This window comes from Ixodes scapularis, unplaced genomic scaffold, assembly GCF_016920785.2.
Source record: "Ixodes scapularis isolate PalLabHiFi unplaced genomic scaffold, ASM1692078v2 PGA_scaffold6__148_contigs__length_123643588, whole genome shotgun sequence".
Taxonomy (NCBI): Eukaryota; Metazoa; Arthropoda; class Arachnida; order Ixodida; family Ixodidae; genus Ixodes; species Ixodes scapularis.
In genome coordinates, this window is record NW_024609881.1 from 101,216,515 (window position 1) to 101,288,437 (window position 71,923).

General features: G+C 43.2%; 5 protein-coding genes across 5 annotated transcripts in view; all 5 read right to left on the reverse strand.

Moving 5' to 3' along the window:
• LOC8028030 (chymotrypsin-elastase inhibitor ixodidin) overlaps positions 1-4,492 on the reverse strand; it is an 8,450-nt gene extending 3,958 nt beyond the window's left edge. Inside the window, exon 1 of the mRNA XM_029977619.3 lies at positions 4,355-4,492. Coding sequence (XP_029833479.3) covers positions 4,355-4,427 — 73 coding nt within the window. The 5' untranslated portion in view covers positions 4,428-4,492. The remainder of the gene's footprint in view (positions 1-4,354) is intronic.
• A 3,901-nt stretch (positions 4,493-8,393) lies between these two features.
• Positions 8,394-11,890, reverse strand: LOC120849113 (cysteine-rich venom protein 6-like). The gene is made up of 2 exons (XM_040221246.3): positions 11,722-11,890; positions 8,394-8,602 (listed from the first exon to the last, which is right to left on the reverse strand). The coding sequence occupies exons 1-2, from the start codon at positions 11,789-11,791 to the stop codon at positions 8,397-8,399; spliced, it is 276 nt and encodes a 91-aa protein (XP_040077180.2). The 5' UTR covers positions 11,792-11,890; the 3' UTR covers positions 8,394-8,396.
• A 3,696-nt stretch (positions 11,891-15,586) lies between these two features.
• LOC115317865 (chymotrypsin inhibitor-like) lies at positions 15,587-20,833 on the reverse strand. Its single transcript, XM_042294504.1, has 3 exons — positions 20,583-20,833; positions 19,809-19,946; positions 15,587-16,039 (listed from the first exon to the last, which is right to left on the reverse strand). The coding sequence occupies exons 1-3, from the start codon at positions 20,650-20,652 to the stop codon at positions 15,939-15,941; spliced, it is 309 nt and encodes a 102-aa protein (XP_042150438.1). The 5' UTR covers positions 20,653-20,833; the 3' UTR covers positions 15,587-15,938.
• Positions 20,834-33,759: 12,926 nt separating this feature from the next.
• LOC8028798 (chymotrypsin-elastase inhibitor ixodidin-like) lies at positions 33,760-34,610 on the reverse strand. Its single transcript, XM_029977622.4, has 2 exons — positions 34,511-34,610; positions 33,760-33,993 (listed from the first exon to the last, which is right to left on the reverse strand). The coding sequence occupies exons 1-2, from the start codon at positions 34,578-34,580 to the stop codon at positions 33,788-33,790; spliced, it is 276 nt and encodes a 91-aa protein (XP_029833482.3). The 5' UTR covers positions 34,581-34,610; the 3' UTR covers positions 33,760-33,787.
• A 37,101-nt stretch (positions 34,611-71,711) lies between these two features.
• The window catches only part of LOC115317864 (cysteine-rich venom protein 6-like), a 3,360-nt gene continuing 3,148 nt past the window's right edge, over positions 71,712-71,923 (reverse strand). Inside the window, exon 2 of the mRNA XM_029977618.4 lies at positions 71,712-71,923. This exon is cut by the window's right edge and continues 65 nt beyond it. Coding sequence (XP_029833478.1) covers positions 71,783-71,923 — 141 coding nt within the window. The 3' untranslated portion in view covers positions 71,712-71,782.

A 71,923-nucleotide genomic window follows, 5' to 3' on the forward strand; every position in this document is an offset into this window, starting at 1 on the left:
GCAAAGATAAGACGTGAAGTGCGCGCAGTGACTGGGTATCGGTGTATCTGTTTAACATGGCAGTGATGACTACGAGACGACTGAGTAACTGCTTTTGAAACGGAAGTCTCTTTGCCTGCGGGGGCAAGCTGGCTTCGGAAATAAACACAGTTCAAGGAAAGCTCGTGTTTCGCTCTGATTTGCTGCACCTCTCGTCTCGTACAAGAGACGTAGCGTCCTTGTTAAGCCTTATTGAGCTCGACTTGCTCAATCCGGGGCCGCCATAATGCGATGCAGGCGACGGAGGAACCTTTGCTCTCCTGTTTTAGGGACGAAAGTTTCTCGCTTTATGTAGGAACATAGGTTACAAGACCGTTCTTCCCTTTAGGAAGGCCTATAGCTACCCTTTTTTCTAAGAGACTAGACTTGTTTGCAATATGTCCAGCGCCGTCGGCGGTGCCAAAAGGAATGCCGGCAACCTCAACGTTACTGGATTTGCTCAGTTACGGAACTCCCCATAGACTCTGCTTGCACCAGCAGATCCCCCCCCCCCCCCCCCCCCCCCATTCCTTTTCCGTCACGGCTCACCTCCCGCCGTTCGGCGCGCTGCCGGTTTGTGGAGGACGGCTGCTATGGTAATGCTGCCTAGTCTATGGAATACGCATGTTTTGACGCACAGCGTCTAGATGGCACTTCACCTACCCGTTTTGAAAGGAAATTCTAGGTGGCGGGAGTTCCACAACTGACAACTGAGCTAATCTAGTAACGTTGGTTCAAATCGGGTGGTAGCTGACAATGGAGAGAGAGAGAGATGGCGTTGAAGAAAGGGGAAAACGTCGGTCATTACGCGCCTCTGCTGCGTCGTGCGACGATTGTGGAAACGCGGCCGAGCTGGCGAATGCTTGCGAGCAACTGCCGTATTAGACATGATTAAAATAGCGCAAACTTGACAAGGACAACAAAGCAGGCACACGTACAACAGAACTGGCGCTTAAGCGCCAGTTCTGTTGTACGTCTGTTGTACGCCTTTTTTGTTGTCCTTGTCAAGTTTGTGCTATTTTAATCATGTCTAGTAAGAACCAACTAGCCCAAACAAAAGTCGTTTCACAACTGCCGTATGTTTGCGAGCAACTGCACTACCCACCTCTCTCTTCATTGTGGCGTGGCAGATGCGAGGGCACAATGAGGGGGCCTACAGGAGTTTGCGCGAGTCTTGGGATTTTCGTGAAGTTTCTATTGGTGTCGAATTAAGTACGTTGTAGACCTTGCTGAACTTAACTATAGTGCACCACTCTTTGTTTGTTCGGTGTTTCTTTGGGAACGAATCTGCTTAGCGAAGTTGAACGCGGTGTGATTACACCAGGAGAAAGCATCTGAGTATTAAAACGCTACAAACAAAGGATGAACAAAAGTTTTAGAATAAGGGACCCAACATCTTGGGCACTCCGAGCAGCTTGGGGCCTCCCACAGGGTTTACGCAGAACTCCGTCTATGCGACGTGCGATGCCCCAAGCTATTCGATGGACCCAAAGCTTTGGGGAACATTTATTCTAATAATTCATAATCACTTGTACCGTTGGAAACAGTAAGAGGCTGAACACCTACTTTGGTTCTTGGTAGGTTCACGGCTCACATTTTCTCATTAATTTTCAATCTGTCAGGTGATACGTAGGTTAGGGCCCAAAACTGTGCATCTCTAATGTTCGCCGGGAAAACACATTGTTCAAAACGTTTTGCATAAGTACAAAAGCGTAGTCGTCTGTTCACTTTCATATCTTTCGCGATAGAACACAACCGAGAAAGTTAGAATAGATTCGTTTTACTGAAAGAGTATTGAAAAACGGCAAGTTTTATCCGCCACGCGTGCGCCCAGAAGCCCGCTTGACCACACTGATGGCTTTAAGGCCATACTATTCTTTGCAAGAGAACAAAAGTGAAATGGAGACTGCTCTCTGTTCGTACTAACTGTGGCGCGTTTGGGAATATTTTGTTTCAGCATACTAGGGTAACTTGCGAGAAGAATGCGCGGGGAGGAGCTTCAGTTGTTCAACCTCGAGCTCGAGCTTCCAACTTTCGACAACACATCGACCGTCTCGTCCACCTCAAGCTCGCGCGCGCTGCCAATGCACCGCGAAGGGCATTTTGTGCGTGCTTACCATCTCGGTGATAATGCCAGAAACTATTCGAAACGGAACAGATGCAGAAGAGTGTCGGCTGGAATGTCTAACAGGATACCTCCACGGTACTTTAAGAAGCATGGTCCATTGAACCTGAACCTGAAGTTGAATTGGTTTATTTGAGCACTATTGTGCTGAAGGCACCAGACAGAAAGCTTCCGCAAAGTAGCTTGACTTGGTCTGGTTCCCCTACACCTACAGAACACGGCAATAAAAACACTATACAATATAATTTTTCTGGTGAAAACACACGAGTACATCTTCTTTGTTTTGTTAAACAGTGAATATCAACGCGGTCTATAGTAAACCTGTTAAGCGAACGACGAAGGTTATTAGCAATTGATTGCAGTGCATAATTGGTACGAAAATGAGGCCCATTGCAGAACTCTCTGTGGCGGAGTTGGATAGAAGTTTCACGTTTTGTCAAGTGGGATAAATTACACAAAAGAAATACTCCCCGGTTGAAAATCAACAAGAAAATAGTGAACGGTACTTGTATACACAAGCGATTCTCATGACGTTGCAGTTAAAAAAAAAATTAGTGAATCGGTATGAGTGTCGTGACGCACTTTTGCCATAATACGCAGATTTTTTTTTTCGTTCTTTTTGGAGAACCAGAAGTTTGTTAACATAACATTAATTCGTTTTACCCATGCCAAATGACAATAGTTAATTTGTGAGTTAAACAGAGTGTGATACATTTGCATTTTAATATTTACAGTCCACAAAGAGCGACAGTACATATTACCCCAACCAATTCTGACAGTTTCGTATCTAAGTATCTCGTTATCATCCAATTGCATATGATCTAAAAAATTATACTTAACATTTTGTGCAGTTTGACTATTCCAGTATGGTCCGTATCAATGTTTAGACACTTGTCTGTCATTTAACATATATGTCAATTCCATTGTCGACGCCTCTTTCTATACGTTGGGTGTCATATCCAGAATTACACGGGAGCTTCCCATGTCGGCCTGTATTGTGCAGTTATACTTTTCATTAATTACGTCTAAGCTGGAGTTTTCCTGTGCTGTGTGGAATTCTATTGGGCGTACGCACCAAGAGTCGATTAAAAATGTCCAGAAACAGTCCGGTCGCACTGTTTACTTTGAATTTAGAAGACCTTTAGAACGAGCGATTCTTCGACTTTGAGGGCCAGACGACGGGACTGTGATCTCGTATTTTATTTTTTCAAATGCCTTCCCGGAGTCATTGCTTGCCCTGAACTAACTTCGGCGATAGATATTCATGTTCCGAGAAGATATTTGCGAATTTCTCTTCCATTTTATGTCGCTGAGCTCTTCCGAACCTGCCCCATGACACGCATTCAGACCTTGTATAATACTTTCGATGCTTCCTGCCGTGACGTTTTCAACCCATCTTTTGCAGCGTTCAAGTTGTGTCCTACAATTCTATTAATTGTAACCGGTATTTTGTAGCGTTCAAGTGTTCTTTCGTCAATCTATAGAATTAGTCTTCCTTTTTGCTGTGTGTTAATTGTGCATAATTACAAAGGCGAAAGCTGTTCATGAGCACAAAAGATGAACAAATGACTGACTGTTGAATAATTACTAGTGATGTGCTTATTTGCAGGTGTAAAAAGAAATCTATCTTCCCACTAGAATATATAAAACAATTTTCCCGTGCTCACGCACTGTAGTTTGCCACAAAAGCATGACCAGGTGATTCATCCGTTTCACAAAAAGAACGAAGTAGCAACCAGCCCCATTAAAAGTTGCGAAATAAAAACGGATCATTTCTACCACTCAGTACGCAGCTTGGCTTTTTCGAGAATAAAGGGAAAAAGTCGAGATTGTTTCAGCAATCCAGGCAATTTCTTTTACGAAACAAAAAGCAAAAGCAAAGTGCAAGGTTATTCGTCATTATTTTGTATCCTGGCTAAATTAAACAAGCCAAACGCCCACAATCTTTTTTTTAATGTTCGCACTAAAGGTTTTTTTTTTTTATGTGGGCCCATAGGAAAGTTATGATCCTTGTTCCGACTTTTAGTTTACTCCGGTTTGCTCTACAATATCTTCAACAAAACGTATGCATCAATTATAGGCATTTTGGGGCAAAATAACACATGACGGACCATAAAAAAAAACATGTTTTGAAATTCAATTAAAGAATGCTAGATCCATTTAACCCTCATTGATTTTCTGACAGAAAAAAATAATATTAGGATTACTTACCATCGTACTGTTCCGGGCGCGCAGAGGCCAGGGCCAAGTAGCTCAACAGAGCGACCACAACAATCTTCCACATGGTCGTAGTTTGTGGAAGGAGATAGTCAACGTCTGGAGACGAACTGCGTCCTATATTTATAAGGGCCCCCGAAGGGGCCTTTTTGAAAATGGCGAGCAGAAAAGAAAAAAAAAGAAAACCTGAAAGAGGGGTTAAAGTCTAACCCTGAACGCGGCACCACACTTACTTCCACGCGAACACACGCACAAACAGACACACAAAGAAAACCAAAACAGCGGTACTTGCAATTTTTTATCCCGATGTTGGCATGTGGTCAAGTTTGAAAACAGTGCTGCGAGAGCTTTATCAAAGTTACTTCAGAGGTGAGTATCGGCTGTTACCTCTTGAAGGGCCACTTTATTGTACGATTCAAGGTTTCGCTGGTCTGATAATCTTGAAAAGCCCACAGAGGGTTACTCAACACAACAGGCACTTGTGCGCCTGTCTAAAGCGGCTTCGTACTCAGGACTACGTTAATATTTTTTTCCAGTACCTAGGTTGTTTTATTGATTTTATGTAAAAGTAAGGAGGCCTGTGTATTGTGTAATAAAGAGTTGTATATTTCTTGTGCTCATCCCATATTAATGAAAGCAATGATAAATAGAGTCGCTAGTTTCGTATGCTTTTCGCCCAGATAAACCTCTCTAGCGCTTATCACCGACACACGAAGTGCCGAATCAGTGTGTTCTTGACACGTGCTCCGCGTGTGATGTTCCGAAAAAGAGCGCTACTTTGCATACCCAGAACCTCTTCACAGAGCCAAGAAGACAAAGATGGCTGTGCGCGGAAGGTGATTATTGGAAAGGTCGTCGAATAAGATTAAAAATATACCTTCAACTAAAAACGCTGGAACAAATAACGTATGGATGATTCAACAGACCAGTCATCATGCGTTGTCCAGAGTTTAAAACGTTAGACTTTTCTTGACAAAATGTTATTTAACTAGGCTACGCCACATGGCTAGCACAATTACAACATGAAAACTTGTTTCCCAATGATTTCCATATGGTAATTTCTATATGATTTATTGTAGATTCGATATGTATGCCGTACTAAGGATGAACGCCGAAGAAAATGGAAACGCATATTTCAATTACGTGTTTTAAGACGGGATGTAGAAAAAAGTTTTGGTTTATCTTTCTGCGGACTTAGATTTTTTAAGACGTTTATTGGAGTTTCTATTAAATATGAAATTAAAAAAAAAAGAGTTTGCATATACGGTACCATGTATTTCATTGGACTTCGGTTAAAGAATTTTTTTTTTGTACAAACTACGAATAGCATGTAAATAGGGTAGGTTCCGTATTGTGCGCCATGAAAGGAGCTATTAACTGAGATGCATAGCGTCTATAGTATTCAACCTTTTAATAATCTTATAACTCCTTTTGGCATCGCTGCTCTTTTTTTTTTAATTAAGAAAAAACATAACTTAGTCAGAACCTTATTAGGCAGTAAGAAAATAATTGAAGCAGTGAATTATAGTAAGATGTTTAGCCGTGCTGCGTTTTTCTGGGGTACCGAAATTTTATCCTACTTCGAGGCACTCACCTGGTGTTGCGGTTTGTCGTACGTATTTTTGCTCCGCCAGCATTCTGCCTCCAGCACAAACAAACAAATTTGAGCACCATCACATTTTTTTTTTCTTCTAAAACTGACTGATATAGTGGATTGACATGAGGGTGTGAGAGCTTCTTTCTAGAAGCCATAGGCTTATTTCAGGAACCAAAACAGTAACTATGTGAAACTAATTAAGGTCTTAATCATCCAAAACACGATGTACAATACCCTAAAAAAAATTTTTGTTGTATATCACCGCGGGGTCATCAACTGGCAGACCGGTCATTACCGTATCAGAAAACTGTGCGGCAACATAAGCTCGAGCAAACGTGCACGTACAGTAGACGTTCATGAGCGAGAGTCGTCCGCTCTACTTCGTTTTGCCTCAAGTCCCAGTGAGGTCATATCTAGACGAGGAACGATCGCATATACATCAACCATTGTTTACAAACAAGCCCGCGTTTGCCATGCGCCGAAATCAGATTCGCATAAGTCGGAACTTCTGCGCAGAAACCAGATGCGGACGAGGCAAAACTTCTGCGCGAAAACCATATTCGCAGGGGGTGAAACTTCCGCGCAGAAATCAGATTCTCACGAGGCGAAACTTCTGCGCAGAAACCAGATGCGCAGGGGGTGAAACTTCTGCGCAGAAACCACATTCGCGTGAGGCAAAACATCTGTGCAAGCGCAGTTTCCACAGCAGCGCCACCGCACTGGTGTGACGTCAAAGAGTTGAGTTGGTGTATGCACAAACTAAAATGCATAAAGTTACGCTTGATTAGATGAGCCAGAGGACGAGTACGCGCAGAAAGAGGGCAAACTCTCGGACGATGCGCTGTCAACACGGCTTCTTTGGCCCCTCCGCTCGTACGTACCATCGACGCGCTCGAACGTATCGGCCCGGCTGCTGACACCACAGAGCCCAATCGACCGGTAGCTCTTCCGAGAGATAAGGTGCAGGGGCTGTACGCAGTCAGCAGAAGCGCCTAGCAGACAATGATCGCACAAGAACGTGCTTTGCGCACACGAGCTTATTCTCACTGATGTCTCCGCACCGCACCGCTTTCGATTACAGGGCTGACCATCCCGCCTGTCGCCGCTAACACAAAAGTATTACAACAACTTCAAGAGCTATACTTCAATACATTGGGTTTTCGGTAGTGAAGAATACAGCAGTAATAATTTGTCTCAAAAACGCGCAGTGTTTGTTTTTTTCTTTTTTTGTTTGTTTGTTTTTGCGGGAGAAGTTTGAATAAATTTGGGTGACACCCGATAGGTCCTCGGCAGAATTTGATAAAATTCTCTTGGAATAGAATGAAGGCCGATTTCCGTGACGCGACTTTATTTTTCAAGTTCGCAGTTGCGACGTCGCTGTTGCGACAATAACGCGGAGTGGAAGCTGCGGTGTTCAAAAACGCTACTACGAATTCCCCAGCCAAATTTTGTTATGTTGATGAGCATGAATTCCCTACTCTATCCCTGCATTCGTTCGTTCACTTCTTCGTGACGTGCGTGACGTTTTCCTTTTCAAAGACGCGTTTTCTGGTTTCTATGCGTTCGTTAATGCGTTTACATTCATATTCCGACAAGAGGTAATACTTTTCAGTGTTGAATTTAATCTATGATATGCAAGAGATACACAATATTAAATAGTGTAAAAGAAAAAACTTTGAGAGGCGATGACCTTGGAGTGGCAATGATGGTGTCCATTCGTGGAGATAAAAACCTTCGATTGAATTCATGAATGAATTTATGGGTATCACAAGAAGCCAATAGTTCTCGATAATAATTAAGTTCCCGAAAACACGGCTGATAATTCTGTATAACTTAAAGCAGTGTATAGTGCCAGCCTGAAAGCCTAATAATCCAGTACATATCAAGGGTAATCCCGTCTTCGATTAGTACTGCCTTGATATTGGTTGAAGCAATCGTACACGCCAATGGGAGCAACAAATACTATACAAGAAACGTTTATTATTTTATAAAAAACATGACTACTTTTATTACGGTTTCAACAGACGTAGTATCCGGGTTGAAACCTATTATGAGTCAGTTACAAATGCAAGTTAGAAAAATATGGAATAGGTAATGATATTATTTATTAAGCTGTTTTTTTATAAAATTGTATTCATTACCAATATTTGAACGGCACAATATTAAGTATGAGGGCCAGGAAACACGTCGCGTTCATAAGCATAATTTTGATGGAATTGATTCAAGCCTAGGCCAAATTAGATACGTATGCAGATGTATTACGCATCGTTTCTAACCCAAATGAAAAGTCAACAAAGTAACAGATTGATTTAAAAAAAAGACAATGGCTACTACAACAAAGTACCCACCCGTCTGCTTCGTCGTAGTGTGGTTATGCTGGATATTCCGGTGTTTAAAGACAAGTTATTTTTCGCGAAATAATGAGATTGGTCACAGTTTTCAAGGGCACTTGTCCTTCTTGACACATTCTTTATTGGCATTCCTGAAGAAGTCTGGAGCGCAGTAACATCCATAGTTGCAGTCGTAGGTGCATCCGAGGGAAGGCTCCGGGTGTTCGCAGGTGAGTTCAGCGCATGAACTTCCGACGCATTCCTTCCAGGTTTCGCCTTCGGCGCACTTCTGTGGCTTTGGCGGCCACTCGATTCCTGCAGGAAGAGAAATAGTTTGAGGCCTCGCGTGGTCAAGACAAACTTCACTTTAAACTTTGTGAGCTCGAAGATGTTTCACGGCTCGCTCCCTCTATTCTCTAAATGATACCGTGCGTGTACTTCTCTTTTTGTGACCGTAACCTCCTTAGGCGTATCGTCATTGCGTCACAATACCAGCTTAAAATGAAATCACGTATCTTCACGTTTTTTTTATTCGCCCGCTTCCTTCCGTAACCGACTGTGAGTGGATCAAGTATGGCGTGACTTATTGCGCAGGCCTCGTGCATGAATACTTTGTGATTCAGCGAAAACATTCGAAAGTCGTCAAAAATAGTGTGGTTGACAAACGAAAATCTTTCAGGGAACAAAAAGTTGGCCACGGCATTTTGTTTCCGGGAAGATTTTGCCATCAGGAATTGCAAAACACTACTAACCTAGATTGGTAATTAACTACCATTCAATATGTAACTTTGTTTTTTTTTAATTTAGACAAGGACAAGTAGAAGAAATCATAAACATAGGTCTGACTTAAGAGTGTGTTTTCTTTCTCCTCTTTTTCAATATATGAAAGCACTGAAGTGCGGAAAAAAAAGAAAAATGCCAATTCTTAGCAGAAAACTTGTTTAGTCAGACATTCGAAAAATAGAAACCGAGTGTTATACAGTATCTAACAAATATAATAATTGTATGAACAAAACATATCCGGTCTACATAACCTCGATGTTTGCGCTATTACAGAAAACCACTGATGCAACTAATTTTGGAAACATTTAATGAGTCCGGTAAATGATTTTACGGCGCTAAAAACAAAAAAATGCATTTAATTATGGGCACGTTCGTCTCCCTTCTTGATTACAGGTGTGTGTGTGTGTGTGTGGGGGGGGGGGGGGCAGGAGCGTTCCTTTACCGATAGGAAACCCCAAGTCAAAAGTGGGCGTTTCTTCGGAACCCCATGAAATGCTGCACCTGCCCTACGTGTCTTTCTCATGTAAGTTTATTAATTGAATTTCGGCAATGGCCACAATGTTTCTAATTGGTAATATATGTTTATCTTCATTCGGAATTAAAAACAGCGCAAGTTGATGAGGGCAAGACGAAGAAGCAACACGGACGCAGCGCTGACTTACATCTTCATAACTAAAAAAATAATTTATGAGTAAGTGTCAATAATAAAAATAATCATTAGTAAGCTTTTATTTTATCCAAAACGTGTAACGTAGAAAGCATTTTGTTCCCGGAAAAAATTTTTTAAATCTTTTTTTTTTAATTCTTAATTACTCTGTTTTTTGGGATTTTTGAAAATCTTAGTTTAAAGACAGGGAATGTCAATATGTTGAAAAATAAGATATGGTATATCGGAATTAAATTCAGTAGAGATGCAACTTTATTGCTTGGGAGCATTGATTTTTCATGTGATAGGAATGTAGGAGTTTAAAAATTTTTGTCTTTATTTTTGACACACATTTATTCGTCGTAGATGTTGATTTCTTATGGGTCGCATCTTTGATCAATTCAGCATAGCTTGCCCTAAAATGTTATTCAAATAAAGTTTTACCATACTGAAGGTGCTTATTGCATGTGGTCTCCTACCTTTAGCCTATAATATAAGAAGAAAAAAACAAGAAAAAACATACGACTAAATATAGAAGATGATTGCATAACTTGCTCACCTCCAACTGTCCACCCTGTGATGAGTGTAACAACCTACTTAACGCTAAAAGAAAGTGCATGCTACACCAAACGCATTTTTTTTTGTTTTTTGTTCTGGGAACATGCTGCAATCTCCGTCATGTATAATGTTATACCTTTGTGGTGCTGCAGCCTTGGACTAGGTCAATTTGTCAAATGGTTACATACCTTGAAATGGAAATTTCCAATACTGCAATGAAGATTTCAGTCTAACAGAATATTGAAGTAATCATTTTCTCGTGATCCTGTCATTTGCAAAGAATATAGCACTAACTGCCGATGTCGCATCAGAAAACAAAGATCCAAATTTCAGTTTCTATACAATAATCGAGGCGATTCATCTTACTGCTTCACTCAGTTGGGCTTAAAATTTTCAATATTCGGCCCCGTGTGAGTTGTACTTTTCCCCGAAAACACGCTATGTGTTTTCTTTTCCGCCCAGTCTCAGCATTCCAGTCGAGAATGTTCAACCATCACCAGCTTCTTCGCGCCCTAACCGTCGGTTCACACAAGGTTGAATTTCATTTCGAAATCGTGAACCTGCACTTATAGAAAAAAAAATTACTGTTCTGTGGTCAGTTGCACCACACAATAGCCATGTGGATATCTTTTTTAATGCTTTTTTATTATCTTCGGTTTCTGCTTATCACAATGCTAACATTCAGATCGCGACGACACTGAGTCGTCGCGAAGCAAAACTAATATGACATTCTTCAAATACAAAAAAAAAACGAACAAAAAACAACAACACTGAATTCCATTTACAGTTGTAGATTTTGAAGAAGTTCCACGGAAACCGTCAGCGCCTCTTACAGTTAGGTCAAGAAAGGTGAACAGGCACATATGTATTGTTGAAGCCGAACAATAAATATAAGACATAGCATCTATTTCACTTCTTTGTGAATAAGCAATATACCAGTATAACAAAAAGCTTTTTATGCGCTCTTGCGATCTAAGGCAGAGCAACATAAATGAGGCTGATTAACAAGTACAGACGATTCTAGACACCATGCATCCATGACAAATAATTAAGCCAATTGTCGGTTGCGGACGGAAATGCTAATATGCTCTTAAAATCGCCCGTGTGCCGACTTTCTCTCAGAGCACCAGAAGAGCCAGTCTCTGCACTCTACGAAGAAATCCCAGCGTATAGCAATACAGAATATAGAAATTAAAACATAAAAATAAAATCTGAGATATGACACTCAGAACCATAGTTTCAGGCGCTCACTTTAACGCTCAATAACACATCATAAATTTTAGTTTCCGTATGAACATACTTTTGGCGTTTGACGCTCACCGAGCCTCCTCTGTGGCTCTCAGTCGAAATCATCGACTCTCGAAGTGGTCTGAGGTAAACTGGACGCAGGGGCATTTTTAAGAGACTGTATACAATGAGGTTTGTTCAATGGAAATAAAGAACACACCTGTGTTGGCTGCGCGCACAACTGCGACAGCAAGCGTGAGCAGAAGGGCTTGTAGCACGTAGGTTTTCATGGTGGTCCCTTGTGATACGCAGTCCCAATCGTTTTGTCTTTGCGAGCCAGCGAAAACCAGCTCTTTATATCGACAACGGCGGGACGCGCTAGGAGGAAGTTCGACGTGTTATGGTGTATGCGGTGTGCCTAGATTTCAGAGGGTTTTCAACCGCTCGATCGAGCGTCGCTCACGCTATTTAGGGGCCGAATTTGTAATACGAGCTCCTGGGAGGTGACGAAACTGCTCATCGTCTGCAAGTGTATGAGTCCGCATTCCTTCTCGCTTCGCCACAAGGCAATGCATGCGCACGTGCAACCAATCGGCCCAGTGGGGCGTCCGCATTAAATTGAAAGGCGCTCTCTATTTTTGGAGTTGCTCCTTTTTTGAAATCTAGGCTCTCTGATGGTTTCTTTTCCGAACGTGTTGACAAAATTGCGCAAGGCCGCACATTACACGTTTTGTACCGGACGTCTGCGCCTCAAGGACGGGTTTCTATAATAAGTTACGTTGCTCGAGGCAAAACTTGTGGTTGTGCAATAGTGGCGATGGAGGCCTTCTTTCCGTTTATACGCGAACTCGGAAAAAGATTAATAAATATATAACTATCAATACATATATTTTACTAGATTTGGACGTGCCAAATTCATCACATTTTCGCTTTATGTATCGATTTTATGTAACAATTTTACTATAGAAAAATTTTAAAAGTCTCGAGTTTCATGAAGAAAGCTGCTAGTGTATCTAGACGTGCCACGAGCGCTCGCCTCTCCTAGAAAGATTAGACGTAAATGAATAATACTAAATGATAACCAATACACCTAGAAGGCGTCATTTTTTAAGCGATTGTTGACAGAAGTGCTGTTGTGGACACCAGCACCTAGAGCGTGTGGAAATACTAACGCTGCATTTTTCTTGGAGCTTAGTAATTTTCAAATGGTCATTTGAGCAGCCGTGGCGTCAGACCGAATAAAACGGGTATTAAATGAAGAAGTAGTTTTATATCGCTTAGATTGTTTTGGATGAGATTTAAGGCAGTGAACGCAAACATATGGTACTTAAGAAGCTGTTGGATATTATATTATTGCAATACTCCATAGAAATCCCAAGCATGAGGTGTTGAATAAAAAACGCTAGATGACTAGTTGGATCTGCACGCTTTCGAGAAACCATTGGTTACCTGTCCTGTAGCGAAGGCCCGTAACGGGTCAATGATCTTATAGTTAAAGGGCACGGGCAAGGCTTGAAATTATGAAGGTGGGAAATACTTTGACTCGGATTTCTGCTTCGATATTACCGAAAGCACAGTGATGATGTGATAAAACCACTTTTTCACCACGGGCCGGTTGTCCAACGTGGGCTGTGAAAAGTGAGTCCGTTTCTTCAAGTCTTGACGAAGCTCATTAAGCTCTGCGTTAACGGTGCGTGCTCCGAGGGTAAACTTTGTGGTGATAGGAAGGTGTTTGATAGTATGAACTGTAACCAATCTTTACCACCCCAAGTAAAAAAAAAAAAAAATTAGTAGAAGATTCATCGGTAGGTCCTTGGGGAATGCGTTAGAATGACCCCTGGTAAATGCCACATACAACCCCTTTAGGGAAACGCTAAGGCTGACCGCTTCACTTTTCGGTTTTGTCCTCATCTGCTTCCTCTATATTTTGCTGCCACCTCTTGGATGCGTTACAGAGTTAGTGTTAGCGTTTCCCAAAGGGGGACGTGTGTGTCGTTTTGGAAGGGTTATGCTAACGTATTCCCTAAAAATTCACCAATGGATCTTACTGTAATATTTTTCAGCTTATGTCGCACGCAGACCCGCCTCCGCGTGCCGTTTCTTGTGCAGCATTCGGCCAGTGGAGCCAGGCGCTGCTTCCGCTCCTTTGTCTCGTTCGCCCGCCTTGCACACTTGGCAGCGGCAAACGCTGCCTGGTGCTGCTGCAAGTTCAGACTCGCACCAGCATCCGCCCGCCCATTGACATCCACCCCGCGACGTCGTCTCCTTCGCGCCTTTGACCTTTACTACTCTGCTCTCCTCTGCACGGCGCGCGCTCCTTTCCACTGTTTCGTCCGCAAATGAACGACGTCAACTTTTCCCTGTCATGTGGGTACTACTGCTAACACATTCATAACATAACCGGGACCATCTCTGAGGTTGTGAGACTGCTGCGATAGCTCTCCCGGGTCCTGAATCCTCGAGCTGTTCTGCTCGAGCTCGTGGGTTTGTAACGCCCGGGCTGCTCATGCCGCACGGTAATTCGTCATGACCTTGTCTTTCCACCGCTTGGAGGCTACGAACATTCTCCTAAAATTTCCTGTTATGAATCTAATGTGTGCAATTAATCACAACCAGATAGAAACTAAAAAAAACGAGTGTGCAATTTATTTTAAAATGACCGAAAACGCTATTTGAATTTTATGAACATTTGGTACTTTCTGTTTCGATGACCACAACGCGGACACACTCTAAAGAAATTTCGAATCTTCATGCGCATTGTTAGTCCATCACAAGGACACAACACATTTTAAAGAGCTATAGCATCTTCGTTGGCAATAGTAGTCCGTGGTGGGCCCCATATCACGGACTAAGTTTGTGCATGAGGACACGACCTTGAAAGGTCAGAAATCGTGTAAACGTTGTCAAACAAGTTCACATTTTAGATATATTTATTTAAAACTTTTTTTTTACTAAAATACAGTGAATCTGCTGGCGAGTTGGTTGAAGTTTGTCATGACGATTTTAACCAGCGATTGACTAAACCCTTATCAATTTACGTTTATCAAGATTAAATAAGGTTTATCACGATGAACTTAACCCAATATTGCCACAGTCTTAGGTTGAATTCATCATACACATTTTTGTATATTTACTAATAATTGAACTATATCAGTTTATTCCTGCGCTATTTTAGGAGAGCAGTAAAATCGTACAATAAATACTTTTATGAATTAAGCGTCAGCTTCACGAGCATTGCGCGGTCAGCCATGATCAGTTTTGAAAACGTGCATAATATCCCAGAGGATTACATGGAGGTATGGCACTCACGCTGAATAGGTTTTGTCTTATTGTATGTTGGCCGTTTATTTTGTTTATTAGCCTACGCTTCTTGGGTTTCACGAATCAATTAGTGTTAATATTCTTCTAATCTTTGCTTAGTTTAACGCGCCATCTGGCAGACAGAGTCAAACGACCCAAAGAGTATAGGATGGAGTATATTAGAATAGAATAAAAATATATATTGGAATAGAATATAGAGTATTCACGTGAAATATTTTATTCAAATTTGCTGACCTACACTTACTTTCACAAGTGCTACCACAAGCAGAAGCTGCTTATGGTAGCGCTCAGTTAGACAGTGGGATTTTTCAACGTGCGTAATTAAATGACAAAAAGTCCATTGTCGCTTATATATTCCGTCAGGTGAGCGAAACTGCAACATTTATATATGCAATTTACAATCGCACATTTTCCCTTAAGATGTGCGTGTTGAGTCACGCACATTCAATTACAATATTGATGCAATATACGAATATAGGGGGTAACATCCTGGTCAAGCTGCGCTACTGCAGCATTTGTATTCCGTCCTTAGGCCCCATTGTATACTATGGAATTAAAATTAAGTGATTTGAAAAGTGTTTTGATACTTTTCCATTTAAAAAATATTATTTTAATGTCTCCCAAACCCTGTAAGGTATTTACTTAGCTTGCGCGGAGAAATAAAAACAAGTCAAAGTAATCTCAACTTTATTCTCGTTGCAATCACACTTGCACGTGGCAAATATATCGTACACACTGGAAAACAAAAAAAAATTGACATGTCTTTATTGGGGAGGCAATATATTTTATTGATCGGTTTAACTAAGGTAACCACTGGTCCCCCACAACGCGTGCGAATATTACAGTAATGGCAATTTTATAATACCGGTGATCGAACACAAAGTTTGATGATTTTATGCTCCATAGATGGTCTGCTTAGTGGGTTCAAGCAGAGCGACGTTGTCCATGGTTACTGCATTTCTACTGAGGACTTACGTTAGGCCCAAAGAGGTTTAAATTTTGACAACTAGGCACTCATCAGAAACGGGTTTAAAATTTGCAATTGTCTGAGTAAAACCCTCGCTTGATACTGTCACTGCAAGAGCACTGGAAACTTGTTGCACCCTCAATGTACACTCATTTGTCTCCATGTTCAGCCTCCACAAACGTGTACGCTGCCGAATCTTCTGGGCACTGCAACTTTGTGACGCAGCGTCGCTCGGCGTTGCGGTAGAAACCTTGAGAAATTAAGAAAAAAAAGCATTTCGCTTTATGGAAACTCGTACATGAACTATTAAGAAGACATCTTGATTAGTAGCTCTGCAGGTTGCACGCCAGGGAAATACCTAGCTTAGAACCAGCTTCCCAATCTTTAGTGCCAAACTTTGGCCGAGCGCGGTTTTGCTCCAAGGCGTTAGTTAGTGCTAGAGTTTTTTTTTTCCTAGGTGTTTCTGATTTTTCTCTGGCTCGCCCCATAATTTCAAAAGTACCGGACTTGAACCAAAGATATCACACATAAACCAAGAAAGTAGCAATGACGCCTAAATCTGGTATTTGATTGTAAATTTATGCTTAAAGTTGCCACATAAAAGAAGAACCAGCAAGCAGGAAAGCCTAACCCTGGCAGTTGTTTGGGAAATTAGGGCCAAGATACCCACTACCTACACTCTGGCCAAAGAAAGTCAAGTTTGGCCCTTCCTTTGATTCTTCGGGCTTTCCCAGGCACCAAATTTCCACACAAAACTAAATACCGATTCAAAGAACTGCGCTACCTCAGAGTTAAGGTTACTCATCTTCACAATATTAAATCGGGACTCCAAGTAGAACGCAGAAGATGCTGAGAAATGAGCGCATCGGGTAGGTATAATAAACATGCTACTACAACTCGTGCCACCTGGAGAACATAGCATGAACTAGTGAAATCAGTATCTGTTTTATGATGCGCTCTTTGAGTTACGAATATGTGTTGCGCGCATAAACTATGCCTAATATGTATTGATGTTTCCTTCTTTCTTTCTTTACAATACACCTATTTAAACAATCGACTTGAAGCAACAAGGATTGGGCCATAAAGCTTTAGGATTGAGTAAACATAAGTGAATCTGTGGTTCATATGTCTACTATATTATAGTTAAGAAAATTCAAATAAATATGTTTGCTCACCTCGAAAAAAAACACCTTAATAGTTGTTATTTAATAGCTCGAGTTGCGAAAAGATGCCGGGATGCTATGTAGTTACAAACGGGCATAAATATATGTGCGCCCCCTCAGGTATCGCAAGGTGGGTAAAAACATGATTAGAATATTGAAAACATACATTACTGCGATTTTCAAGTTTTCTTTTTGCGTGTGTCGATGAAGCGTGCAATTGGACTTGACTGTTTCCTTAAGAAGAATGTTTAAACATGGCATTAAATTCTCCTTCAAGGTTTTGCTCTGTTTATTTTGAAGTTTTGATTTTCTTTTCAATTTCTACACAGATGTGATGCAGGTAGACAGTAAACAATTATGAAAGCTAATACCAAAAACATATAAAAATCAGTTAAAGTTAAGTAAAATGCTCAGACTTGATGGAAGGATTGGTATACACTAAGGAGTTGTTGACGCATTTTTCATGATTTTGTATTAAAGTATTTTATGCGCAAGTTATTTTACAGCCACAAAATATGCTACCATTCGAAGTGATCACTTCAGTCACCTTTTTGTGTAAAATTATTGTTGCCAGTTGAGTGAAGCTGCATATACAATAACAGGACACACTTTAAAGTCCTCAAGAAATATTAAAACACACCGCGATGAGCCAGACGTTAATATCTGAAGCCGCGTTTGCTTGAATGCGACCTAGTCGCATCGAATCCAGTTGTCGCGTTAAATGCGGTCATGTAAACGGCATAATGCGCAAAGAAAGCGCATCGCATTCAAGCCGCCAGACCGAGGTGGATCGAGATGGCGAGTGCGCATTCATTCAGCCCATGTAAACGGAGGTCGGATCGCATTTTGGAACGGGGAGGATTTTGGGAAGGCGCTCGCTGCGGGAGCAAGTGAACAGCTGAGAACATGGCGGCGGCAAGCCTCGTCGGCGGCGCCGAGAGCGGTCCCGTATGGTCGCCCGCAATTTTTTCCCGGGAACAAACGCGAGCTTTTATTGCCATCATAAGTAAGCAGAATATAGTGGAGCTGCTCGGTGAGGGCGGCCCCCGTACAAGCCTTGCGAAGTACGACTTGCGCGTCCAAAGGGGTCCCAAAAGCTTCAGCGCAAGCACGAACGACACCGAGAGCTCCGAGCACTGTAGAGCACTGCATTGTAGGGCAGAACGAGCAGCTCCTACCTCGGTGCCGTTCCTGGCTGCGCTGGAGCTTTTCGGACTCGTGCTCGGGGCTGGAGCCTTTCGGACTCGGGAGCATTTCGGACTCGGTCACGATCGGCGACGTCTGGCGTGGAGAAGCGCGGAGGCTTCCTCAAAGCGTGCGCACACAGGTTGCCTCTGGTCCAGAATGACCCGGCGGCCCGGCCTGGATCTTGCTGGAGCCCTAAACGCTTGGGTTTTTATGTTTGTTCCGCCTCGTAACTTCTTCCGCAGCACCGAAGACAGCAGGCACGATCTTTACGTTCACCGACTGTGTCACTGTGGCCTCAATGTGCGATGCACCGGAAAACGTGGTGCGGCTGGTTCCGGAAGTGCATAACTTCAAACTTTGACACGGTGTGGCGCCACTTTCGTGTAGGGCTTGGTGCGCATTCATGGAAACGTTGCCGCGTCGGCTTCGTTCGAAGAACGAGTGGAGTCGATGCGATGAAGCCGCTTTCTTTCATGTAAACGAGGCTTGAGACCTTATTTGCATTTTAGGACGTCGCATTTTCGACTTCTAACTGCCGCCAATAGACCCTTTCCGAAATTCAGTGCCATCTGGTGGCTGAAATGGCGGTTTAACTTTTGCCATACGAATGACGGCAATCAACCCGTAGCCTGCAGTATTTTATCGGGCACCGTCACTTTTGCATGTCAACGGCAGATGAGAATAAACTTTTAGCTATACAGGTTTTTCTGGATCATCTCTTCCAGTGTCGATTCCCACAACGATGCAACAAAGCGCCAACCCAGACAGACGTCTTGATAAAGTTATATAAGTCAAGGGGTTTCGAAGTCGATTTTGTGCCACTAACAGGTTCACTGGGCTCGAATTAGAGAAATGAACACTTACGCAGCGCTTGCATTGAATTCCGGTTTCGCAACATGCTAACGTCTTGAATGTATAGGCCTCGAATCCTCAGCTTAGGAGTATCTTCAACATGTTCCTTCATCAGTAAATAGAAAGCCGCCATTGGTATGGCGCATATGCCATTTTTCAGATGATGATGATAGTGATCAAAGTGGCCAGACTGAATTTCGGAAAGGGTCTATTGCGTCCGTTCTCCTGCAGGCATCAAAATGGCGGCTTCCTGAAGGCAACTGGGAAAAAGAGCGTGAATACTCTTAGCGTCACTTGTTTGGAGTCTCTAGCTTTACCAGTGGTGTTGCACAGGTGGTATAGGATTTTGGACCAATATTTAGCTTTTCTTTTGAGAATTTTAGGGCTTCAAAAAGACAGAACTGAAGGTGGAACCAAGTTTGACATCCTTTGGTCAGAATGTGGGTATCATATGGCCCTAATTGGCCAAACGAGTGCCAGTGCTATGCTTTACTTCTGGTTGGTAGCTTGGTTGTCATTCGGCTACAAATTTGGGCCTAAATTGCTAAAGAGTCGGATTTAGATTTCACTAGTGATTTTTTAGTTTATACATGACATATTTTGGCTTAAAGTGACTTTAGTAATAAAGGGTCGAGCCAGAGAAAGGCAATTTAAACACAGTAAATTATTGCCACCCATTTATACCTTGAAGTCAAACCGTATTAGGACCAAGCTAGGTCTCTAGGCATGCCAAGGTTGGACAGAGTTACTCTTAATTGTTTGGCGTGCTACCCGAGTGATGAGTTTTTAAAAGGAGGGGCAGAACCTGTCACATACGATTTTCACAAAAGCATCCACGCCGGCAGTCTTCGGTGCAGGCAGGTCCGATGCGTGGACGGTCACAGGTGGCTTCGGCACAAGAACTGCTTACGCATGTTTTGTATACTTCGTGGTCGGCGCATTGAGGCTCAGAAACTATTCGAGCAAAACAGAATGGACACATTGATAAGTATGACCGAGTGTATATTAGAAATATTCTGTATGACGAAAGTAAATTGTGGTTGTCATTAGATGGGCTGGCTTAATCTTGACCACTTAAGCTAACTGTAACGCTGGCAAACGCGGCTGCTTCCTAGACATAATTGAAAACAAGTAAGTGGAAAACCTTACCGCACGCAACGTAAGAACTTGACTGTTTCTTTGTCGCTCAGTACTAAACGCATCTGTGAAAATGTATTACGTTTGGAGTAGAAATACGATTGCATATAAACCTTCCTAAGATCTAGGACTACTTCTAAGTTGCGCGACACGTTTAGCAGAAAAAGAAAACCTTCTTAGGGCACACTAGCAAATTAGATGGAGCTTACTGTGTGTACGATACATCGCACTAAACATTTGAGCGCGCGTTATTAACTGTATATAATCTGATGAAAGTGCCGAGATATCGTTCGCGCTTACAAAGTAGGGCACATTCTGTGTACCAACATAATTATGTATTCTTTGAAAGAGTAAAATTGAAGTAGGCTTCATAAAAGCCGAACAGCCTATCAACATTGCTTCCAGAAATGGTCGTGCAAGACAAGAGGTATCGCGAGAAAACGTTTAGCCTACCTGTGTCCTCTGGACGTGCAGAAATCAGTATCAGCTGCCCCACCAGTGCAATCAGAAGAAACTTCCACATGGCCGTAATTTGCGAAGGCGCAGTCAACGAATCAAAACCCACTGCTCTCTCGATGCTCTATAAACGTAGCACAAGTGCAACTTTTTAAATGATTAACTACAAGACGAGGTAAAGAAACGCAACGTCGAAATTAGAACTTGTTTTTTGGTGTCCTCAGCCAGACAAGCCTGAAGATACCGCGTTGCGTTCGCCAAGAAAACGTTTTGGCAGTTGGTAACAGGAGACTCCGTAGGAGACCCAGTCCTGAGTTGTTTATAAAAGTCCAAGGTTATCTCAAGACTTCGTTTTTTTTTTTTTTACGTCCAGTTTATCTGGCAATTCGGGGTCTTGGTGGTAAAGACTGAAGGCGGCTGCCCGAGTGAGAAACTTTAAGTGAAAGGGCAAAGCACGCGACACTTGTGTCATGTAGGAGTGGTTTGTTTTACGCACACTTTGCGATACTGTTAGTGCGAAAGAGCCACGTCGTTGTTTTTTTCTACCAGTATTGAAGGATTTTCATCAAAACTTATTTAATTGTGGAGAGTGGTCAGTTGGGGCACATCCTTAAAGGAAATTTTTTATTGCTACTTGCACCCTTTGGAAGTGAAATGGAAAAAGAAACGACGTTATCGTGATTGGGCTCATAGTGTCCCGCAGTGAACATTGCTTTTAAACTTTGAATGGGTTGCTGGAACTGTAAGTTTTGACGTTTAGGGAAGTATGTTGGTGAATAGCATTCTTCTTAAGCTCTAGACAAGATTCATGTTAATGTACTCTTTAAACAATTAAGAACTAGTTTTAGAGAGGTTTCAACACAGCCAAGTCTACAATTTGCAAATGTTTTTTTTTTCCTTAAATGTATACTTCTTCTCGCTAATATGCTAGAAAAAGCAGAAATGTGAGGCGCACGTTGTTATAGTTGTGCGTTCTTCAATTTAATCTACAGGACCTGATAATGGGGTGAAGATGGGAACCGGAATGCGGGTGTTTTACCTCCGCAGACTGCCAATATGTGTGTGAGAAACAAAGACGTGTGGGATTAGATTAAAACACAAAAAAACATTGAAGAGCGATGCATGCGAGTCATGCTGATTTAAACAACATACTTGCCGTCTATGCAAGTGTGGGAGAAGATTTAGTACGCCAAAGACTGCCACTACAATGAGAGGTATGTATTCCGGATCAGAGATTTTGAGGGATGTTTCCAGACAGGCGTCATCCGGATGTGTACATTCCCAACACGTCGATAGACAGGCGAAGCCATATGGTCTTCAGTTATCCTTGGCATTCAGGGCTGAACTGAGGTTTTACCTCCAACTGCTGGACATACCAAAGCATTAACTAGAGACGTTGTGTACACAACGTGTCTTCAACTTCGTGGAAAGTTATTATTCAGCTCTTGACAGCTATATTTATCTTTATCTGACATTCTGTAATTTAAATCTATCCTTCACATAGTTATGCTCCACCCGCCACAGTTAAAGCCAGATCACGACAGATTAAGGCGGTATTTCGGCGACAGAACAACCACGTCACATTAAGTCTATTCTTACCTTTCTGTGGCACTGTCGCTAAACGGAGCCTACAGACACTCAACACGTCAACTAAACGTCGGTTCTAAGTTCGATCCTCTCAAATCTTAAACATGCTACGCACGAGTCACCTCGAAGGTTGTAAATACTTTGAGCCTCTTGTATAGTCGATGATAAGTCGAGAGTTCAGAAAAAGCTCCTCCCAGCTATTCAGCTTTAGCACAGGGGAAGCTAGAGAGGAGGCGACGTCCTCTCCAACCTTCGCTTTGCTATAGCGGAAAAAGAAAGAATGAACTTCCCCTGAACTCTTAACCCATCAAACACTAATTGTGGGGGCGAGAGGATAGAGACGTTTGTCCCAATTTGATACACCTACGCCGAAGACAAAAAATAGAACACGGATGGTTGCCCATTGCCAAGATCATATGGACGCATGATTTCAAGACAAAACTTGAATGGTCTAGTCGAAATGCTGTGCGGCATGTATACATATGAAGTCTACGCATATTTTTTTAATTGTTTCGAAATAGTGTAAAAAAGTGATGAAATTTCCCTCTAGCTCTGTTTTTGAAGTTTCATTATATGTGGCAAGTGTAATTATATTATACTTACGAGTCAGCTGGGAGATAGAATAAAGAGGACACGCTCTTAAATCATAAAGTGTTTATATGTACAGTAAGCTACACAACATTAACGCTTGAGCTGAGCGCTCGGCAGCCTTCTCTGTTGAAGTGAGCCTTAGTGCCCGTGACTGTAGGTTAGGTCTAAAACAGTTGCCCATAGGTATGCAGTGTCCAAGTCAGAAGCTCCGGACGTATATCTGATGTGTGCGGGCGACGTCTGGAAGCTCATGTCCCATCGTGTAGTTAACCTCTCTATCGTTCTCTCTCTATGTATGTATGTAGATATATACATATGTACACAGTTTTTTTTTAAGCTTAACAAAATTGTTTTCATAAATTCGTGAAAGTTACACCTATTCGGTTTGTGCAGATGAGCTTTACGGTCTGGAGGACAGAGTATAGGGGCTAATTGTAACAATAACTCAGCTAATTAACTAAGATTTTTTAATTAACTTTTGAATTAATGAAATTAGACATATGGTTCCTAATAAAAACTTGCGCAGCGTCATCGAAAACCACTAAGTCAACTCTTTTTAGAAGGATATAACGCAGGGGCAGTATATTGCGGAATTCCGTAAAAGCACAGAATTTAGACGAGTTCCTAGGTTTCGCTCTCTTATCGGACAGCATCTTTGCGCCTGCGGCTCTGCCCCCCAATAGTCACGGCGCTAAGCCGTGACTACTGGGGGGCAGAGCCGCCCAGTAGTCATGGCTTTTTAACTTTTTAACTTTTTAAGACTCGTCAGTACACATCATAATTTGACCAACCATTGGGAATCACAAATGATTGTTGCTGGTGGATTGCTATAAAAAAAGTAAAACTTGAATATTGTATTTGTGTAAAAACTACACCCTCACAGTGTCGTATTCTATTGACATCTTAGCATGAAGGAAAGTCGTCTAGTAGTCTCTTACTTCGTTTTGTTATCTGTGTTGCATACGGTTAAAGTTCAGTCTCCGCTTTTCAAAATAGGCGTGAGTTTCTATGACATTTCAGTATTTCAAATTATACAAGCCTAATTGCTCATTGAAAATAAACTATGAATTTTTTTCAATGTGCCCCTTATTTCAGTTCTAACAAATTAAACTTGTATAAACTTGACAAAAATTTAAAATCACGATGTGTAACATTTAATAAATAATAGGGTCGTGGGGTTTATGAATTATTCGCATTTTTTTACGAAGACATCTAGATGGAATAAAACCAACTAAATTATTGATTGTGTTATAAAGGTGATATAAATTAATAAAATATGTTTAGCAAATTTTGTTCAATAAAAAATTATAGGTATCTCGGCGTTCTTTCGCGGCAGTCGTACCATTAGTGAAGTCCACATTGTTTAAAAAGCTTAAGTTTCATAAACTATAACTAGAAAAAAGCAACTGTGTACCTTCTTGACCGATCGGTGGTGTAACACACAAATATCTGCCCAGTATTTACTTGAATTGTTTTTTCAGAAACAAGAATTAAACAAGTCGGTGCACCTCTCTGCCGTGTTTATATTATTCAATTTATGTGTCAGATGTACGAATAAATAAATTAGGGGCACTGCAGTCGCCTCATGTAAGAGTAGATGTCACTACACATTAGGATAACCTTTTAACTGTTTTTGTCTTCAATAACTCAACCTCTTTAGATACTCTTGAGGCGTTTCTATTTAGGTGTCGTGGCGTCAATTTTTCCGACCGAATTGGTGCATAGAGCATGTGGTGTCAGGACACCCGACGTCGATTTACTGGTTAACATTAGGTTTCAAACCCACGGACGGGCAAACTTCAGGATGGATTTCATTAAAAAATACTGCATTGTCAAAAAAACTGGCACTACTTCGTTCGTCGGTTTCTAATTGAAACAAAAACTGCGTTCACAGGGACGGAACAGTAGCTTGTGAAGTATACTATAGAGCAGGGTCTCCAAACGTTCAGCCCAAGGGGTCGGATTGGGGATCTGTCGCCGTATCGACGGCTGGAAAATAAATAATAAATATCAGTTAGGAAACACTAAATAAAAGAAAGAAAAAAAACACGTCTAGATAAGCGTTTAAACGCAAAGAAGGCTAAAGTAAAACTTAAGAAAAAATCAATATACTGGATGAATACATGTTCTTTATTGGGAAATTAAATAATGAAGCTAATTATGACATCGCACAATAATTGGAACCCGTAAAACGCGCAAAACATAAAGCAAAGCGTAATAACACTTTGGCTTAATGAAATAGGACAGCCGACTAGCGAAAATGGCAGAACTGATGTTAATAATTGTCAAGAGGTAAAACACAGGAGACTAAGCACAGTATACCAAGAATCTAAATTAATTTTCACATGGCTAGGTAGATATTAAAACTTGGCAAAGAATGATTATGTTGGTAATGACAATATCGAATTATTAATAAGGCGAGAGGACCCGCGTTATCAAATGCAGTTTTACCTCGTTCTTTCCGGCATCTTAGCGCTGTCGGTGTGGCTGGCGGCACCATTTGTCTACGCGCGCTAGTTGTCGCCCCGGTACCAGCGGGCCTGCTAGAAGTGGGCTGCGGTCTGGGCTTTGATGGAAGGACCACCGCAGGTCACGGGCCGGTCAGAATACCTCCACCGGCCGGATTTGGCCCGCGGTTCGGAGTTTCAAGACCCGTGCTTTAAAAATGTGTGCTTTTGTTTCAAACATTTAGAAGGGCAAGCATGTTGTCGAGTTCGACTATTGAGGCGAAAGAGGTGAAGATAGTAGTTCGTGTAGGAGCCTTCGTATTATAACGTCGAACAAGGTGCGTCCCGTCTGAGTGCCCGCCCCGGGCCCGGCCCGCACCCGAGGACAAACCTGGTACCCGGCCCGGGCCCGTGGAGGGCTTTAGTTCAACGCACCGAGAAACTATAAAGAGCGAAAATAATGTCGGCACTCTTACAAAGCAAGGTCTTTGTGCAGAAAAATAAAATCGACTACATCTCTAAATACTAGAGTGAAATGTCCTAAATAGCAATTTATATAAAACAAAACAAAATTTGGAGGACGCTGTAGCTTTTAAGAGTGCCACGCGATAGTGTTATCGGGCACGTTTGCATCGCCTCTCATTCGCTTACCATGCTCTCTCTGCCAAGGAGCAGCAAGTGCGGCGGACATGGCCTAGTCACTCCCGCGTCTGGCTCATAACCAAAGGTTTGTGTATTTGAATCACGCTTGAAACTTTTCAATTCTTTTCTCAAAGGCAAATGAAATACTTTATGAAGTGAAATCATTTGAGACATGCGGCGACCTTTAATTCGTATTGCAGGTCGTGTTTTTTTAATTGCATTGATTCCACGCTCGATGTCACGTTTCACGCAAGCGTTGTGGGTTGTTTGAAAATCCCGCGCGATGTCATGTGTATGTAACGTCATAAACCTATTGACCTATCAGAATTTTTCGTCACGCCACCGACATCGAATTTTCTGCGACACGAGCTCGTTAACCCTATCGCGTTCAAAAAATAAACAGAAGTTAACTTTATGCAAGGCCCCACCAGAAGGTTATTGATGGGTTGGGTAAGGAAATGAAATATGTAGTAAATATGGGAGGCAGGTTTTATATTTTCACATCCTCCTGGCTATGAAAAAATTGCGCCAAGCACTTTTTTTTAAAGAATACACGTAATCATGTTTTGGTTTACGTAGATGTAATCGCGTCTCTGACTTGCGATTTAAAGCATACAAAATTACAATTGTTTTGAGATTGCGATCAGAGTTCTACCTCCGCCACGTTTGGAAAGACGTTTGTATTCATTTGGGTTATAATTTAACAACGAACTCGTGCCTTCGTCTGCACTTTCTAAACAAGAATATCGTTTTTGTGTACATTTGTCGAACACAGTTTACTGACTGCAGATTAATAACATGTTTCCCCCTTTGTACTTCAAGGTCAGATATCTCTTCTAACGGCATGCGTTGAGTTCAACATTAGACGCCTCAAAGACGCTGCATCCAATTACCCCCTCCGCCCCCCCGCTTTTTTTTTTAATTGTACACCCAACCATGTGAGAAAGCACATGCCACTGCGGCATGTGCTACGTGGCGGGTCTATAACAACCTGTTATCGCCACAGTCGACGAGAAAATATTATTTGCAGATAAGAGCGCCGAACAATGATTCAAGAAGCATGACAAATGTAGGTAGTATGAAAACGCCTAGTGTATCTTAAGCTGTAACTGACGGCAGACCTTTCCAGGGCTTATCAAGCAGGCGAAACATGCTGGGTCACGGGGCCATAAACGCGTGCGCGGCATCTTGTGTCATGTGGAAAGAGCTACTGCGCCAGCTCAAAACGCCTTCCGCAGTCATGTAGGCAAAGATGGCAGCCCTACAGAAAGCGATTACTGGAAAGGTCTACAGTCGATCAAGGAAACATTGGTCACGATAGCTACAGCGTTAAGTTACCAAGCTGTTTAGGTTCGTTAACCTCGCCGCTTTGTGTCTCATTCAGCGTGCATTCACATACTATGCAATCTTGGCCGGCCGACGAGTGAATTAATTAAAAACGGTATTTGTCAGGTTAAGGTCCAGCTGTGTTCCGTTCCAGCCCGAGTCCGTACGCAGCCGACGCTACGAGCTGGTGAATCCAATCAAGTTGCGTCAAAGCGCTGGTCACAAAATAATTTACTGTTCATAATTGATTCACCAAAATAGAACACGTACGCAAACATGACGAAGACCAAATGGTGCGCTTTTTTTACTCTTTCTCATTGATCCTATGGGCTCGTAGCGTCGGCTGCGTCTGGGATTAGGTTCAAACTAAGCATAGATTTTTACTAACCGACACTTCGCAAAATGTACGCTTTGCTATGAATGAAGGGACACTGACATAAAAAATCAACCAAATGTAAGAGTTGACAGTATGAACATTTTTTTTTTTTAACGCACTTCAATAGCCGTGCGCTCCTGGTTACTTGACTGGCTTTGTGTCAAGACAAAACGTTCAATGATATGACATGCAACACACATCTTCTTTTCTTGTTCTTTGTCTGTGCGTTTACTAACTGAGAAAGTTTTCTTAATATATTGAGAGTACACTAGCACAGAAAGTAATTTATCTGAACAGAATGGGTAAATAGATAAATTTCGTCTAATGACAGGCCGCTGTATGATTATTACTTCTCAAAAACGTAGTGGGCGGTTATATGTTACGCAATGAAATGTTCTTGCTTGTATGCCTGAAATATGGTACAACTGACTTTGAGCTAAAATACACGAAAAACGCAATATATAGCGTCATAATATTGTCTGTACTGGAACAACAGCACTCATTGTAGTCCAAATTATAATATAGTTGTTGCTCTACGAGTTGTTTGAGAAAAAATAATGTATCAAGTGATTTAAATGAGCAGCAAGTCGTTTTAACCTGTGATGCTGTCGAAAGCAAATGAGATAAGTTTTAGTGTAGTTCATGTATTTTCGAATCAAGACCTCAATTATTAATATATATTTGATGGGAGATAAAGCGAGCCACCGTATAATTTGGGTTTCTACGTTCATGTGTTAAACACATAATAATTAATGCAAAAGGACAGTAGATGCATGTATAAAGCTTTTATCGATTTGTTTTAGCTGAAGGAATTTAAATCAGCTGCACGTGCCCACTACCAGTTCATTATAAGGGTTGCCGCCGCAATGATAATTTTCTGCAATGTTGTCGTCAGCAAAGCAATGTTTTTTTTTTTCTTTTTTTAAAGACCGGACGGTTATACCCCTAAGTGCGGCAGCGCGAAAAAGTAAAGCGAAATTTTTGTTTAGCTTTTTTTTATCGCTTAGCTATGAAGGATGGAGTGATTTTTTTAAGTTTAATTTGGAGAGAGCATGCCGGTCATTATTGAGAGATAATATACAATATATATCTGAACTTCTAAATGTGTTTTGCATCCTGTGACATGCTGCGAAAGTATTAATAATGAGGTATTTCATGCAAGTAAAAAAGAGCCTTTGTTGGCGGTCATCTGTGTCAATTCCAGCAAGTCATAAACAAATGTTTTACGGGTGGCGCCTCTTCATTTCGAGGGCGCATGGAAACATGCACGATTAAAGGCAATTGCATGAACACATCGAACATTTAATGTTTGCGAATACAAGACAATTCGGATTTAAAATTGGTTTTAAATCGTGCGAGTTAAACCTTGAAGTCATGTGAGTAGGGTGGACAGTCACTAAATACAAATAAGGGAGATGTTACATCAAAACTCTCTAGTGTAGAAAACTGACGTCTTTATAATTTTTATGACGTATATTGAATAATATGAATACTATAATAAGAATTTATATGGTTTATTTGCGGCTCTGTATTATGAAATAAACCACAGCTTAGTCTCGTGTTATTCGGTCCTTCTGTTTTCCCACTCTGCAGGGTTAAAAGAAATGTCAATTCTTCTTCTATACTTTGTTTGCATATATAAAACATTAGATGAAAAGTTATCAAAGGTATAAATTTATCATCAAATAAAAATATGTTGATTATCGCTTGGCAACAGGCGTACTTTGGTACTGAAACGTAAACTTGGTAAATCTTTGCGCTGTAGTCAAACAAAGAAGCCAATGTTTTCCATATAAAAAAAACACCTCAGGAACCTTGGCATGACACTTGAAGCAACTGTCTAACGCAGTATTTTATTGGCTAATATTTAAAAATCATATACCGAGAAGTGACCGAGGTTCGACTTGAGAACGAGTTTGTCTGCTTACTTCCTGCAGAGAAGCGGACCCTACGATTGAAAAGCAAACCACGTGGTGTCCTGTTACCCATTTAAGCGCCGTCCGTAAAGGTAGTGAGACTTAATGCAATTTTCGAGTTTAAACCTTATGGACAAAAGTCCAACACTCGTGCCCTTCAGAAAATTGAGATAATCGTCCAGGGGTGGTGGTTTGATTCTAAGCATATGTTCAATTTCTTTTATTCAGTTCATCGATAATGAGACAGAGGCCTTGTTTTTTGTCGACCCAAACCTGAAAGTGTGGGACGGTCACACAATCACCAGACAACCACATACAACGAGGTTACTTCCTGTCACTCCATACAGCAAACGGATATGTGAGCCAAGCTGAGGAACATCCCGTCCCTGACGCTAGAAACGGAGTAGGAATTTTCTTCAAGCTCCCCAAGTGGCTGGCATTCAGATTCCGTTGTCGCAACCTACTTCCAAAGTCCTTTTGTACTTATGACTCACTTCAACCATAACCTAATCTTTGATTCAAAAATGCACCTGAGGATTTAAGAGGCTTATGTATTATTACTAAGTTATGTATTAATAATTATATGCTGTGGGTATGTTTGGACAACCGGAATTCATTCATCCCCAATAGATCTGTGCAGCTTCAGCTGTTGATAAAAAATGTTTCTTGTGCAGTACGACTGCTAGCCTTGAAATTTTCACATGAATAATTCAGTAGTAATATACGACCACAGGTAGCTAAATTGCTCATCCAGATCAAAGAGGGTAGGGGTGGGTATTGAACTTTCTATACCAAAGGTTTTCAGAGCGAGATTTCGCTTCACGCGCTCCGAGCTGTTGTGCGCTAAGCCACTCGGCTACCGATCTCGCCCCGTCATACTGCAACATTCTATCAAGGCATGGTTCAAGATCAGGAAGGAGTATCCGACTATCACGTGCCTTCGTAGTGCTCAAACATTGGTCACGCGTTTGTCAAGACGCTTTATGAAGACGACTGTTACTCCCGTTTTCGGAGGGTCCCACCTCCTTGTTCCGGATTGCTTGACCTTGTATGGCCAAGTATATTTATTTATTTACCTTCAAGGTACATAGTACATTTCAGAGGGGAGTGAACACAAAAAAATGATGGCAATTAAATCAGTCAACTGAGGGTGCTGTTACCAAGTGCTTGTTTAAAAAGAGAAACGTCAGTGATGGAGGCAATTGAAGCGGGAAGGTGGTTCCAATCTGTTGACGTACGAGGTATGAATGACATACTGAATGCGTTAGTGTTGTAACTTGGTATGCCAACCTTATAAGCGTGATCAAGGCGAGCTGAGCGATAAGACGGTTCGAGCATGAGGCATGACCTTGCGCTTAAGCTTGCACTTCTCATCTAGACCTGTCTGCCTCAGCGTGACTGTCCAATGATAATACAGAAGGTTGATGCGTGTCACCAAGAAGGTTTTAACGTTACTCTCTTGACAGTTCCGAGGATCATGCATCCATGTGCACCGACTGTTTTGACCCTGCTGCACAAGATACTACTTGCGACTTTTAGCCAACCTCCTGGTAGTCTCGAGAAAGGCAATTTGAACACACTTGATCCCTTGCCGCCTGACGCGGTCATCGATATCTTTTGAGAACCATATACGTATCCCTACTGAGGAAAGTCATGCTGATTGCTATCATTTTTTAAAAAGCAGTGCGACATAATTGCTTTTTTGTGGAGATCTCTTAAACCACTTTTCGGGATGACAATGACTTAAGAGGAGTTCGCGGTTTATATATTTTATTTATATATTGTTATCAAAAGTCTCGTAAATTGTCTATCGGTTAAAACATTAGACAGTGGATTGCTCGACGCTTGTCTTGTGCAGCGTATTGTCGGAGTGAAGCACGGCGTTGTAGGGCAGGTCATTCCTCTACTTTGTTGTCTAGAAGAAGAACTAACTGGATTGAACAGAAGTACGAAAACACGGTGGATAAACAGCTTTCTGGCGACAGATGCAAAATGAGATGCAATGTCCTGGCATAATAATAGTTTTCAAATAGCGGCGACAGTCTGGAAATAAAGAGCGGTCTTTCAGTGTGTGGTACATTCGTTTAAGATTTCCGTTTAGTGACGCTACTGTAGTATATATATATATAACCTAGAAGAAGAAAACCCTTGGTGAAAACAGCAACAACGGTCGATTTATTCTTCGACGTTTCGGCCGGACTCCAGGCCTTAAACGTCGAAGAATAAATCGTCCCTTGTTGCTGTTTCACCAAGGGTCTTTTCCTTCTCAGTTATATACCCACGCCTTCGGCCTCCCGCCACCATGCCCGTTGTATATATAAATATATATATAAGACATACTACACACACACACGCGCACACGCTCACAAACATTATATATATATATATATATATATATATATATATATATATATATATATATATATATATATATATATACCCGCCGAAAGCCAAAATAACGGCGGAGCCAGGACCCTGGCTCCGCCGTTATTTTGGCTTTCGGCGGGTTGCAGAAAACTTTAATTCGGAGCCAGGATCCTGGCTCCGCCAGTTATTTTGGCTTTCGGCGGGTATATATATATATATATATATATATATATATATATAATGTGTGTGAGCGTGTGTGTGTGTGTGTGTGTAGTTCGAGTAGATTAGTGTTTCGATTTTCTTACGGCAATTAGATTGATAGAAGTCCCAAGCTACATATGCATATTCTTGTTTTGGTAGAACTAAAATTGTGATGGGCTCGTAGTTCTTTATAGGGGAAAGACAAGACTAGCTGAAAATTAAATCGTAGATCGCCATGGACGCAGATAGCTTCTTTTAGTGACGTTCTTTATAAGGGATGAACAAGAGAGATCATGATTTACGTTTGCGCCTTGATATTTATGTAAAGACAAAGAGAAAATTACAGAGGCGCAGATAATGTTGTTTGAAGTCTTTCGTAATTGTTGAGAAAGTACTCACATCGTTGCATAGCCCGACTTCCTATACCGCCCACAATTCAACCAACTTCGATCGACTTCTGATATATCTCATGATCAGCTGCAGAAATCCCCCTAAGGTTCCCTCTTTGGGATTGGGATGAGCCTGAATTTAAAATTGCCCTTCTGGGCATCAGCCACGCATTGAAAGCAGACCTTTCTTGTATCGATAATGAACTGGTCTTTCATGCACCCTTACTCCGGAGAGAGTTTAGTGGCAGGTCTTACTAACTTGAAGTTTTTGACATTCTAGACTTTAGAATTTGACATCGTATAACTAGTTCAAAAGTCTGACCGTGTGGATCCCACACGCAGCACCCTGCAAAACTTAGAAGCTGCCACTTTGATATTTGTTCACATGTGAATTGTGGTGAAACATTTGAAACCATAGTTCGACAAATTCTTCAAGATATCAGCTTGGGTGGCCGCGAAATCAATTCAAGTTAACAACTATTACATCACATGATAACGCCTTATTCAATGGGCTTCAATTGGCCAGCCTTAATCAAGCGATGTCTAGAAATATTGCGTACACAAAATTATCACCTCCACCCATCATCAAAATTTGTTGGTTCTGTAACTTTTCGACCATCACATAGACTGGCTGTTTAATTTCAGATTATAAGAATGCATCATCTCGCTATAAAACTTAAACCGTCCAATCGGATGCTAAACATTTCTGCTCTTTGTGCATTTTTCGTAGACGTATCTTGTAAACCGTGTCAATATAGTCCAAGGAGTTAGGTTACAGCTTTTCTTTTAGATTCGTTCTAAACGTGACGAAAGGAGGCCCTGTTGCGTTTCGCGTCACCAAAAAATTTTAGTACATTAGAGGAAAAACGATACCCACTGTAGCAACGCTTCTTGCAACGTTCAGTGGATATGTTATAACCAGTTCTCCGTGTGGTAACCTAAAGGACCGGTTACGAAGTTATTTATTTTATTTCCGTGTAAAACGACCAATATCCTCTTAGATGTTGAATAGCACAGCATAAGGACCTTGCTCAATTCAGAACTTCGTGATTTATGTAGACAACTTCACCGTCTTTGGAAATTATGACATCAACAGGCTACGCTTGTAAATCTGAAATGGTCTACAACTTCATAAACGCAAGGTACGTATAAAAATAAATGATCCTTACACACTCTTATACCTTTATAGATCAAGGTGCACAGTGACCGCCCGGATATCTGCTCCGTTGAAGTGGGCCTTGTTGCTGACGAGTGCAGACTCTCACCGAAAATGTTCCAAGTGAGCATGCAACGTTTATTTGCAAATTTATTTGTCCCTTAATAGCAACAGCCGCAATAGCCGTAATAGACAACCTAGCTTTCAAGTACACTGTTCCTTCGCGACGCATTGTTCCTGGGAGTTCCAGTAGTAGCCCTCGCCACAGTAGCAACCGTAGTTGCAGTCCTTGGTGCATCCATTCGGAGGTTTGGGGTGTTCGCAGGTGAGCTCGGCACATGAGCCCCCGACACAGTTTTTCCAAACTTCTCCTTCGCCGCAAGCCTCTGTTGTGGGTGCATTCTCGGAGCCTGGTGAACAAATAGTGCTCAGAGTTACTCATCATCGGGAAAAATCTTTTTTCTTTTGGGCTTCGTAAACACATTAGAGGCTTCACTGCAATCCGCGTCACATCTCACAGCGTTTAGACAGTGTTTCCTCGCGAATACCGTGAACTTTGTGAATACCATGCGCATCAGCGAAGCAAATTATTGCAAATGGCCAAGGTCGAGTGTTGTTCATTAGGATGAGCAGCAAGCATTCTGAGACAAAAGCTCCCATTCGGCTTGGGGATGGGACTGAAAGCTTATGAAATGCTGTGCATTGCATTTTTATCCAAAGTTTTCTCTCTGTCATTCATTCTCGGCGTTCCTAAAGGCTAATGCCGGAGTATCATTGGGTGAGGAGCAATAATAAAATGTTTAGGACTTGTCACGGGCTGCGTTTCTGAAATTGAAATTGATTATAGACGCTGGTGTCAATTCGCAAAATAAATCACTAGCCTATCGACGAACAACATACGTGTTTAAAAAATATAAATGCACATACCTTGTACCACCACGCCTTGCAGACCAAGTATAAGCGTGATAATGGGAGCCATCATGAATAAAGTCTTCATTGTGATTTCTTCGAAACCAAATCTCAGTTGAATCTGCTTTCATCCTCACACGCAGACATTTTATACACTTACTCCGACGTACCCGAGCAGAGGATTTGAGAAAGGGAGCTAACATTTCATTATTCATTAGAAAGTATAGAGCAATAAAATAATTTTCCATTTGAATAATGTTTTACGGCCTGCAACCCAGACGCTGCTAAAGCTGTATTAACTGTCGCCGTCAACCAGGAACTTGTTCGATCCTCACATGTGTTAATCTACCGGTACTCTGGAAAAAGCGGGACCACCTGAACAATGCTCCAGATTTGAATCCACGGAAAGCTTTTCAACGACACTCCTAATTCCAGGATTCTGTTCGTCCGTCCGTTTCTTTGTCCGTGTATTAACTCGGTAAATTTAGCGGGAAAATTGTTCTCAGGTGAGCCGACGTCATGTGACGTCATGCCATTGCGTGACACCCCTATTTGACAGCGTGACGAAAGGTCACGTGACCTGCCGCAACGAAAACATTTCTCCCTAATTTAAAAGAAACATTGACATTGCACTATTTGACGGGACGTGACGTTCCTTTGTCGCTTCGCATTACTACCTTACTTCGTTATGACAGGTCCTTTGGCGTCAGTTTCCTGCTAAATTTAATGGAGAAATTTCGAGGGAAGTTTGGTTACGTGTCAAATTCTCTGGCGAATTGAAGAGAGAAATTAATCAACAATATCTTTCACTCCCCGAAACGACGTTCTAATATGTCTTAAAGAGATTTAGAATATCGATCTAGTAAAGTACTACAAGATCATATCACCCAAACATACTCAACTTTCTTGGACATCCACGCCCCGGCGCGTGCACTAAAATGTGAATTTCAGCTCAACAACAAGCATCAAATGTTCCCTTTGAATATTTTATATGACAGTCCCAAATATCAATAGGAAGTAAATGAAAATTTGGGCGGGTGTTGTTTTTAGAGCGCAGCTCTTAGGGGCCCGTTTCCGGCTTGAGCGGCGTCGGCGTTGCCGTCGCCGTCGCCGTCGCCGTCGGCGTAACCGCGCAGTGCATCATGGGAAATATCCCATAATGCACCGCGCGAGCCCCCCACCGGGGTCACGTGACTTCGTGGGGAGGCACGTGACCCCCCCGAGGTCACGTGACCCCCCGAAGTCACGTGACTCCCCTGAGGTCACGTGACCCCCCCCCCTCGAGGTCACGTGACTCCCCTGAGGTCACGTGACCCCCTCCTCGAGGTCACGTGACCCCCCCGAGGTCACGTGACCCCCGCCGATGTCGCGTGACCCCCCGATGACGTCATCGACACTGATGACGTCACCGGCATCCACATCGTCATCGTCATCATCACTGATGTCATCATCAGTGATGACGATGCGGATGCCGGTGACGTCATCAGTGATGATGACGATGACGATGTGGATGCCGGTGACGTCATCAGTGATGATTGTAATAATATTGTTTTGTAAGTCCGAATAAACGGGGCAAGTAGGGGGACAACAGAGGAAGAAGAGGACACAGCGCCCAGGGGATCTCAAAACGTTCTACACGTGGTGTTGCTTGTTACCCGGTACGACCGGTACAATCAGGTAAATACTACCACATGGTGTCAGAAGTGCTCCAGAAATGGAAGCTTCATCGAACTCGGAGAACGTAACGCCCCCAACAACACTGCTAGCAACGGGTTTCACGGCGCCGGCAGCCTTTGATTTCAAGCGCCCAGAAGAATGGCCAAGGTGGATCACCCGTTTTAACAGGTACCGTAGAGTTTCAAAACTCGATAAAGAAGACGAAGGATCGAAAGTAGACGCATTAATCTACTTTCTCGGTGAGGACGCGGAAGACATTTTGTCCGCCTCGGCTTTGACCGACACCGAACAGCGACAGTTCGAAGCAGTTGCCCAACTCTTCGAAAGCCACTTTGTCGGCAAGAGAAACGTTATCTGCGAACGGGCCAAATTCCACCAGAAGAAACAAGAGCCGGGTGAATCTGTTGAGAGCTTCATGACTAGCCTGCATCGCCTAGTAACACATTGCGGTTACGGCGCGTTGAAAGAAGCCGCAGTTTGAATCGCTGAACTCTGGCTGGGATCGCATCCAGCTCTTTGGACCCAAGAAGCGCACGCCGTGACTTGGGCATGTGAACGATTCGAGAAGTTCCTGCTAGGAACGCAGTTTCACATCGAAACAGATCATCGTCCACTCGTACCTCTTCTTGGGTCCAAAGAGCTGGATGCGATCCCAGCCAGAGTTCAGCGATTCAAACTGCGGCTGATGAGATTATGCTACACAATCTCACACGTGCCTGGAAAAGAACTCTGGACGGCCGATGCCCTGTCAAGGTCACCTGTTGAACCTCCAGACAATATGGAAGAAGAAACCGAGGCTTTTGTGCAAGTCGTCCTTCAGTCAGTCCCTGCATCCCGAGAGTACCTGATCGAGGTAAAGAAGATGCAAGAGGACGACCCCGTCTGTACTAAAGTGAGGGAGTACTGTGAAAAAGGGTGGCCAACTAGCAAGCAGCAAGTGCCAATCGAGATCACCCCATATTTCCAAGAAAGACACAACCTCACGGTACAAGAAAACCTACTCGTGAGAGGCAACCGCCTTGTGATACCAAGTCAAATGAGGAAGCAAGTCTTGCACCGACTGCACGATGGCCATCAGGGTATCTCGAGATGCCGGCAACGAGCCAAGATGTCAGTTTGGTGGCCAGGACTAAGCTCTCAGATGGCTGATGCTGTTACAAACTGTCTCAGCTGCGCACACGAGCGGGTACCAAAAACACAGCCGATGATCGCGTCTGAGCTACCAGAGAGACCATGGCAACGAGTTGGGACCGATTTGTTCGAGTTGAAAGGAGCCCAATATTTGCTCGTCGTAGACTACTACTCGAGGTACGTGGAAATAACCAGACTGAGACAAACCACTTCAGAAGTAGTCATATCACACCTCAAGGCTCTATTTTCACGTCACGGAATACCTGAGGTTCTGCGGTCAGACAACGGTCCACAATTCAGCTCCAAGCCATTCGAAGGCTTCTGTAAGGATTACAAGATCGAGCACGTTACAAGCAGTCCACGTTATCCGCAAAGTAACGGGGAAGCTGAAAGAATGGTCAAGATAGCCAAAGACATCATCAAGAAGTCTCAAGATCCCGAGCTTGGATTACTGGTCTACAGAACAACACCAGGATCTTCTGGATACAGTCCGGCACAGCTTCTGATGGGAAGGCAGTTGCGAACCACACTGCCAGTATTGGCTTCTACACTCTTGCCAAAACTGCCCAACCATGAGGAGTTCCGGAAGAAGGATCGAGAAGAAAAAAATAAGCAAGCGGAAAACTACGACAAGAGACACGGAGTGTGCCGAAAACAGGAGTTAGATATCGGCAGCGAGGTATGGGTAAGAGACAGCAAAGCAACTGGAACAATTACGGGCAAGAGACCAGAACCTCGATCCTACACTATCAGGACAAGGTCAGGATATCTCCGCCGGAATACACATCACCTGGTTCCAACCAAACCCAAACCAACCGACCAAACACATCCTGAAGCAAGCACACCAGAATTCAGTGTTCCTCCTACAGAAGAAAACATCCCAAAGACCCGGTCCGGACGGACCATAAGAAAACCAAAAAGATTTGGCGAATGACTTTTGCGTGGGAAAAAGAGATGTAATAATATTGTTTTGTAAGTCCGAATAAACGGGGCAAGTAGGGGGACAACAGAGGAAGAAGAGGACACAGCGCCCAGGGGATCTCAAAACGTTCTACACGTGGTGTTGCTTGATACCCGGTACGACCGGTACAATCAGGTAAATACTATCACAATGATGACATCAATGATGATGACGTCATCAGTGACGATGACGATGTGGATGCCGGTGACGTCATCAGTGATGATGACGATGACGATGTGGATGCCGGTGACGTCATCAGTGATGATGACGATGACGATGCGGATGCCGGTGACGTCATCAGTGATGATGACGATGACGATGTGGATGCCGGTGACGTCATCAGTGATGATGACGATGACGATGTGGATGCCGGTGACGTCATCAGTGATGATGACGATGACGATGTGGATGCCGGTGACGTTACCGACATCCGCATCGTCATCGTCATCATCACTGATGACGTCATCAGTGACGTCACTGATGTCGTCACCGGCATCCGCATCGTCATCGTCATCATCACTGATGACGTCGTCAGCGACGTCACTGATGACGTCACCGACATTCGCATCGTCATCGTCATCATCACTGGTGAAGTCATCAGTGACGTCACTAATGACGTCATCAGTGACGTCACTAATGACGTCATCAGTGACGTCAGTGATGACATCATCGGCATTGGGGGTCACGTGACCCCCCAAGGTCACGTGACCCCCCCCTGGTTAGTCTAACCCCCCCCCAGCGCCCTTCCCTGCTCCTCAAGAGCTGCGCTCCAATTCGGCGTTACAGGGAGTTGTAAGTGGCTTCCACTTTTTATTCACGTCTCTACATATATCTGTCTGTTTTTTTTAATTGAATCATATTCACCACCTCCATAAAATTATATTTGCCGGTTTCCTTGATAAGATATCGTAATGTTCCTGTAAAACGCAACTCTATTTTAAGTTTTATATTTTTTTGAAAACTCTTTATTTTACGGAATGTTCCAGAAAGTTGGCCATGGGAACATTCCTTTCGTTGCATCTACGCTATTTCGGCTGAGGTGACTCTCAATACCGTGTTGTTTTAAAATGACACCAGACGAGTCGCATATGTAAAACTAATTCATGTGACTATTCATCTTTAGCATGTCGTTCATTTAAATTGTTATTATTCCAAACAAAAATGAAAATACCTAAAGTGTTTTATTCTTAAATTACTACTATGCGATGTACTAAACAAGACGAAAAATGTTATACTTTATACTTGTTCTTCTAGCGCAGGTGTCTCAAAACATTTTGACTAGGAGGCCGGATTGGAGACCTGTTGCATTGTCAAGGGCCGAAAATTAGATCAGGCAATATAGACCAGGAAATGCGAAATAAATAAGCCTCATACAGACATTCTATACGGACATTTAATCAAGAGCAAAGACTCAAAATAAATATAAGGTAGACGAATACATATACTTTATTTGAAGCGGAATATTTTACAATTGTGAGAACTCAACAGATATAAAAAAAGCGCATGGCAATTTTGGTATATTCACCTATGCCCAAGGACTAACGAATATGGTGGGTGAGATAAGAACATTATGCACGGTATACACGAAAACCCAAATTATTGTTTTTGTGGTTGGGCAAGCATGAAGCAGGGAATTACGACTAGTAGTTTGGAGTGATGGCAATAAACAATAAGTAATATGCCAAACGAAACGGCGTTTTTATGGAGTTTTCTAATCGTGAGCGAATAATGGATTTTTATTTCGAAGAAAATTTGAAGGGAATAGTGGTTGTGCCCGAATACTTTCCAATGGAATATCGAAGAGTTTTTCGAAGCTTTTCAGTACTGCACCATGCTAAACGCGCACCCATTTAAACTCTGAGAGGTTCTTTTCAAGGACCGTGAACTCAGGAATTCGTTGCCTACATGAACTTGGGAAGTAAACAAATCAATTGACATGAAATTAAACTTATAGAGAAGCCTTGGTATAGGGATTTGTGGAACTTATAAATGTTCTTGCTGCATGCAAACTTTTTTTTAATTCATAATTTAAGGAAATAAAAAAAAAGACAATCATGAATGATAAACACAGGTTGTCAGGACATCTCTTCCTAACATGTATCCTTGCATAATTGTCACACTTTAATTATGGAGATTCTACTGTGGTGTAGATATCAACATTCTGAAGGTTTTCGTTTCTGTTTGGGTACACCACGTGCGCGTGCGCACCATCCCGCTTTGAAAGCAGGCTCGGGAACGCGACAGAACAGCACACGACAAAACAGCACGGTCACAACAGCACGTGTCAAAACAGCACAGCTTTAAAACAGCACGAGACAAAGCAGCGCGCGTCAAAATAGCATGCCACGAAACAGCATAGCCTCAAAACGGCATAGTGACGTAAGAGCACGGCGTCAAAACAGCACAGCGACAAAGCAGCACGCATATGTAACAACTTCGAGCGCGCTCTTGACCTCTCCCTGTGGGAATAATTTCGAACCTTCTTGACCCTTTCACTTATTGTCGCTTGGTTATAAAAGAACCGATTGCCTATGTCATTGCTTACTAAACTCCGCAACTCAACTCCCCCCTTCTCCCCCCCACCCCCCCCACCAAAAAAAAATCGCGTTATGACGCTTATTTGCGCTTATTACAAGCTACAAGAGTCAGTTTCAGTGATGAGTACTAATCGCAATCCACGTAACCGAATGTATGCTGAAGCTAGCTAAACTAAAATCCATAACCAAAAGAAAAAAATAATAAGAAAATACGAATGGTAGCTACCGCTACCCTACCACCTCTCCCTCCCCCCCCCCCCCCCCCCCCCCCGCCTTCTCCCAACTGTACCGGTCGGGAAGTTATTTTGAGTAAAATTCCCTCATTATTGCCGGCAAAGGCATAGATGAGTGAAAACCGGCGAAGCAGAAAGATATGCCACAGCCTCAATGCTGTTGCCGTAGAGCATGGGCTAAGCACACTGTGCCGCACACAGTTTCTGCTTTTTTCTTTAGACTAATGACAACACATTGCAGTGCGATTGATTCATTTATTGTAGACGACATCACCAGCAAACTTGCTGGTCAAAATTCACAGGACTGGTCGAGAAATAGCCAGGATACGTACCAGCGGGGGCTTCGGTACTGGCCAGGGAGCCTTCATGTGCGCAACGAGTATACTCCCCACTCTGAACTTGCTCCCAAGAGAACGAATTCGACAAATTGGCCGTGGACGGGTTGGTCTTCGAAGAATTCGCCTGGGCCCTTCATTCCTTTACAGTGCCCACTTTGAGACATGCATTTTTTTAACTCCATTCGCTATATTTAGGGTTTAGCGTTTTCGGCTAAAACCGAATAAAACCGGTAAAAGTACGCCGAATTCATTTTTCTGAATTCCGTTTGAACTCAAAAAGGTTAGCAGTTTGAGGGCGTTTGGAGGGGTGGCAGGGGGGGGGGGAGGGGGGGGGGGGGGCGGCGATGTCACTCCTTGCTGACCCTATGACCAGTTCCTTTCGCAGTTTTCAGCGTCTCTATGAGATCGGTTCAGCTTTCAACAAAAGCTGGGGGGCGCAGGGGTATTCAGTACGAAATCTTGGTTTTTCACGTGATAGGGACTTGTGTGCCGAATTCTTTGTTCAAAGAAGACAGTTTAATCGTGGACTAAATACTGAAAATCAAGCGTGTCCGCAAATGCTGCACATTTTTTAACACCCCTAGCTTCCGTCTACTAAAGGAGGGCGTAAATACTATTGTTTTTTTGTCGCTTCTGTGGTCGGTGCGAATTTCCCCCTTTCGCTATCGCGAAAATGGGGAAAAACGCACTGAGTGCAATCCTTGCAAATTTCTGGATTTTGATATTTCCCTCTCCGACCAAAGTGGTAGTGAGGCGCATGTCCGTCTTGCGTACAAATACGAGCACACGACGATAATGTCAGATTACGATTGGGCTTCAGTACGTCTTGCAGAACGGTCGCGTCGGTTGCCACAGACAGCAACAAATAAAAAACACAGTACCTGGTTTACTCATTATACATTTTAAACAAACGCCTTTAAATGTTGCATTTTCGCCAGTATAGCCGTTTTCGTCAATAAACCGAAAAGAACCGAGGAGTTTATGAGTCTACAAATATTCACCGCAATAATCCGAAAAGAATCGAGAAGTTTACTAGTCTACTAATATGCACTGCAACAAACCAAAAACTTCTGTTAGGAATAAAACCCCAAAAAAGTACGCCGAATTTCAAAATAGTAAGAACCGAAAACGCCAAACGCTAGCTATATTGTCAATGTCCTGTTTTGACGCTGTACTGTTTTGTCACAATGCTGTTTTGCCGCCGTTCTCTACTGTCGCTGTGCCCTTCTGACGCTGAGCTGTTTTGTCGCTGTGCTCTTTTCACGCTGTGCTGTTTTGACGCCGTGCTGTTTTAGCACGTGCTCTTCTGCCGCTGTGCTGTTTTGACGTTGTGCTGTTTTGTTGAGTGCTATTTTGACGCGTGCTGTTTTTTCGCCGTGCTGTTTTGACTCTGTGCTGTTTTGACGCGTGCTGTTTTGACCGTGCTGATTTGTCACGTGCTGTTTTGTCGTATGCTGTTCTGTCATGGTCCCAGCAGGCTCACCTCTTTCACCGAACCTGAGCGCACTGAACGTGGTAACTTAATTAAACTTTTCTTTTCTCGAATCGCGCTTTACTTCAAAAGTTATATTTGAAATACAATTGCAAAAACACAAGCAAAAATAAATTCCCTCACGACGCCCTAGGTCCTGGCTTGAGTGGCCGTGAACTAAATGAGAGGTAGTGAGCCCAGCGAGCACTCACGCCTACTGCAATCCGTGTCGACGGCTTGAGAGGGCGCCACTAAAGCATGTGCTGGATAGGCTGGATGAAGTGGCTGGCGAGGGCGGCTGGCGTTGCCTTTGCTGCTCCATTAAACACTAATTTGCCATGACACTTAATTCGCCACAAACGACAGCAAACACGGGGTAAATATTAGTTCAGAACGGAAGCCACTTCACGCTGCCATACCGCCAAGCGATCAAACTGCATGCCAAATCTACTCGCCGAAGACCTTTGGAACGCTCGGAACCGGTCGGATCCTCGAGCCTATACGACCGCAGCGCTGCAGCATACATCCGGGACCTTTCTACGCTTGCCGCTCGGCGGTGTTTAATCCCTCTACCCCTTTCTAGTATGTGCCGCCTTTTCCACCACTTGGCCGCGGGTATGTCGACGGTTCATTTCTTGTTTCAGTCCTTTATAAACTGCATTTGATTCATTTCTGATAAAAAAAAAATGAACAAAAGGTACTTTTACAATAATGTTAAAAGGGTCCGCACACTTGTATTTTATAGTTAGACTAAAAAAAAGCTTTTAGCGGCTCTGACCAGTAGTAAGCCCAAGACCTAAGACGTCACATATCGCGGGCTTTCAGCTTGCGGGTCGCCCCCGTAGGTGGAGAAGGTTTCCGCGTCGTGCGGTTAAAATATGACGGACTGATATTTAGTTACTACTTCGTGCCCGCTGGCTTGCCCGAATCTCAAAACACGTGGAGACCGCAAAAAAGGCAAACGCTTAAACATGATTGCAGGGACCGTTCAAGAACGTGACTGCAAATTTCTACTTTTCGAAGTGTTGATCGCGGCGGGTTAGCGGCGTTGAGCGCTCTTCTTGCCGATCACCATTGCACCGCGGAGAAACTACACCCGCGTAGGCGGGGTCCGCGGCTGTTGCTTCTCCGCAGTGCATCAGTGCTCGGTAAGAAGCGCGCTCAGCGGGGCTCTCACGCCTGTCAACACTTCAAGAAATCATAATATCTGAGTTCATCTCGAAGCCAATATCGAACAGCGTATTATTCGAAACCAATATTTGAAAATTGGAATATTCTCGCAACACTACAGTTGTCCCTCATTCTTTCTGATATCATCGTTTGCGCTTTTGCTTCGTGTCATTGACCCACTTTATTTATGAAAGCTTATTTCTGTTTGCAATGGTAGCAGCGGGCTGCGGGCGATGCGTCACTGTAAAGGCCGCGGCCATCCACGGATCGGCCGGAACATCTCCGCGAACCGGATCTGGCCCGCGGGCAAAGTCTTTGGAGACTTATCTCCTATGGTCTATTTCTTTGCATATTATTATGTTGTGCAATTTTCGATAAACAATGATATGCCATGTTCAGAAACTTGTCAAATTTAGAGTGGCCAATACCTTCTTGTTATACTAACAGTGCACAAGACATCATTTTAACCCATGCGCACTTTCCACGACTTCAACAAACATTCTAGTCATTATAAAATCACAAAAAAAGGTCGTTAGAACATTCGGTTGAACCTTGATGTTAAAATTTTGAGGTGTTTTTCGTTCTCATTTTTCACTGCTGGCTTAATATAAAAATGAAAACAAGAAAAGTTTTCATTTGAAAAATAAAGTGTTCAGTTTCTTTAATTCTTAAAATAATCATAGATTGTAAATGCTACTTATTACATATGCGGTATAAATACCAGTAATTTAATGGCTCATAATCTCCCGGTCGTAAAGGGTATTGACCTATACCTATAGACCGACACGTGGGCTTGACGCAACGAGTTAGAGGGGCTTAGAGCGATAAACCGGGGTTCCCGTCTGCACTCGAAAGTGACCCCCATAAGGCGGCTGCCATTGTACGCAAATTTGACCACACGTCACATCACCAAACCAAATACGTGACGTCACAGGAAAGATGGCCGCGCCCATGCAGCGGCTGGCCCCAGCTGGGCCGGAGCTTGTCGGATGCTTTGTTGGTTGTTGTTCGTCTCGGCGAGTTGATTTCAGACGCGGAAGCCGTCATATGAAGCCGGTCGAAAGCAAGTTCAGAGTTCAGCGTGGTGTTTGACGTAGGTATAACGTGAAAATACGGAGGAACGGTGTGCATTTCGCTGGTGACCGACCGGGATATTGCCACGGAAGAGACAGTCTGACCTACGTTGCTCGGACCTCGGATTGATTCGGATACCGCTAGGATAAAATTTAAGGCAACGTTTCTGTGCTCTCTTTGACCATCGGAATCTTCGAGGTTTGAAGTGAAGCGTGTGCAATATATTTGGATGCACAGTTTAGCGACGGAAATTGCGTGAGTCGTGCTTGGCGGTGTGCAATCGTGGTGCAGCTTCGATCAAATGACCGAGGGCTCACTTTGGTTGTGCGGCGCACCGGAAGGCTGCCTTGAAGCTGGTAATTCCCGTGCCGTGCTGAATGATGCTGTGCTGCTTACAAATTGTTCCGGCGTAGAAGTGCACTTTCACGGAGCACAGGTGTGCGGCGCACCGAAGAGCTGCCTTCAAGCTGGTAGTTCCTGTGCCATGCTTTAGGTGATGCTGTGTTCCGAAATTGTTCCGGCGTAGACGTGCACTTTCACGGAGCACAAGTGTTGCAGTTGGTATTGATCCGGCTGGTCTGTCGAACGTTTCGTCAACACAAACGTTTCATCCACACTTGTTACGCGAATTGCAAGCTGTCCGGACATTTCATCGAGCGTGTTACGTACCCAGCTCACGCCGCTTTGTGGCAACAGTCTGCAGTGCCTCATTACCAGAAAAGTGGTCCCAGATCCATTTCAGTTCAGTTCGGCCACGGCAGTCGCCAAACCCCGAAGGAGAGGATTTATTCGGACAGAATGCCACTAAAGCAATGCAGCTTCTTCAGTGGTGAGGATAGATTCTCTTCTGCGAGTTTTGTTATACTGTCACGGATCCTTGTTCCAGTCCTATCTTCTATCAATATTCACTATTCTGGGACACTGCAGGTCATGATCAGCTGTAATCGTATATTCTGGTGGAGGTGCTCGGCACCCATAGCCCTTCACTCTGTGTGAACCCGGCGGCTCTTCAGCCGAGTTACTCGATAATGGGACAGGGCTGGCGGACTATTCTGCGTCTTATACCCCCGTCGAGCCGTAAGCAAAGTCCTGACCCGAGCCTAGCAGAACAACCGCAAGACGACCGAATACCATAAGGAGTAACCTCGGAAATACACCACAAAGCACCTGAAATCCGAGCCAGTTGCTGCTACTAGGAAAAACCACCGGAATTCGGTGTCCTGTCAGAAAATCCGAAGCTGACGAAGCCAACAATGACAGACCTGTAGCAGCAAACCGTGTCCCCTCCCATCATTGTTTGCATGCCTGTCGCAAATCGCACTCCGACGCTTTTTCACGCAAGCTGTATGAAGACGTCAAGGACTGGATTGAACAATATGACAGTGTCGCCCGCCACATTGGGTGGACAGACAACCAGCTCCTGCAGAACCTATACTTCTCGTGGAAGAAACTGCCGGCGCTGGTCTGAGAACCATGGATCCTCCTTAACGTCATGGGAAGTTTGCAAGATCGATCTGAAGCGCGCATTCGTCAGCCACCATCAACGAGAGAGAGCCGCATTCTTGATTCTGTCCAGGACACTGCCCCAACGAGAGCGCCACCGCACTCGTGGAGGATGTTTTGTGCTTGATCGAGCGCCCACGCCCACGCCGACCTTGATGCTACAGAAGACAAGAACCTAAGAATCCCATGCCCCTCACGTAAGGGACAACACCTTCGGCAGCCTTGTCCGCAACCCCCAACAACAGTCGAAGTGTTCATATCACCGAGGCTTCCAACATGGCATGTGCACTGCATGCCCGAGCCTGCCACTATGAACAACTTCCCGGCGTCTCGACACTCAAGTTGTCCAGCTACTACTTCGACGCCAGCCTCCCAGGCATCCACGACATCATCCACGACGTTGTCTGGGAGGAGATCAGGAAGCTACTTCCTTCCATCAGTTGCCCGGCTTTTATTTTGATTGCCGAGATTGTTTCGGAACAAGTTTGACAGGTATTTCAACCGAGACTTCTGCGAGCGAAGCGGCATCTGACAAACCAAGGGCAACTTACGCCACAATGGCACGACGACCGCCACCGGCTGCCCCTTAGTATTCAATGCCAATTCAATGAGACACTCTAACGCCGAATCATTCCCGACATCGTGTGTAGGTCTGTGCTCAACAAAGTACACCGAGGAAAACGTAGGTGATGCGAATGTGCGACCGAAAACCACTTTGCTACCATTGCATGAAGCCGACCATGCCTAACAAAGCAGCCCGTACCAATGAATTGGTCTGCGAGGGTTCGTGCCAAACGACCCTCGATTACGTCTCGAGGAGCGACCACGGGAGAATAAGGATTACCTTCGGCGACCTTTGTCCCTGATGCCGAAGCTGCTGAATCGAAGATTCTGAATCCCTGATTACCCCGAAGCTCCTCATGTCCATTACCTCAACAAGAGGTAAGCACGACAAAGCAGGTGAGCGGCGGTGCAGTGACAGTGGATTTGGTGTCGGTTTTCGTCCAAGGACAATACCTAAAAATTTGCTGACATCAATTTTCTGTGTCCACTCCACGAAGCACACAATTTCCAACTTTGAGGGAGAATGCCCCCGAGTGACTTGAAGGAATAGAATGGTTGGTTGCTCTCAAAAGTGAACTGCAAGCATCACCAGACTTGCATAGCAAACAAAAATTGTTGCCAGCTATCAAGTCAACGGTACAGCAAAAGGCACAGCCACGTAAGCAATACATGTCCAAGCTTGCTGCATAGATGCCGAACACTACCAGGAAAATTTTCGGGTTAGAAGCCAGCCCTGCAGCTTCAGTGCATCAGACGTCAGTGGCCGCACATGACGGATGATTACAAGACAGCATCAGTCGGTCAAAGTTGCCACTCGGCCAAACTGAACACCGACGTGCCAGGAGCGTCCTCCGACAACAAGGTCCACAGGTACTACGACTGAACGCCTGACACGAGACTGTCGCAGAAAGAACTCGTTATGGAACCATTTCCTAAGAATCAATAATTATGTAATCAAGTGGAAATAAACATATTTGATACACTAACCAGATAAACATATTTCCGCTTGCCTTCATGCCTCGAGAGTCTACACACCGAGAATTGTGTCCACTGCACGCTCTAGACCTTACGAGGGCACTCGCATCTCTGACCCTTCGATATTAATTAAGGGGTCATACCAGACTGGCAGACTTCTTGCAAGGGGCTGCACTCGTTCAACCTTTCCTGAACATGTGGTGCATCCGAAAACCAACTCCAGTGATGTGAAAATGTTACTTATTAATTTATTCCTTCCAGGGGCCTTCGTAGGCATTGCAGAGAGGATACTTAAAACTACACACATGATAATAGCATTAAAGCACACTGCTGTAACTTGTTAATTGGAAAAACAAACACACCTCTGAGCATATAGTTTAATAGTATGTGTTGATGCATTGTTATATAGCATGGCATTTCCATATATATGACACAATAGACCCTTTGCAGAACCTTATCAAGCAACACAACTGTCACCAATTTTTTTCGGCGTAAAGCACACGAATGGGCCCCAGTTCACGTCGAATGCTAATGCAGCATTCGAGTCCAATACGTGCTGAGCCGAATTCACAGGGATGGCGGACATAACATTCTTGTCGAACAAATGCCCAAAAGCTTGGGGTAATTACAGTAGTAGCTACTGTAATTTGTTTCATCAGAATTTGGCAGACGGCAAAGGCTACGGTCTCGGTGAGTCAATACACACATTGGAGAGAGGAACATGACAACATATCACCAGAGTGCTCGTCTGCACAGATTTGTCACACACCTTCGCTCCGTCTCTCTGATTGGCTCGAGGGGGCTGTGGCGGTTGGCCTTTTCCAAGTTACGGTGATGCGAAGTATAGACAGCCCACACTTTTAAAAAGAGTCTATTGAAGGGACCGAAAGGAATGGTAGTCAACATTTTTCAACAAGGCTGCTCTGCAGCAAGGGATGAACAGAAATATGAATCATCTTATCCAGGTAATTAGAACAATTAAATAATTGACCGACTAATACAATGCACTCTTGATGGAAAAGAGTATAGCTGCAATAAATCCTACAAAACAGAAAAAAATGCGCAGTTAATTTATGCATGCACCAAAACAGTTGCTTATAGCAAGTTGAATAGCTTTGAAGCAGGTGCCTGCAACGATTTATTCTTCCCCATACTCAATAAAACGCCATCCTCGTAGCTGAAAATAAGGGTGCACTTCGCACTCACACACACACAAAAAAAAGGAAGAAAAGCGATCGAATGTAGAATCGTGGATTAGCACAAATGAATCGCAGGAGCTTCCTCGCTAAAAGTTGTTATGGTTGTTCTGTTACGGAGGGCTGAAACAACTTCCCTTAGGCCCTAACGCGACGTATACATTTCGCGTAGATTCTCAGATATTTCAACGTTCAAAGAAAGCTAAGGGAATGCGGAAACTTCATGTTAGAAGCACTCAAAGTTCTATCGGTCCTCGGACACATCCCGGAATCCGAGCACCGGTACGGCGATGCAGAGCTGATGCTGTCTCACAGGCGTTAATATCCAGATGATCCAGAGCGATCTTGCGCAAAAATGGTATAAAGTCTCATTCCTTCATATTTTCACATTATACCTGCGTCAGCGAGCACGAAGAAGCCCGAAGTCGTCGGAAAGCAGCTGCACATCACGGCTACCGCGCACCGAACAAACTCGCATTCGTCAGCTCTGGGCGCTGCCATCTTACCTGTGACGTCACGGCTCTTGGGAGGTCACGTGACGAGTGGTCACATTTGCGTAAAATATGGCGGCAACCGGGGGGGGGGGGGGGGGGTGCCACCTCCGAACTTCCGGTTTATCACTCTAAGCCCCTCTACCTCGTTGGCTTGACGCTACGGGGCTGCGGCGGCGCTGGGATTGAGCCGGAGCCGGGTGGTGAGGGCACAAGGGCGCGCGTGTCACTTGGGCATCTTAGCATTTCAGCATGCCGGAAAGCTGAGTAGAAAATAATTGCAACGAAAGGTACAGCATAAGTAGCGGACTATGTTCGCACAAGCTCCCGGTGGACTCTGAGAGGCGCAGAAGGTGGATAATAATCGTGATTCGAAAACAATGGTCGTTTTGCAAGGACGACCGTTTGTGCGGCAAGTACTATCCTGAAGTCAGGTGTGGCTTCAATTTAAATCTTCGTCCCGAGGCCTGCGTATTCGCAGAGAAACCGGCCACTGACGGAGACCACCCAGGGCTTGTTTACACGGTATTCGCGCTCAAACTACCGATTAAGCGTGTCGTACCAGTGTTGGCGGAAACGCGTTACAAGTAACGGCGTTACCGGTAATGCGGTACATCCTCGGTAGCGTTGTAACGTACTCGTTACTTTTTCAAGACAGTAACGGGGACCGTACCAACGTTACTTATGTGAAATAACACGTAACGTAGTTACATTACTCGTTACATATTGTTCCCAAAACCTGAAGAACTGTGATTTTTGTTTGTGTTTTCATACTTTACTTAACCTTCTCAGCCTAGACGCAGCCGATCCTACGGGCTGAAGGGACAAATGCGACGACGTCAAAAGGGCACCATCAAAAGGGCACCATCATGTTTTATCTATCAACGCTGAACCAATCATAAACCAGAAAGGACCATGACTCGCTCTTTTGATGCTGCTTGACAGGTGAAGCTCGTAGCTTCGGCTGCGTTGGGACTTAAGCCGAAACGAAGTACAGCCGCCAAGTCAGTTATTATTGCACTACGTTCCACCTACTTTCAAAATTTTGCTTGTATTTTCCCCATGCAAAAAGTGCCACTTAAGAAAAACCCTAACGCCCACGCCCTTTGTCCAAGGGCAAAAATGCTTGTGGGCAAATGCTTTTGCCCTCAATTTATAAATAAAAGGAAAGCAAAAGTAATATGCGTTACTTTTGGTCTGTAACCGTATCGCGTTTCTTTTATCTTGAGGTAACGTAAGTTGGTGAAGTGGTGCCTTTATTTCCAAGTAAGGAATAACGTATTTCATTACTTTTTATCGCTAACGCATACTACAATCCTCGCTCGCTACGCCCGTGCAACCAAGCGGAAGATCGGCGGCAGAATGAACACAGCGTTACCTCTTTTCGTGCCTTGTGGTCATGAGGGTAAGAAAACTACCATAGCTCGACTTGAAAGACGCTATATGTATATCATTAATGAATAAATGCACTTCCGCAGACCCAAAGTCTGCTGATCTTTCCGGCAGCGCGGAAAACGGCTCGAAGTAATTGTAGGACTTGAGAGACTTGTAGACCTGAACCGTGTCGGCCGTGAACTGGCTTGTCAAAAAACTAAATCAACGCTGACGTAACCCACCGACGTCGGTGGCAGAAATTTCACGTCTGAACTCCAGAAAATTTACGGCATGCGGATCGTCGAGGTTAACGCCGTCCACGCACAGTTTGTCTCGATTCCGCTGCCGTTCATGCTCGGGTATCGAGCTCAAAGAGTCGGGCAAAACATAGGACATACGATGGCACAAAATATGACGCACAAATAAAGCTAGAAGCCTCTCTACAATCTCAACAGCGAGGGCGCGCAACACAACGCAATGGCGAAAACACGGAGAGCCTGGCCGCTTCTGCCCACATAACTTCTGCGCATTCGCGGCCTTCCGGCCGTGCTGCTATACAGAGCCGCTCCACGTGTCAGTCTATAGTTTGACCTGTATGTAGCGAGTTAAAAGTAACTGATTACTAGTAATCAATTACAAGTCATTTAAACTTTTTAACGTTTGTAGGAACCACGTGTTCCCCGTCTCCCAATCTAGGCCTAGCACATGCAGGCCAAAAGAACAGCTATGTCGGCACCTTTCCGGATCCGAGGTAAGCCCGCATTCCTCGAAGATGGCGGTTTCTCCCTCGCCCTTTTTGGGTGAATGTGCCTCTGGTGTACCCTCCGGAATGATTGTGGACGCCCCTACAAAAATATGTATGAACGTCCTGTGTCCATACTTTTGCCGCTCTATTACCCCTTTGTCCATCCTATGGATTCCTGTAGACAGTTCATACCCTTACAAAAAATTTTAATGAATTTCATTTGACAGTTTATGGAGTCTACTCATTACATCTTTTCGAGTCTCAATAGAAATGCAAACGAGTTTTGTAACGAGTCCGTAAGGAGTTTACGAAAACTATTGGCCACCGCGTTCCAATTGATGTTTCGACAAAGCTACCGCATAAAGTTTCCAATGTATTTCATATGAATATAATTTGAAAGTCTATTGACACCGTTTCGAGTCTGTGTTGAAAAACAATTGATTTTTTGTAACAAGTCCCTAAGGAGTTTACGAAAACTATTGGCCACCGCGTTTCAATTACGGTTTTGCCGTGCCACCTCATAAGAATTTCTAATAGATCTCATTTGAAAGTCTAGATACACTGCTTTGAGTGTCTGTTGAGAATCAAATGTTTTTTTCTACCACGTTGTACTTGAGGTTTTGACGTGCCATCTCATTAGGTATATTCCGACGAGTCGGAATATACCAAATGAGATGGCCCATCAAAACCTGAATTGCAACGCTGTAGAAAATAACATTCGATTTTCAACAGAGACTCAAAGCAGTGTATCTAGACTTTCAAATGAAATGTATTAGAAATTATACTCCTAGTATGGGTTTCTAGATAGACGGCTCTAAGGGGGAAGACGGCAATAGGTTGCATAACATGTGGTCCGGATCTAACCATTGTTTTCAGGGAAGGGGAAAGTGAGTGCAAGTGTTTTACTTATATGTATGCCTATATACGCATGCAAGGTTCGGAAAATGCCTGCATAAAACCGTGGGAAGGAGTAATAACTGGTTTATTAAAAATGCAAAATTCGAGTATACGGTACACTGCCTTCGTGTTCATGGGGGACCTTGTACTGCCTTCGTGTCCATGGGAGACCTTGTACTGCCTTCGTGTCCATGGGAGACCTTGTACTGCCTTCGTGTCCATGGGAGACCTTGTACTGCCTTCATGTCCATGGGAGACCTTGTACTGGTAACCTATAAAGAAAAAAGATGCACAGTTACACGTTGATCTGCTTATCTAAACTTCAATGTCCGCGCAAGGTATCCTGATCACAGCGCAGCACTACCTCAGCGCTGAATCAGTATTACAAACCGGGACATCAGTCCTTTATAAAAGGAGGACCCTCAGAACACACGATACAGGCCATGGAAGTAGCAGTGACTCGTTGCCTTAACAGGACTGAGTTAGCGCTGCACTGTATGTGTAAACCAGCCTTAAATGCAGAAAGTCACATTCAAAATTCCTACATTTTTGCTCACCCAGGCACTTAATTTACACATTACCTTGATAGTTTAATGAGTGGCACTAATAACACTGTCAGGGGCACCATAATGCAAAAGTATATTTTGCCCCCGAGTCTGCGAGAATCAACCGCTCACTGTTTTGCCGCCGCATTGAAATCTTTTTTATTTCGGCTTTTGAAAAGGTCTACCAAAGATAAGCCAGCAGATGTTGCCGCTTATGAAGTTTACCAAATTCGAACATAGAGAAGCTAAGACTTATAAGCATCTCGCAGAATTAATATGGCAATTCGAGCCAATTGATCCATGATCGTAGACAAGCGCCGCAAAAAACACATGGACAATAAGTGGTGGTAAACACTGGCGCCAGTGTTTTATGCCCACAATTGTTGTCCCTGTGTATTTTTATTTACTTTTTTGTGTTTGCTTACTATCTTGAAGAAGTATTTTTAATCACAACGGACACCAAGGAAAGGGTAATAGGGTTCTATGCGGATCATAAAGCCATGCTCCGAATGGGTGAGTGTCAACTGCAGCTTTCACAACAGTGGCGGATCCAAAGGGGGGGGGGGGGGGCGCCCCCCCCCCCCCATATAAAGTTGACCCCCCTCGCTCCCCCTTCTCGGAGGGCAATTTGATTTGAGTGGACCCCCCTTGCACAAGAAAGAATGGGAGAATAGTATCCTTAAAAATTTTCCGTCCACACCAAAACGGAGGTCTGGATCCGCCACACTAAGCTTGAATTATTGAAAGGATCGAGACATCAGAGGCCGAATTCAAAAAGCAAACTTACGATAAAAACTTGCATATGGCAAAACCCGAGAAGAAGTCCGTATTAACAAAACAAGATTGTCGCAACTTTTGTGTGACTTACAATGAAATATTACGACATTATCCAAAGTGTCTCACAAACTTTTTAGGGCAAACATGGCCGCACATCACTTGGCTATTTCGCCGCGACCAGCAATGAATATAGAAGCGGGGGCAAAAGGCATGTGTTTTGCGCACTGTTCACATGCATCCCTACTTGAAGCAGCCTAAGGACAATGCTAAACTACACACGGAGGATTCAGCCGACGAGTCTGCCGAGCTGTCCATCCTGCCCCTTAGAACTAACGAGGCGCAGGACTGCGATCAACGGCGAGATGCGCCAATGAATCAACAAAAGAAAATGCCACACACATCTTCAGTGCACCCAAAGGATCCTTCACCTATGAATGGCGTGAACCTGATTTGGTGATCACTAGCGCCCTCTCATACTTCAGTAGTGATTTTCAAAGTTGTGAGCAGCTGTGCGACTCTACCACACTAAAAGGCACATTCCTGACTGGATGTGCCTTTTTAATGCGAAAGCATTATATGTCCACGGAGCGGAAAATCCGAGTTGTACTAAACGTTAACAGAGGAATAAAAGAAAGAATAAAATGTGCTTCCACGGCTGAGATTTGAACCCAGTGCTGCTGTGTGAGAGCCGGGCATGCCAGCTGCTCTGCTATTCAGCCGCTTCGGAATGCAACATTACTCTCCCCTCAAAAAGAAGCTTGTCCCATTACAGCAAAAGACGGCATGTCTTTAGCCGCTCTTCGTCCCTGTTTATCCGAGGCTGTTTTTTCATCAAGTTTGACGGCATCGGCGTTGATGTGCCCGAAAGATGGTCATAAAAATATGTCCTCGGTTCGATGACATCACACTCCACGTGACGACATGATGTATCATGATGTGCGACGCCGCATGATGTAATGTAAAACACATATTAGAGGGGCACTTAGGTATCCCTACGTGGATTGAATGCGAAAGCATTGCCATTCCTAACAATAGAGGGGAAAAAGAAGGAAGTGTCGTTAGGAATGGCAATGCTTTCGCTTTCAATCCACAAAGGGATACCCAAGTGCTCCTCTAATATTTTGTGTGGAGTAGAGCTCAAATAAACGCCGTACGGTGCAGTATATCCACCATTAAGTTGCTGCTAGTCGTGAGGCTTAGTGTTTTGCACCAACAATACCATAGGTTTTCCTCGGTTGCGACGAAGCGCCACTGCGCTACGAACTTGCTAGAAATTTCTGCATATGCGACCGCTTTCTTCTGGAAACCTATGGTGACCTGCCAGTCACTTTTGGCCAAAGAACAGTGAAAATACCATATGTGAAAACAGCCATAACAAGCATTAAAGAAATCAAGATGGGGGTCATAGCATTAGCTTCCTAACGTGGCGAGACTAGCACAGGATTTCTGTTACTCGCCGTTTATAAGACAGGAGTCGACTTTTTCCGGTCTGATCTTGAAAACAAAGTTTGGTTCGGTTAATATTGTAGCAGAAGGCCCGTGCTTTCCCATTTGTAGGGTCATTTTCTCGGTTCAAAATATGACACCGAGTCCTTCCCATAAAAATGCATGGGTGCCCGCTAGGACTCTTTGAAATGATTAAATTAACTGAGGTCATGCTATACTCTGTTGCCACTCTAGAATAGCAAAGCCCCTCCCACAAAGCCCTTCACTCTTTTTAATAAGCACACACTAGAGAGGAGGAAAGCCAAGAGGACACCGCCAATCATGGCGAGCAAAGGGAATTGTGGGAGGGGCTTGTGCTATTTTAAAGTTTACAGTACCATGAAAACAAAAAGACCAAGTATGCACAGAAATTTGCAGGAAGTGTAGCAGGGAAAGAATAGAAAAAACTGCAGCTGCAATATTTACCCTTTAAATTTCCCTCGGCAGCAGAGCAGAGACGACATGCTGGTCGTCAGAGTCTGGAGGGCCACCCCCTTGTACTGGGAGCACATGTAGTCTGAAACAAACAACAAACAAAAAATTAAGTGCATGGACAATCCGCACATGCTGTTATTTCGCTTCATTGGCCGCTTCAGAGAAAGCAAGCATGCACACCGTTGTCCAACCATGTCAACTGCTAGCCGAATCTTCCTGCCGTCAGAATTAAGATATTGCTTGCGCTATAAAAAAAAACAATTACACACTACCCAGCTGGCACGCTGAAAGTTCAAACATTGAAGAAACTAACTCATAAAACTTCAATGCACGAGCTACACCTCGTGGACAATACACAAAAGTATGTTCAGTGTAAACCTTGGTGCACTGCAAGGCTGCTTTACCTCAGCCAGTTTGGAACATCTGCAGTTTCATTTTTTTCAAGATATTATGCCTGAAAATTTGTGACAAATTAACTGGGTTAAAATTTTTTAATTGACACCCGGCCCAAAGGTTTAGGAAGTATACTAGTGGGATAATTTCTAACTTACCATAATTATTTTCGGCATCCTGAAGGCGTCGCTTCAGGGTCCAGTTTTCATATTGGATCCACCTCACCCTCACAGCTGCAACCACACTGAAATGTTTGCAAAGTTTCAGGCAGGGTAATAAACGTCTGCAGTTTCTCTCGAACACCGCTGTCACAAATTTTGTCTTTTTTGTCATTTTGTTCTGTTTAAGGGTGGTTTGGGGGAGGGTCAATTGCGATTCTCGCACATGTTTACCTGAGCGCCAAAGGCATGAGCTCGGATGAGACTATACTCCCTTTCATACTTAGGGTGCAACGCTGTCAAAGCTACTGGCGCGAGCGTGGGGCTTGATCTCGTTGATCATTTGCACGCCTTCTCGCGCAAGCAGAACCGTAGATAAAGCCACGCACCCGCGCCAGTAGCTTTGACAGCGTTGCACGCTAAGTATGAAACAGAGTATAATGCCGGCCGAACTTCAAACCAATGGGAAGAGGAAGACAAGAAGAAGGAAGTGGGACTTGGAGCGTTTCAGGTTGACCAACCACGAACCTGTGTCAACCGCATAGGTCATTCAACATATGTCCCATACCACTTAAACACTGTGCCAAACTGCATTTTGAAGTCAGTCCCAGTTCCAACGGTGTATGAATAAAGGCATCCATTTCGTGGCATGCCTTGAAATGAATCGAAGTGACGCAAGCTGGGAACACACTTCTGCTGCTTCATTTGGGAATAACTGCGGCCCTCGGCTTAATCACATCACAATTGGAAAATGAAAGAGAAAAAAAAAGGCAAAAGGAACAACTGCTTTATCAATCTAACCAACAAATGTAAACCCAGTTCAATTCTAGAAAGCCAGGGGACCGAAGTTTGTCCTAACAGTACAATCCAGTCCACTTCGATAACTTCAAAACAAAAGATGGATATCCTCTTCAACCATTTTGACTGAAAAGGAATATTGGCTCTGCATGAAGCGAATTCCAAGGAAGTCTAACTTCTGAAATGTAATGAAGTATTATCAATGTAATCAATTTATAGTTGAATGACATCAGTACACTGCTAAACCAATAAGACATTTTCTAAAACAACGGAGTGAAAGTAGCATTAGGAATTCAATACATGCTCTGTTGACATAAGCTACAATTTCTTGGACCATACACAGAATGAGTGGCAACTTTTCATTACGCTACACATAGAACCAAACATTAGGACAAATAAAGCAAGCCCAACTAGTTAAAAAAAGAAAAAAAATTTTTAGCTTAACGAGAAAACGTGTGCCGAGAAATTAGGGAGATTTAGAATATCGGGCGCTACTTTACCGCGCGTTACGGACGGTAAAATAGCGAGGATTGTTGCGAAGAGTTTTAGACTAGCGTTTCTCTGCCGGGGACCTCCAAAACGCAAGCATCTCGCGCTTAAAACACCACCAAGATGTCGCGACAGCTTTTATTTGGAATTTAGAACGTTTAATCTTGAAAATTATACAAGCTTTTCTTCCAGAGTAACATTTTTATAGTTGTTTTATACTCAATGCCGCATGTTTTGTTTTTGTCACTGCCAAGCTGCCCTGTTGTACCAGAGCATTGAAGGACTCTGGTTGTACTTACGAAGCCCAGACGATCCACTACCCAGGCATGCTCAGATGTCTGCCACGATCGTAAGTACACGCGCCTCGATAGCTTTGCGCCTCGATAGCTCTGAGCTGTGAATCCAGCGATCCGTGGCGTTTTGAAAACGCTTCGACCATACCGATCGCGGGCGCCGAGTGCGACTCATGCAGTTCACGAGCGGGCGACGGCGTCGAAGACGCGATCAACGGAGATGTCGTGGGCGCCGCCTTTTGCGGTACCCACACCATTATCGAGAAATAACGGGCCCGAAAGCTCGAGTCCGAAGCTTGTTTTGGGTCTCCGCATGCACAGCAGCCACGAGATTACTCTAAAACTCCATAATGTTCACTTCTCGTTCAACGCGTACAATGCAAACAAAGAAGTATGCTTACCAACTGCGTTGAGTTGCTCGTTCTGTCGCGTCGTCGGTCTTCCGCGCTCTTCTTGAACATAATCATCACACGAGAAACTTCACAGATAGATAAACTTGATTAAATTAGCACATTTCCAAGTCTAAAGGCCATTTCCATCCCGCGACACACCCAACGGTCCCAAAGCTGGCGAAACTGGCGAAACCATGGCGGAAAAAGAAAAAAACAAAGAACTGGTGTCGCTACCGATGGGGCGTCGAAGACGCGATCCTTAAAATATGAAACCGAAACCAGTAAAAGTTACAATACTGAAACCGAAACTGACCAAATCGCGGTAGAGGGGCGCTGTAAATAAGTCTGTTCACATGATGCACCGTGTTGGCGAATCTTGTGGCGCAAAACTAGGTTTCGGGAAACAGATTCCCCGTCTGAACTCGACCGAAAAAGTGGCGCGCCTCCGAAAAAAGTGGCGCGTGTTTCTCGCTTCTGCGGCAATTTTCGGCTGAAACCTCACCGACGCCCGTCAATCACCCGAAGGAGAAACGCGGACGCTGCCAATGGCCGCTCGACTTCGCTCTGACGTCTGACCTTCGAGGAGGAGCGAGCTTTTGGAGGAATCTGATTTTTGGCCGATCCCGTATCCGAGCTTTGCCGAAAGAAAACAAACAAACATGGTGAGCGACAAGCCCCCTATGCGACAAGCGAAGAAGCGGTGCGTACGGGCAACGAGTCTTGGTCCTACTCGGTTGCAGGTGTGTGAACGACGCCTACAGTACGGATTGGGGGCGCTGTGCAGATTCGTCAACAGCCGCGGCGGGTGCAAGCACCGTATATAAACATGATGACTGGAGATAACGTTTTTTATTAGCGGTGTAAAAATGTCTAAAATGCTTCGAGATCATCTCGCGGTTTTTCCCGGGTTTGGCAGGACTACTAACCCAGTGAGCCGAATCTGACGAAATTCATTGAGTGGCATTAATAAAACAGGCTGACTCTTCACACTGTGCGTACTTCATATCATTTTGATGCGAAACGCTTGGTATTCCCGGTGCAGCTGACAAGGTTTGGCGGAATTCTCGTGAGTCAATACGTCACAGGTTTCGCGCGTCAAACTCCACGTGTGAACAGGCCGATTTCGCGAAATCTTGGTTTCGCAAAACTGTGGCGCGTTGAAGAGATACATCGTGTGAATAAGCCTTTAGGAGTAAAAGAGAGTGAATACAGTTATTATTTTAAGCACAGGAAATAAATCTGTATATCAGAACTAGCACCGACGCGCTATTTGTTTCGGGTGCAATGCAGTAGGAAGTAGATTTATTGATTTTTTTTTTGATAACACTCATTTCAATGTGTAATGAGTAAACTCAAAAGAATTGCTATTGATTGGGTAACGATAAACCTCACTTGAATTTGTAATGAGTAAACTCGAAAGAATTGATATTGATTGGGTAACGATAAACCTCACTTGAATTTGTAATGAGTAAATTCAAAATAATAGATATGGAGTGGGTAATGATAAAACTCATTTCATGATGAGTTTCTTATGAGTTTCATTTGACTCTATAAAAACACATTAGAAGCTCAATTGAAACTCATTGTTCATTTTTGTAAGGGTAGACCGTTTATGTACCACTGGTTTGCCAAAGAATGGACACAACAACGCTATAGAGATCTTTGCGAAAGAAAAAGATTTTCTTTCCTTCCTATTTCCGTTCTATGGTCCCGGTGAGTCCATGGACATCCTATTGCCTCTCTATGGTGTGAGCTATATATTGGTACATTAATAAAGTGATGCCGGGTAGACGTTTTCTTTAGGTGTTTCGAGATGTCCGAGTTAAAGAGTTGTTAAATAAGTTCCGGGTATCAATATGTTACATTGATGTCTGGAGGCATATCCAACCTCAGGGTATATTCATTGTGGAGATGGAAGTGTTTAGTATGTGCCGGAATAATGTTTTTACTTTCTCAGTTGGAGGTAGGTATATGTGGGTCGCTGCGGCCCCGTAGATATTCGCAACTTTCACAACCCATAGGGGGCGCACTGGTGCCTATCAAAATTATGGTCATCTGGATGATCGTCGTAATACAGCGCTCTATTAGGCTGGGTCTGCGCGCGACGCGCAAGTAATTCTAGTTATGCAGTATACGCGCAGTATCAAAGCCTAACTTTTTTTTTTCACGTCAGGAAAGTGTAGGCAAGCCATTTTATTATGAGGCCAATCAGCCAGGAGCAAGGAAGTGCGATTCTCACACCGCGGTACCACCATCGCTTAAATTGTCTTCTCTTAGGACCCCGTGGGGACTCCGTGCAGACCCTGTATGGCTTCTCTGCAGACTCCCTAAGGAGCCCGTATCGACCCTGTATGGCTTCCCCGTGAACCCTGTATGGCTTCCCCGTAAACCCCGTACGTACTCCCTATAGACTTTGTATGGATTCTTTGCAGACCCCTAAGGACCCTACACTCTTTAAAATGACTTTTACAGAGCACGTTTTTGCATAAAAACAAATGGGAAAAAGCTCTTTATGTAGGAAACTTTATTGGAGATCAGTACAAAATGACAAGAGCGTGATGTTTGCATACACTTTTAGCTTACAGGGTTTCGCGGCACAATTAATCTTGTTTTTTACTGCCATGTCACACCGGCGACTTCAGATAGAGCGTCCCGACTTGGGTGCGTCCTAACTTCGGTGGCAATTCGCGGCGCGTCCGCCTGGGAGACGGGGTTGGCATCCCTGAAACCCCTCTTCTACCGTATATGTTTCGGCGCCAAAGTGGCCGATTAAAGCCAAAGTAGAACAGTCACATGCTGTCGAATATCGATAGTCCCAAAGCAGCACACGCGGTCGTGCAGCTATCCGAGTGGCCGCTGCGGGTGGAGTGGTGGCGTTGCGATCGCAATTAGTTCGGTTTTCGAGTGCAGATCGGAGCCGCTTTTTCAGAGCAAGCTCTTTAGCCGTTTCCCAACTGACTTGCTCTAGAAACGTTGGTCGGTGCGGACCCCGTAACGGACCCCCTGCAGACTGAGTGGCTTGTCTGCGGACCCTGTAGGGGCTCCCTGTAGACCATGTATGGCTTCTCTGCAGACCCCATGACAACCCTGTGTTGACCTAGTATGGCTTCCCTGTGGACTCCTTAGGGACGTCTTGTAGACTTCGTATGGGTTTTCTGCAGGCACCCTATAGACACCGTAAAAACCCTATAGAGTCCCTATGAACTCTATATGGCGTCTTACCATAGAGAGGGTATAGGATGACCACACATCGTCCATAGAAGAGGACGTCCACAGAACGTCCGTTGGCCAATATTCTATAGGGCAGCCATAGGACGACTTACCGGAGGCAACAGAAGTCGTGGTCTGCTTATGGATGCCTTTTGCTCTGCCTATGGACGCTGCTCTATAGAACGTCCTAGAAGTGTCCATACATATTTTTGTAAGGGCGTGACCCATTTGCGGACTAATCCACACCATCTACCCCGGGCGCGTCCATTTCCGGGAGCCTAGATAAGGCGGCCACGAACGTCGGCGGGGACTCTCTCATTGGGGGTGGCTCTGGTCTCGGAGCCGTTTTCTTTTAGAGCTTCCCCGTTCCCACGAATCTGCCCAGTACAGGTGCATCTGTCTGATACGACAGCGCCGACATTTTTCCGTTCTTTTCATTTATTAGTTTGCCCGACGGGTAAAGTGTGATGGCGAAACGCCAATAAAACACATCACTGTACAAACCCAGACATCCTGTGTTTCAACGTGGTACCCTGTCATAGCAAAAACCTACGAGCTTCAATTATTATTTTTTTTCTGCGGTGACGTTCACAAACATTCGATTACTATTTCTGTAATCAATTGTAAAGTAAATAAGTTGTAATCCAATTTAGAAGAGCTAAAATTATTTAGTTGATTTTTTTGCGTAAAATGGCTCTGTCTGCTTGTGTGTCACTGCCCGATATTGCACCAACGCCTGGACACTTTCTATACTCCTAAACAACACCCCATCCCCCACCCCCCCTCTCCCCCCCCCCCCCCCAAAAAAAAAAAAGATACCGATGTTACAGAAGCATTAGAATGTCAACGCGCTCAGCGACGTTTTGGTTGTGGACAATGCCTCGTTTCCTATGTATGGGTTGTAACGATCCGGATTTGTCGCGGCACAGATGACTGTGTTCTGCACTTCTGCATAGACGTGGAAAGATGACTGACGACAACTTCGAACGACAACTGCTGTTGAAGGCTAACAAGGTTTGTATGACAAAAATAAACGAAATGTTACCACTTTGAACCTATGTATGCATTTTTTTTTTATTTCGTGAGGTAAAGTTTAAGAAAGTAACGTGAAAGGTAATGAATTGCTTTCTGGCAATTTTTCAGTTACCTTTGTGATGTAGTAATTGACTACTAGAGTCAGTTGCACATTTAAATAAAGTAATTTATGGAAAATAAATAACTTTATCAAACTTAAAACAAATTGAGAGTAATTGTAATTGGTTACTTTTTTTCAGTGTCGCGTACAAGACTGCTTAAAATGCAGTTTTTATTTTTAAAGTCCGTATGGGGGGTGGGCACTCATAAAGCACAATATATAAATACTTCATATCAAAACCTCCTTGCTTGAAAACATGTTATTTTGATAATTAATATGATGCATATGCATATTTTCGCATTACAGTTCCATCCTCGACGAAGAATGAAAATCTGAAATCATGAAGCCTGTAATGTATAGGCGGATATATATTTTTATTGCGTCTCGAGAAGCGTACCTTTGCTGCCGTTTTGTCTTGTACTCCAACCAAACATTGCTTAGGTATCAAAAAGAGAGCTCTTACAAATCTTGTTATAGTACTAGTAGCAGATTTTTAAAGCAATGTAGGCTTTACAAATATGTTTAAACTCTGCATGTTACTAACACTGAAATGACTTCTACTCGCGAGATAGTTACCTTTCCTCCCGAGGCAACACCAGAAACTTGGAGTGAGACGCCAGCATCAGGGTGCCGAGGTACTCATGCAAAATGTTCCTAATCGGCAGCAATGACTTCTCTCCCTCTAGATTTGAAAAACAAAATTAGCAGTGTTATAAAAAACCGCTGTTTCATATATAGTAGTACATCTGATCTGACATTTACCGCAATAACTTCGTTCTAGCGAAATGAAGTTCCGGGGTCAACTCATAAATGGCACCAGCGTTCCGATGGTTTCGACTGCGTGCGAGGGTTTCGACTTTTTTTGGGGGGCTCGATTGTCTCCACTCACTAATGGCTTATGAAATGCAGGCCTGACCGTTTCATTTCTACATGTTCCGCTTCGAAATTCCTTGTTCCGAGACTTTCTTGGTTACTGAAGCATTCTCCTTTCCCGTGTTTAACATGACACCCAAAACTTGCCACAGTTTTCACTTATTAAGCAATCAGTAATTATGTAAACTTTTTTTGTGTCTGTCAACGCTAATATTGTAATTTGACATTCTTGGGTCGGAGAAAAACACCAAAAAAGTTCCATTTGATGATGGGAAGGTTCTGTGGCACTAGAGCTTTTGCCATCAGTTTTATTGGCTTCAGTAAATATATGTATATCCAGGTATTTCACTGTAGTTTAACTCTGATTTATATTTTACGAACTAAAGCAGCCACATCATATTTTAATACAGATACCATCACTTAAAATTGGTCTATAGACAAAGCAGGACCTCCTCATATCTTTTCTCCTTTTTTGTGTCACGTAAGTATCAACCCGCGGCCGTGACTCTGCGATCGTGCGAATGGGCGGTCTTCAGCTTACCGGTGCAGGGATTGAAATAGAGTCCCGGACAAGCTTTGAGGCACATTCGTGCTTAATCAGTGCCCACACTTTGTTGTAGCATGGGAGAACAGGACATTTTATATTCGAAGTTTTTTTTCTCGTCCATATACAATACCCTTCGACTGTTAAATGAATTGTGAATTGGAGACACTGTCGTTGGTCTACCGTTAATCATCGTAATATAACGCTGCAGCATTTACGCATAGAAATAAAAACGCTTCCATCAAGTGGCACATAGCTGCAATTTATAGCGTGAACACAATGGTTTGAAGTATTTCAGAAATATTGTTTGTCACAGTATTTTGACTCTTTATGTGAAGACAAAAATATTCTTTTTATGCGTACTCGAACGTGGCAATTTTGGGGCTTCCGAAATGTTTCAAAAATTATATATGTTATGCGAACTTTTATGTGATCCGGCCTATACTAAGGCCGCCTCGCCATGTCGCTATCATGGGTCAATTTTTGTTGCAGCCAGAGGTCGGCAATTTAGGTCGCCCTCACTCACCCTCACCCTCACAGCCACACTTACCTTCAGCCCCTGACTCACCCTCATACTCCCAGTCACACTCAGCTTCAGCCCTTCACTCGCCCTCTCTAGACCTCACGGCCATTACGCGCGCATGGCCCTCACGCTCCTCACGCACTCACCGTCCTCACGGCCCTCACGCACTCATGGCCATCACGCCCCTCACCGCCCTCACGGTCCTCATCCACTCATATCCCACACGCCCCTTCCGCACTAATGGCCCTCACGCCACTCAAGGCCCTCACGCTCCTCACTCACTGATGGCTCTCACGCCCCTCACGCACTCCCTCACCGTCCTCCCGCCCCTCACTCACTCCTTTCCCTCACTCCCCTCACGCACTCAGCGCCCTCACGGCCCTCCCCTACTCATAGCCCTCACGCCGCTTACGCACTCACCGCCCTCACGGCCCTCATACCCCTCACGCACTCATGGCCCTCACGCCACTCACTGCCCTCACGCCCCTCATGCGCTCATGGCCCTCACTCCCCTCACGCACTCACAGCCTTCAAGGCCCTCACTCACAGTCACACTCATGAATTTTTCTTGTTCAGAAACTCACTCGCCCTCACTTCACCTGTGAAGATGAGACTGAGTGAAGGTGAATGAGGGCCCTTATGGGAGTGAGGTTTGCCGAGGTATGGTTGCAGCCACTAAAAGGATAAACAATGTAGTATGTCCTACATGATTTGGGATATAAGTTAAACTAAAATTTGCTCACACTGCAGAAATAGCACTTAAATAGGTTTTAGCCACGCTTTCAATTAGTTTATTCAGTTAAATGTATCAATGCACTTATTCAGAACAGGAAATTATTAAAAGTCCTGCTTTTCGCTATGAAGTTTCCAATCTCAGATATTTTTACTGTGTAAATATTGAGTACTAAAATTGAAGCTCGATTATTGCCATTTATTTTATATCTTCCCTAGTTGTATGCTTGATTAGCAGAGGCTATTTCGTGTCAACTGTGACATTTATTGTGTTTGCAATTATGGAATTTTGAGTTACATTCATCGGTTTAGCACAGAAGACCGTATTCAAGGGTGTAAAAAGAACGAGAAGTTACGTGAATGCATCGTATCCATCGCGCTGCCAGTTTGTAAATGATCATCCATTTGCCATATCGATTTTTTCGCATAGAATTCTTAAAATGAAAAAAAAAACGGTTAAAGTACAGGCGAGCTGTTGGATGTTTACCATGTTGCTACTTAAGCTAAGACTGGGGTATGAATGAAATAGGAACTTAAGCGTAGAAGGGACAGAAAGAGGCAAGAAGAGACGTCTCAAACGCATCCAAAAGATTATTTCAGTCCCACCTCCTCATATACGCACAACAACAAAGTAACCAGCCAGATAACTTGCCCTTTGCGAGGACACAACACACCAAGACAAAAAAAGGAACAACTAGAACAGGACAAAGGAATGGCTCCCATACTAACAGAAAAAAAATAACAGCCAGGTCAAGCCTTCCCAACTTGGTCTAACCCTCCACTTTTACAAAAAAGAAGAGATTGTTTACGCTTTGTGGAGCATTTAATACTACACCCGCAGACAATATTGACCACGAACATAAATACAAATACCAAAACCCTGAAAAGTAGAATTAGAAAGACACCTCTTTAACTCCACCATTCCGGAACACCAGCTTTAGAAATAGAACGAAGTGCTGTCGCGCTTCCCTTTCAAAATATATCAAAACTCGAACAAAGACATACTGAATTATTTAGTTTAAAAATCATTGTTTCCCAGCTGCAACGATTCCTAACTAGTACAGTTACGAATTGATCTAATTTGGACTGACAGAAAAATTGAAACCCGAACCAAGTTCGAATAGAAAGAAATAGCCTAAGTTTCGAGACTAGCTCAGTCCCTTGGCCACGGGCGACTATGGGTTGGGCGAAACTTCTTTGTCGTCTTCATCTATATTATCTTAATGATTTTCAACTTAATTTTCATCAAGGGTATGTACCATATCCAACAACTACTACCGCGATACATATTTAAAATGATATACAATGCACTGGGGAAATCCGCACTTCAATATGAAATAACAGTTTACGGGCACTGTGCCAAGTGTTTTCAACTAAATATAGAATTGATACAAAAAAGATAGTTGGGAATATTGAATACCGAAGGCGAAGAAATTGGTCTCCCAGATTCTACGCATAAAAAACCAAGGATTTTACGTTTCAGAGATCAAACGAAGTATGATATTATTATAAAACATTTTTTGAACAACAAACTTTGGCGGGAAATTGAAGAGATAATGAAGTACCACCGAAAACACATAATATAAAAGTGAAGAAAGGTAAAAAACGCAGGCGAGCTGGTGAATGATATCCATAGTAACCCTGAGATGTAGGAAAATAAAAAAACGGACAGAACAACGAAGTCTTTAACACAGCTTAAAATTTATTTAACAACTATCGTCTTATATACATACTTATATTGGCATGCCCTGTTGTTTTTAGTTATCTGTGCATTAAAATACAGAGGCTCTTCTCGCGTGTCACGCACAAACCATTATTGGCTTATGTGGGGTTATATTGCATAATTTGCAAAGAAAGTAAATAAAGATGTTTTATATTTTAGACAAAACCCCGAGACTGGAGGGGGGGGGGGGGGGAGTACAACACGTCACGAAGTGTTGTGATGTCCTTCCACCCCCCCCCCCCCCTCGAGTCTCGGGGTTTTGTCTAAAATATTAAACCTTCACCAGCTTGTTTGCGTTCTAACGTTTTGTTGGTTTATGTTTTGCATTGTGGTGTACGTCAGAAAGTTGTGAATAGACACACCTTTCACCACCAAACTGCACAACGAAAATAAACCTGACAATAACTTATTTAAGAAATAAAGTCTTCATGCTCATTGCTACGAATTTAAATATGGTTATATTTTAATATTTGATGCACACGTCTCCTCATTCTATAGACAGAAAAAAAAAGCCGGAGCAAAAAACTTGCGGAAGAGTGTTATATTTTATTTATCATTAAATGTATTAAGTAATATTAATGTCACCGTTACATTATGTTTCCTGGACAAGGATGCAGGTGCAGGTACAGTTTATTTCTCTTGCACCGTTAACGAGGAATTGCGTCGTTTCAACTTAGCAAGTGGTGCCAGCTAGCTACAGGTACTCTTGCGGAAAACGGGGCGGTCTGAGTAATGCTTCGGACTTTTGTTTTATGTTTGTCGCTATGACAAAAATGAAACGAAAAAAATAAATTTCAGGGAATACTTCCAACAAGAGGAACGCTTCTTTCAATGGAATTTCGTCAATTTCAGATAAGCATAAATGGCAATGCCGCCTCGTAAACCATGACAATACCAGACGAATTGCGGATCTGCAAACCAATTGCACGATTTTACTCATATGAGGCAATATTGATATTGTAAGCGCTCCTAATTTAAAGATGTGGACTAGATTCATCATTTTTATTGCTGATCGAAGAGTCTTACTTCAAGGTACTCAAATAACGGGAAAAATATTTCAGTACTATACTATTGATTTTATATCATTGTTTTTATAAAATATAAAGTCTAAATGCTCAAATAGGACGGAACAAAAGTCTCGAAACAAAACTTATCAGTTCGTACGTTTGAGCTTCTATAAAGACATCTTTATTAGCAAAACTATGTATCGCAACAAAACGTTTTTGTTTTGAAGGTTTTCTTTTTATAAAACATTTTGAATATTATTTTGTAAATTCTGCTCTTGCATTGCTCTTGCTGAAAATAATTTTCATATACAACAACACAACAATTGTTGAGCGGGTAATACTTTTTGAAGAATGTAACGATGATCTTACCTTTATCTAAACCTATGTTGGTTGCATAATAAAATCATTATACTCAAATAAAAAAGGCGTTGGAGCTGAAGATGTTTACTGAGATCGGTACTGTCTTAATAATATATCTCGCGCAAAATTATTGGGATTTTTGTATTACAATTTAAAATGTTCGCGAATTGAATTTGTACCGAATACACAAATTCTGAAGGTGGAAACTTAATGCATAAAAAAAAGCATCCTATACTTCACTCGTTGCTTAACATCTCCGAATTATTTGTACTCCTGAAAATAATTTCAAATACTGTATTGGTTTCTGAGTACATCCGTTCAATTTAAAAGTCGGTTGCTCTCGCAGAACTTTGTTTTTATTTTGGCGTCCATAGGCGTAATACAATTTCTTATGAGAGTCTCTCAGGTGGCAAATGGAGCAAAACATGATCTGAGTCGCTTTTACACGCGAATCTGTTTGAAATTTTGAAGGGTGAGCTTAAACTTGGAGAAACGAGCGAAGAGCGCACGCAAGTGAACGAAACGCCTGACTAACAACTTTGATTTAGTGCACGTCTTAATAAGCGTAATCGTCTTCTTCAGACGCTGTTTACATATACAGAATAACTAGTATTTACAAACTAATTTACGTAAGGAAATTATGCAAAATGATATTTGCCGCCACAACATTTTAAAAGAATTATTTTGGTGTGGCAAACAACATGCATTGTCTTTCTTTGGTGCGGATATTGTTGGAGGACGTGCTATCACAATCATCTTAGTGGGTGTCGAGTTATATGGGAGTGGCATGCGGCAAATACTGTTTATTTTGGTGAGAATAATGTTGGACGAGACGCCAACAGGTTTCTCCAACACATTCGGTGCCGAAGGTGCTGCCTGCCGCCCCGGCCAGTTATCGAAGACTGCGGCATCTTCGCCGCTCGTAAAGGGAGTGAGTAAACTGTGTTGAGACTAAGGAAAGCAAGGAGGCCTCGGTTTTGGGGAACAGATTTTGTCTAGGTATTTCCCTTCGGAGAAAAACGCGGCCTCGCCGGGATTGAAACTTTTTTTTTTTCTAGAGTGAGAAAGAAGGGCTAAAGAGGTTTTGACGAAATAATTTTATGTGAAATGATTCAATAATTTCACTGCCGAATCGAGACATATGCCAGCCGAGGATTTTCATACGTTTAAAATTAGGCTCACACAAGAGGCGATTTTTGTGCGGGAACGATTACGCGATGCGCGGAGTCCGGTGACGGGTCTGTGAGCTCTTTAGCGTGTTCGCGGAGCCCTTTTATGATGTCGCTTTAATGCATTTCTGTCGTTACAGTGCAATAAAATAGTTTATGTTTCTAGCAATCTCCTCGTAAAATATTGTAATTAGGTATGCACGTTAAAAGGAAATGTCACTTGCCTAGATATTTAAATTTACATACGAATAAGTACGCATTATTTACCGGTGCAAGCCGTAATACTGTTCTGTCTTAGAGTTACTCTGCAAAGGCATTCAACTCAAAATAAAATCTAGGTCGTAATTAAAGAGTTTCGGCCCACCAAAGTGGTGCATTTTATTTTCACATTAATTTTTGATGTACATATTTCGATGCATAGCTAAAAATAATCTTAGATTAAATCTATACAACCACCAATGACCGCGCTTTCATTGTATTCACCTGTTCGTTATGTGGAGTCACAAATAATGCAATAAATACCCCTTCATAAATTTTTGCTTACCTTTGAATTGCAAAGGATTCTAAATACATTTAAAAGTAAGTGAAATTCTGAGTTCTTGCGTTCGGTTGAAAAATTCTTTAAGCTCACAGCCTTCGCCCTTGTGAGTTTGCCCCAACCGTGACCCCACCATAAAATTTGTTATTTGATCGTCTTTCATAAAACATACGATATCATCTCCGTATATAAACCGAAGTATCGATGACCAAAATGTTTTTTCTCGGGTTGAAACCATAGCTTTCCCAAACAGCGCTTGACACAAGTTACTGCTTTATGCAAAGGAAGAACCTTTACCAAAGCCACAAACTATTATGTATTAAAACTCTTAAGTAGACATCCGATGTCCATATTTCCCATGTAGCAGACTGTTTCACGCCAACAACAACTGAATATTTTAATATAATTTTAAGTTCAACAAATCCGTAGCAACCTATCCTTTATAGCGAATTTGTGAACAAATAGTTTTGTTTCCTGAGTTTAATAAATATGAACTAGCACTGGTATTGGTTTACTGGACAACTGGTATGCAAAATTCAGAGTATATTTTTAATAATTTGACTTGTAAATATCTTTTCTAGCGAGGGGTCATGGTTTGTGTCGCAGCGCCGCAAAAATAAGAAGTTAATATGCGTAAACGATTTTTTTCATAAAACTCCTGAACAATAAGACAGCTGATTTTGACATAGCATTAACAACAAACAAGCCTGATGTAGAATTTTCAATATAGCTTTTAGTGGCACGGCTGGATGCCTGGTCTTTACGACTACTGACGCTCCAGCCGGGTCTTCTGTAATCTCATAAAGTGATTTGTATACGTACAAAGGTAAGTATAGAGAGCTAGAGAGGTAACGGGAGCACCGTAGTTAACAAAAAGATACACTCACCATACAATATACCCGTTCTTCTTTCAAAATCACTAATACTGCAAGTATTGGGGATAAAACAGGCTATAGTGAAATTATGTTTTATGGGCTCCACTTACCTTTACATAGGACCGGGAAAATTCAAATCGTAATATTAACATACTTGACAAACATAATCCTAATTTAAGAAATAAAAGCATAATTTCCACGAAATATGATTTGTTTTATTGTTTATGGCAGAAGTACATGAAATGATATCATAATTATGTAGCTAGTATGAATAGAAAATTAAAACGGGACAAATGGTAAAGCCTTGACGAATATATTTTTGGAGTGGCAAGCATTATGATCTGCTGCAGCTTTGTGCATGGAAGCCTGAACATTTGCGGGAGGCATATATGCTTCTGTCTGTACGTCAAACATCAAAACCTCTTTCACACGATGTAGCTCTCATGACTCGTAAGTGTCTTGTTTCCGTGATCTTGAGGATGGTTACAGGAGGCAGCTTTCAAGAACACTGTTCTATCCTGACGCAATTTTTCTTGACGTCCCTGTAGAGTCCGTCAGCGCAGTAGCATCCATAGTTGCAGTCAAGGGTGCATCCATTGGAAGCCACGGGGTCTTTGCAGGTTAGTTCAGCGCATGAACT

Excerpts from the sequence above, each read along its gene's own strand:
- LOC120849113 (XM_040221246.3), bottom strand. The coding sequence starts at position 11,791 with ATGAAAACCTACGTGCTACAAGCCCTTCTGCTCACGCTTGCTGTCGCA. Across the intron at positions 8,603-11,721 it reads TGTGCGCGCAGCCAACACAG|GAATCGAGTGGCCGCCAAAG; the intron begins GTGTGTTCTTTA and ends CTCTTCCTGCAG.
- LOC8028798 (XM_029977622.4), bottom strand. The coding sequence starts at position 34,580 with ATGAAGACTTTATTCATGATGGCTCCCATTATCACGCTTATACTTGGT. Across the intron at positions 33,994-34,510 it reads GCAAGGCGTGGTGGTACAAG|GCTCCGAGAATGCACCCACA; the intron begins GTATGTGCATTT and ends TTTGTTCACCAG.
- LOC115317865 (XM_042294504.1), bottom strand. The coding sequence starts at position 20,652 with ATGTGGAAGTTTCTTCTGATTGCACTGGTGGGGCAGCTGATACTGATT. Across the intron at positions 19,947-20,582 it reads TGCACGTCCAGAGGACACAG|TTTCTGAGCCTCAATGCGCC; the intron begins GTAGGCTAAACG and ends TTGCTCGAATAG. Across the intron at positions 16,040-19,808 it reads TGGATGCTTTTGTGAAAATC|GTTTCTACCGCAACGCCGAG; the intron begins GTATGTGACAGG and ends TAATTTCTCAAG.